Below are 72,089 nucleotides of genomic sequence, written 5' to 3'. Positions count from 1 at the left end.
TCTCATCTTCAAAGATATTAAAGCAGCTAATGAGATTGATAGGGTTACCTTCATCTCTAGGTAAAGCTGGCCAACTTTTACTCACTGCTCTGTATGTCAAAAATTTACACCCCTCCTTTAGAAAAAGAAAAATAAAGGCTAAAATTCATTCTTGACCCATATCCTATAAACATTTACAGACACAGAGGAAAGGAATGTGGGGTATGAGTGGCGACAGAACTTTTTTTTTCATTGCTTTTATATATTTTATGACAAGGGCACAAGAAGTTGGGGGATTTGCACAATTATCCTTGGCACAAAGGTAAATTTGCTGCCATAGTTTCAGATTGGGAAAGGGGTACTAAAGCTGCTAAGAAAAGCCTCAAGGGTTGCCTGGCATGAGCAGTGCAGCTTGTTTCCTTTATTTTTCCCTCAAAACAGCTGTGGTGCCTCTGCTGAGAGTTTCTGTGTAAGTTCGGCCTGAGGCAAACACATGGTGATGAGTTTTCTTCAGATAATGGATGTTTGACCAACTTATAAACAACTGAAAGCAAATCATTGAATGGGAACCTTAGTAATCATGTCCCACTGATGATGTGTGCAGGTATGTGCCTTTTGCAAGTGTTTGATCACAAGGCAAGAAGCATAAAGAAAGTTGTTTTCCATCAATGAGTAGTTGTAATACCTTGAGAGAGCCCCTAAATCAAAAGGTCATGGAAAAGTCAAAGAACCCAAAAACCCACTGTGCTCCACAGGTCTCAAAGTTGGCTGAATAAGAATGGCTTCAAGGATTAATTCAGGCAAGCATCCTGCTCCAGCCAGGATATGCAAGCCCTTGCTGATAAGAAAATGGAGAATGAAAAGCAGTGGAAACAGTCTCATCTTGAAAACATTTGTTCAGAAAAGCAATTCCAGTGAGCAGCCATGCTAATAAAAAGAGTGATCGCAACAGCAGCCATCATCAGAACTTTCATGCTTTGCTTAGCCTGCACCTCTGATCCTGCACAAAATCCCCAAAGCTTCATGCCACCTGACGTTGATGTCCTGCCTCCTGTGAGTGGAACTGGTTTAAAGAGGGGATCTGTTTCCAAAGGACACTAAACATGTAATCCATGCTCCACTTCGGAAAAGCTATCTGATTTCCTAAAAAGAGGGTTGTGCTTCACTAGCTTGTTAGAACATGTTGAGTTTTACTGTTAGCACAAAGTCTTCTATAATGATACTGATCACTACACTGGGTAGGATATTCCTAAAGCTTTTAACCCTATTCCTTGGTTTCCAATTAAGATAACATCTAAGAGGCAGAGCTGTTGAGCCACAAGGTATTAGCACAGTGCTTAAAATTAGGCTAATTCTGGAAACAATCTTTTTTTAAAAAAAAAATTATGACCATGAGAGAATCTGCAGAAACCAGCTGTGGGATGTGAGCTTTGTTATTGTTTATATTAACACTGGGTATAATGACACTTAAATCAAGGTTTTCTGGTTTGTAAATTATGCTAAAGACCAACAAATGATAATGGCCTTTGAAATTGGACTCTGAAGTAAAATCAAATAGCGAATGTGATTAAATATAGATAAACAGAGAACGATCAGTCTTGGAACAAGAAACCAAAAAAGCATTTGCAAAAATGGAAATTTTCTACTTCAAACTGCCAAGAAAAGAGATTTGTCAAAGAAAGAGAAAATGGAACAGAAAATGTCCTGAGTTCAGGCAGCAGCTTTGCTAATGAATGCAAGCAGGACTTTGTATATACTGCTTAAAAATATAATCATTTGTAAATCAAAAGGAGACGTAGTACAGTGTTTCTGTACAATTTATTAAAGGTAATCTATAGTAACTGTCATTATGCTTTTGAAAGATTCTAATTTCTCTTAATGGAGGAAAATAGAGATGAAGCTTAATATCTTACTTCTCAAAGATTTGAATGGTGAAGGCATTTAAAAAAATTAGACTTGTTCTTCAGCGCCTGATGAAAAAGTCCATATGTGTAAACATCTCACACTGGATCAGTAACATTGCTCTTAATAAAAAATACACACACAGAGACAGGAGTAAGAGAGAAGAAATATAATAATCTCTGATAACTCTTATCCTAATGTTCTCCATCCCATGCCCTCCATCCCTGCCACGTGAGGGCAACACTGTTCACCGGGGCAGTTGGCAATTAAACGTTCAGAAGGCACATGCTGGGGAAGGTTCCCCTCTGTGAAGTGTCCTTGGTGCAGTGGTGGAGGTGCCAGAAATGTCCCGGCAACCCAACAGCTTCTGTTACACACCATTTACAAAGAGATGTGCTCTGCTCTAGAGAGCTTTCAAGGCCGGTAGGGGAAATACAACCAGGGAGAGCAAGAGGTTTATAGTGACTTACATGGGTGGTAGGAGTAGAACCAGTATTCCCACGTACCACAGTTTTGTGGGTTTAGAAATACACCACTGTATTTCTGAGGTGTAGAACATGTGTGCAGAGAAGATTAATTCTGTTCAAAGCTTTCCCATGGGCATTTTCAGCAACTGTGCTTCTTTTCATTTCTGACCCTCAATTTCCAGATCTGCTGTGTGCCCCTTTCCTTTATTGGTGCTGCTGTAAAGCTGAGCTCTCTAATGCATTTAATACATCTATCCTGTACAGCACAAGCTGTTCAGCATGAATGTATTGCTCTTTGCTCATCTCTCTTAAGTTCCCATGACACTGCTGTTGACAGGTTTTGAACATGTCACAGATAGAGAGGTGGGGAGCGAGAAATGAATCAAACTAAAATCCCAAGCAATGAGCTTTCTTGCTTCTGAAATCTCTTCTTGTTTTATGTTTGAAGAGAAAGTTCATTTATTACCTTATTGTTAAGTGAGTTGCCTATTCTACCTTCAGGATCCTAATTGCTTTTCAGATTGTGTATATCATTAATAGTGTATATCTTCATTTTCTAGCCTAGGTAGTAATCGAGCATTCAGTCATTGTTATACTCACCATTCTGCCAGCATTTATTAAAATGAAGCAATTAACTATTGTCTGAAATGGAGTTTAGAGGTAAGGCTCATTAGTTTTAGACTCATTACAATTAAGTGGGATGATAAATGTAAAATTATTTTACTGCAGCTTTGTACAGAAACCTTGTTTGATTATGCAGTGTCAATGTTCATTTTGTCCTGTGCTTTTGCAGTTCATCTGGCCCCATTTTATGAAAACACAAGTCATTGCATGGACACTTGTAACTGGGAAATCTCATTCCACTCACAGTCCCTATGTTTGAATTTGGAGTTGTCCTGACTCACGTCCAGGTGAGCTGCCTGGTGACAACTAGATCTGCTGCCTTCTGAATGCAGCCAGGCCTTCCAGTCCCAGGACACATTTCCTTCTCTATCTTGGACCCTTGGCATCTGATTTTACTCCTCACTAGTTATGAGCACAGCAGTTTAAAGGCCCATTCATTAACATGAGGAAGCTGCTATTCCTCCATTCCCTTGGTGGGTCTCTCCATGGCACCAATGAGTCTCTCCATGGTACTGTAAGTGCTACTCTCTCCAGGTTAGCGGGCTGGGATGTACAATGTCCTACTAGGAGACCTGATTTCAGAGCCTGATTTCCCCCCTGCATTCAGCTCAGCTATGAACCTTTCAGCTGAAATATTTTTCTAATTAAGGTCATTAATGCAGATTTATCTAATGATGTAGCTGTGTGTTCAAGAACAAGGTCAGAGAGATGAGGACTCTTGCTGAAGTCCGGAAAGAAGTACTCAGGGGCATAATGTTAAGGCAAATGATTAAGTACCTGGATGAATGAAGGCCTCAAGATCTAAATATGCCCACCTAGGCTTGCAGATATTGGCATCAGCCTCCTCAGAGGCCCCATGCTACATCAGCTCAGATAATACTGCTACTTCACTCCTTGAAAGTTTCTCTTTTAACACAGGGTAGTATTTAACCATATTCCACAGCTTGGCTTGTTCTTTCTCTAGTGACACAAGTAGAAGGAATGTTATTAGCGTAATAGGTAAGACAGGAGAGTCCGAGGAAAAAGTAAACAATAATCATAGTCATGCAATGCCCCCTTAGGGCTTAACTCTGAAGAGTACAGCTTTTCCGTGCCTCTGGCTAGCAGCTGAACAGAGCACTTTGAAGGTGTCTGCATTTCTCAGAGATGGGGAATTCTTGTCCAGATATCCAAATATGCCCACCCTTCCAGGACATATCTTGCATTGCAGCTTTCGTGTCATTTGAGAGGTAAATTGCATCACCACTTTGCTTATATTCACTTTAGGTCATAGAGGAAAGTCATCAGCATAGGGAAGTATCTGGATCTGCCTGGCTCCACACATCACTAGCTTCCTCCCCTATCTCTACAATGAGATAAAAGGGCACAGTTGGAAAATGTCTCTTTGAAACCTGCCAGGCTTTGCTCTTGGTTTGTGATGGCTTTGAGAACCCCTGGGCTGGCTGCAAAATCACTGTTATTGTAGTCCTTGCTCTGATCTGCTCATGGTTGTAAAGCTGCACTGCTAAAAACAAGGGGAGTCTGGCTTCTGCCTGCAGGGACATTGTGATCAAATACCTAAGAAATGCCTAAGAAGATTGCATTGAGTCACAGATGATCTTGGTCATCACAGAAATACCACTGGCAGACAAGGAGGACTCCGTTCACTCACAGATCCATCAGTAAATCCCCAAGATGGACAGGGAGGTGTATCAGGTCCTCAGCAGATGCCCATGCTGTGGGTATGTGCTCTGGGGTGTTGGGTTAGTCAAGTCAGCTTTTGGTGAGGAAGGAACTGTGTGAATTTCCAGAAATAAAACTCTTTTTTTTTGCAGTATTTTCTGGATTCATAATTGCTTGTTAGCTTAGCTGTGCAAAGACCTGTTTTTTCAGTTCATTAGCCAAAATGAAAAACAGGGCAGGGAGCAGTGGGAAAGGGGAAAGCATTTATCTCAGTTGAAAGTCAAAACCTTTGCAAATGGGAAAGTAACAAATAATTCATGTCACATTGGATAAAATCTTGTACTTGGTCCAAAACAAAATGCTTATGTGAGGAGTCTTTTTAATGTTGGAATGTTTAATAAAAGCAGTCAAATTAAATTAAATCCGACTTCGAACGTAGGCCTCTTCTTATTAAAAATGTCAAAGCAAGGGGTGAGAAGGCAAGCCAGAAGCCTGCAAAGTGCCAAGAGAATCACAGAATAATGTAGCTTAGAAGAGACCTCTGGATGTCTCCGGTCCAATCCTCATGGCAGGGCAGGGCCAGCTCAGATCTGCTTCCTTGAGGCCATGTTCAGTTGAGTTTTGGATGTCTCCAAGAATGGAGATTTCACCATGTGTCTGAACAACTATTAAGAAAGATGGTCATGGAGTACCAATAGATGTGCTTCTACAGGAGGGGAAATCAGGAATGCAGAGATATGGTGCCACAGCTCAGCAGTAGGCTGACAACCATACTGTCCAGCATTCAGTGTATTTAACGTTGTCTGGGCTGCTCTATAAATGAGGAATATAATCAGCTTTTTCAGATACTCCGAAAAAACCCATATCTCTAACACAGCCAACACTCACACTTTGAGTTAGTGAGTAAGGCTGGACCTGTATTGTACAGAGGTCACATCACCAAAACATCTGGGCACCCCACCAGCTCATGGTGCTGATTGTCAGCACAAGTTTCATGAGGAGAGACAGTGTCTTTGGCAACCTGCAGAAGGATTTGCTGTTCTTTCACTAGATCTACAGATAAGGTTATAAAATGTCAAATGTGACCCAAAGTGAGGCCAAAAAAGCCAGTTTGGAGCTGGCCAGAAACTCACCTGACAGCCAAGTATTTGGGGATGAAATAAAACTTAAATTGTTAGCTTGGTGTGTAAAATTCTTTCCTTGAGGTTCTTCCACCTTAACCAGTTTTCAGCTATATATTTTTTCTATAAATTTGAAGGTTTGATCAATTAATTGTAATGTGCAATACAACATACAACCTAAAATAACAAAATAAACCCAAACAATTTCTGATTAAACAAAATGACTTGATCTTTTCAAGAAAAAATATTTCAGTAAGGACAAGTACATTATTACAAACCAATCTGTGTTAAGGGAAAAAAGAAATACAATCCACAAACCGCAAACAAATAACACCTGAACTTGTGTTTTCATCATAGTACCAGATTAAATTTCAAATATGAGAATGCTTCTTGGGTCAGAAATTTTGTTTTTCAGCATTTTGTCATTTCCTGGGAGAGCTGGTGAGGTAGCAAAGCAGACTTCAGAGAAGCTACAGATACTCCAAAAACCTGTAAGTAATATTCCAGGAAAGGCCCTTTGAGGTTTTGTTTGGGGGCTATGACTTTGATGCAATCAAGAATAGAATTAGTGCCTTTCTGGGGAACTTTCACAGAATCAGTTGCTGCTATTCTTCAGCACCAAATCCTCAGGAGCCAGCAGATTCATACTTTCTTCAAATAACTAAGATCAACACTGAATTATTGTCTTCAGCAGTAAAATTCCAGGCAGCAAACTTCATTCCTCTTGTTTGGAAAGGGAATTTAAATGAATGTAATTCAAAGCATCTGGCTTACAGTGCCACCCTGCAAATGGCCTATAACTCCTGCCAGTCTCTCTCAATTACCAGCCAGAGAGTTTCTGCTCATGATACACTCGCTTTGATTTAAAGAAATCTTTAAGCTACACATGTAGGAAGCCCAGGTCACCTGCCTTCACCCACATGTCCTGTGTTTACCCAGAAAACACAGGCAGTGGATGCACTGATTTACCAGATTAGACATGATCCTCCTTCATATCTCGTTCAGAACAGAGTGTCTGTGATTAGTAGCTGTCTGTGAAATGTTCAAAGTGAATTGAGACTTAGCGGTCTCATCTGACTCCCTAACATTTTATAATCCCTCCATGTGGGGGCTGAGATGAGTTGGTGTGACGCAATTCGTAATTAGGCCGCTTGAATAGCAGAGACCCTTCAGCTAGCTGGGTAAATCCTGCTTTTCCCAGGGAGGGTGTTTCACACAGCCAAAAGAAAAAAAAAGCAGCAAAGCAATCGCACGGCTTCCAGCTTCCAACAAAACCAAGACAACCCATGGCTCCTCGCTTTGCTTTTGCCTTTGCTGCAAATCGCATCTTTTCCTAGGAGGTTCCCTGCACATGATAATGTGGTTTGTTTCCAGAAACAGTGCCTGTTTCTCATGTCAGTGGTGTGGATATCACAGTTGTGGCTCTAAAGAAGAGCAAAGCAACACTACATTCATTCAGATCCTCATTTATTTAGATCACTGCTGACTTCAGTAACCCTGAAATAATTCTATTCCGGTTTGTAGCAGATTTAATGGTTGGTTGTCACTCTGTCTTAAACATTAATATCACAATTTATTTCTATAAATGGAAGACCCAGCTGTTTTCTGAGGATTAAAAAGGTCTATTTCTCGTCTTCTTTCTCTTTAATTTCCTGCTACAATTCAGAAAGAGTTGGATCCTATGGCTCTCGCCTCTAAATCCTTGCTAGAATACAGGGGGTCTGTGTCAGGGCTCCTGGAATCTGAACCTTGCTCTGGAGAGGACTGTTTCATATTGCAAGTTCATTTAAAGTCACTCCATTGCATTTTCACTGTTCAGCCTCCAATCCAAGATTATCTTCGCCCATCTGTTATTTATCCTGCTGGTTACATGACCTGTGGATCACCCAGCGTTTCTTTTAAAATCTCATTCTGTGTTGTGGTTTTGTTTTTGTTTTTGTTTATTTTTTTAATGTCCATTCATTATTTGCTGCTTATTTGTCAAAAAATAATGCCTGCCCACAGTTTTACCTGAAATAGTAGTCAGATGCATGATGTGCAACAGAAGTGCTTCCTCACACTTCTGTAGCTACATATGTTACTCTAATGTCAGCTCCCTGCTGTGAGTTTGTGATTCCTGTGTTACACAGGGACAGCAGAAGTCAGGAGAAGCACATGAGTATCTGTTGCAGACCCTGAGGAAGTCCAGATGGCAAAGATGTGAGATTTTGCATGTGTGATGCTTCTTGGACAAACATATACTCGTCAGTGTGATCTGAAAATTGACATTAGAAGTTTTCACTGATTGTTTTTTCACTGGTATCTGTAATCTGCATTCACAATCACCTAATGCTGCCTGTGCCTGAGCACACAGCCTTGCAAAAGGACTCTTTGGTAACGAGTTGACTTAGGGAGCAGTTTTGCTATCCTTCCTGTATTGCTGTGCTACTGCCTTTCTGGATTGCAGAAGGGTTTTGACTATGCCTATTTTTGCTGAGACATGTGGTGGATGTTCTAGCACTGAGATGCAATCTTTGACCAAAAAGAAAATCCACCCTCCCCCCTGCAAAACAAAACAAAACAAAACAAACAAACAAATTCTAATCCAAGTACAGCTCTTGCACCTGAAACATGAATTAATACCAAGCTGTACCCTGGACTCATGTCACACAGAGGTCTGACGAGTTGTTTGCACAAAGCCCCTTCTGGTTTTAAAGATTTTCTTCCTGTCTTATTTTTTACTAAATAATTTCTCAAGAGAGAGACTGAAAATATGATATTGCTGCTACTGATAGGCACTTTGCATCATATTGCATCTTTAAAGCTTTTCTCAGGGCGGTGTCCCATTACGCTGGGAGCTGTAAAATTGGAGGGAGTCACTGTTGACCTCAGGGAAATCAGCATTTGATTTAATAGCATAAAACAAGCAGCTGTGAAAACTTGAGGATGGCAAGGCCTAGAAGCACGGTATAAAAATGGAGGAAAAAAGCTGACAAAAGTAATTCAGGCAGGAGGAGAATATATAGGAAGTTAAACCCTGATTTTTTCCATTCTAACTCCTCTCCACTGCAACCCATTGTTTATGCTGCTGTAAAAGTAGAACTAGTCCCAACTGTTTTCTTTCCGTTCTGATGTAAAATACAGTCATTTTTAACTAGGTTTTAAATGCTTTAAATTATTTAAATTCTTTGTTCTTGTAAAATTGTTGATATGACCTGGTGCTAAGCTCATCTTTTTGATCAGGATCTGGATATCAAAGACTAGTGACTTACTGTTTGCAGAGTACCACTGAAACCAGGATGAGGAGCAAAGTCTTCCACACCCAAACTCAGCATAGTACCCGCCAGCTATGCTCTGTGTTGCTCCCTCTTTTGTGTGTTTGGACAATTTTTTCTACCTAAATGACAACTAATGATATCCCTGGGGAAAATACAGAGATGCCTGGCACTAGCTTTTTCCTTCAGTGATGAAGAACAGATCAATAGGGAAAGAAAAGGTAGGAAAAGGTGCTAGGAGACTTCATTACTCATGTTACAGATGGGCTCTAACTGCTGAGCTCATGGGCATATCTTCATTTTACATGAGACCCAAGACCCTCTTCCAGGCTTGGGAAGGAAGCAGTGGGCCAAGACAGACTGCTGGCTTTCTCCAGGCTTGATTTCCTCCATCTCTTCAATTCCACAAGAAAAAATACTGTCCTAAATGGCTGAAAAGTGAAAAAGTCCAACCAGGTTGTAATGGGCCACCCATGGAAAAGAAAGTACTGCTGGCTCTGCCTGTTACATAGCGCAAAAAGAATGAAGACGGATTTCTGTTCAGAGAAGCCTTAACTTTCTACCAACATAAAAAGAGGAGCTATGACTTGTCTGAGAGATGCGGGAGGATCCAGAGCAAGTGACTTTCCTCATGTTCCTTAAATGCTTATTCTCAGAGATGTACCTCAAAATGCTGACTGATGCTTGCGGAAAGCAGAGGGATCTGCCCCACTCTCACCTGTGTGTGTGCAGAGGCAGATGGGTTCTGGCAGCTACATGCAAAGAGACATCTGAGTGGAAGAAAAATATCTTTTCCACAACACCATATTAAAGATGATTTTTTCTTTTTTCCTAAGCAGAATTTACAAGCCATTACCCGTCACCTACAGAGTATTACCAGAGCTGTCAAGAGAAAGGAATCAGTGTAGAAATATAATTCCACTGGGAAATGTGAAATGGCAACAAGTTGGTCCCTCTACAATATGTCCAACACTTAATATAAAATGATGTACAACTAACCTGCAATGAGTTCTGTGCAGGAACTCTCTTCTGGGATGCTTGTTTGTGATTTTCTTGCTTGTTCAGAAAAACAGCTTCTTATAAAAAAATCTCCTTTTTTCCCCTTATTTTTTTCAGGCCAGGCTAATGAAGAAGTTGAATGATTCAGCTGCTTAATGTGATCATGGGTGGAACATGTTTCATCATTCAGTTAAGATTATAATTCCCTCTCAGTTACTTTCCATGCCACAATCTCTACAACATGAGTAACAAGTGGCTTCAGGCACTTTTTTTAGGTGGAGGATGAAGCGTTGGCTCAGTGACCAAGTTATCTCCTCTCTGATCTGCTCTCTGTCCTTGATGGTTTGTGCTCTTCCATTTGCTTTCTCCTCACATGCTCAATCTCTCCCCAAAACTTCATTTTATATTTCATTTTTGATGAACCTACTGGTGCATGAGTTCTCCCAGCAAGGGCTCAAGGACACTGGAGGAATTTTCTGCAAGAAGTTGCCCTGTGCTCCTTCTGCTCTGATTTCAGCTCCCAGATTGAACCCCACACTAGCAAACCATGACGAAGTGGCTAACAACTGCATCTCCCTCCATCCTTCCTTCTTCGTGATCTTCTTGTCCTTTCTTCCTTCATTCCCTCTAGACTTTCTTGCTCTGAATTTGAGGTCTCTTTCTTGCTCTTTATTCCCAGTTATTTGCTCCATTGATGAATCCTGCATTCCCAGCTATTGGCCACCTTTGCTTCTCTCATAGCTTCCTTTCCTGAAGCAGTCCACTCCTTCAATAGCCAAATACTTCTGAGGGAAAAAGCAGTGTTTGTATCACTTCATTGCCTAAGCTAACTTTACAAGCCATTACCTAGTACATTACCAGGGCTGTACTCAGCTGTTTCCCTGATAACCTTATCACCTCCCTGGTTTCCTTCTCCTCTCAGCTTACTGGGAAATCTGATGACACTGATGAATTCAAGTTTTTATTCCCCCAGCCATTTTTTCTGGCTCGCTCTTCACCCAACTTTACTTCCTTCCTGAACACTCACTGACAATTCTAGTCTGGCCACGTCTCTAGGTGTCTATTCCCTCCCTGTCCTCCTTGAAGCTTAGGCTGCTTCTGATGCTATTTTTTCTGATGCTATTTTTTAGTCTTTTTCAACACTTAGTGGCTTATAGTCTCCTACAGCTGCAATTGTCTTCTAACTATCCTTGTATACATGTCCTTTTGTTGTGCTTTTTCATAGGTCTTCCTCTGACCACTTACTGCTCCACAAGTGGTATCAACCCCATTCCTCCTTTCATGATCCCAGTTATTGCGCACATGTTCAGTCCTGTAAATTCTGCCACCTTTCCATCATGCTTCTTGGCATCCCATATACAGCATGGTCACCTCAATTCTCCTTATAAAAAACTCTCTAAACAAAAAAACCCCAGGATGGTGGCTGAGGGAAAGCTTTCCATGGGAGAACTTTGGTGTTGAAGAGTTTTCTGTGCATTTTGCAATTCCATGTAAATTCAGAGGAGTTATTTGTAAATAAATATTGCAGAAAAGGAATTTTATGGGTAACTCAAACATTTGTAAAAGTTAGGTCATAAGCAAGCACATCTTTACAGTACAGTAGAAGTTTTACAGCAGGAATTTTCCAGGGCCTTCTAGACACTATGTCCTATTAAGATGATCTGTTGTAACCACTGTTCCTCCCTTAGCATACAGTAAATAGTCATTCCTTATATATTATTTACACTGAGCTCTAGCCTGAGTAAATATATATGGTAATGCTGAGTGTGTAATTTTGCACCTTGCTGTATTCACGTTATTTTACTTGCTGTGGTAATACACTTATTTGCAGTGGCTGTTTCATCAGAATATCCTTCAGCAAGGGTAGTATCATCTCTCAGGCTGTGGTGCATTCATTTTCTGAGGGATACAGAGAAAATTGAAATAGAAGAGATTATTTTTTAAACCCCAAGATGTTTGTCACTTAGGCTGTAAATCAGCTGTGCATTATACAGATACATTACTGCTTTTTAAGGTGTTCGTATTTGAATATCAACTATGGAGGAAGCTGCAAATTCCCTCTGGACTTCCTTCCATTCCATTCTGTTAGTCATGCAGAACGTCATCCTCATTTTGAATAAAAAGGGCCTGATTTTCATTGAAGTTAAAGACCCCCAGGCACTTTCAATACAAAGCAAAGGAGTTTTACAAGGAGCAGCTCAGATCTCTTCAGGCCTCTCCCAGCCTCACCCACCATGCCTGGTGCAGGGAACCTCTAGGACTGAGGTGGTACCTGTGTAACAGCGATTCATAGATTTTTCTCCCCTGAACTTGTACAGTCTTTTCTTTAAGTCTACGCAAACTTTTAGCATTTAAAACACCCTTACCTCTGACAAAACTCCCACAGCTTAAATATTCATTCACAAAAAGTACCCGCTCTATTTTTTTAAATCTGCCACCTCACATCATCTCTTGATGACCTCTAGTTCCTGTATTATGAGGACTACATTTAATCTTCACTTTTCTTCCTCCACTGTGATGTTCACAACTTGTATCTCTGCTCAGTGGTTCTACTCAGTCTAGTCACCTCTTGTACAGACATATTTCATACCCCTGTGCACATTTGCAACTTCCCCCAAGCATTCTGCAATTGTCTGTGTCCTTTTTTAAGAGGAGGGATTAAAATTTCAAACATTGCTTCAGACATGGGATGATTTAATGGTAGTTGTGAATTGTGTGAAAGTGACTTTTTTAACCTCAACAAGTTTTTCTTGAGTAGTAATAACTAGCTCACAGACCATCGTCTTGTATGGAAAGTTAAGATTGTGCCTTTTTTTTTCTTTAATGTGTTTTTTAAACAAAGTGCATTGCTTCACACTTAGGTGTTCTATTTCATCTGCCACTTTATCATGTAATACAGTAATTCTTCTGCAATTCTTTGCAGTTAGCTTATCTTTTACTACTCTTAATAATAAAATGTCAGCAAGCTCCCCCACCTCACTGATTAAGGAGAGCAAGAAGGTAAGAGGTAAACAGATACAGTCAAATGATGGTTCAGGTAACAGGTATTTTGTCCTTCAGACGGATCCAGATGGTGTTTCTGAAACATCTGGAAGAAAATCCTGCAGCTTGGATGCCAGAGAACTTTAAAATGGGGGATCAGAGAGTAGAAATAGAGATGAGCAGGTTGATGGTCCACCTGTCTTCTGTGGAGCAGATGATCTGTTTTTGGGACTTGACCAAGGAGGCAGTGGATTCCCAGGGTCTGAAGTATTGTGATTTCTGTTACCGTCATTCAGCTTATTAACTAAACCGTACTGATGAGAAAGATGCAGTGAGTTCAGACTTCTTAAATTGAATGGGGACCAGGGAAGTGAAGGTGTTTATGAAAAAATTATGCTGGTTTTACATCTGTAGCTTTCCTTATCTGGAGATCTTGTTTCAAATCCTAACTCTACACCCATGGATTATACTTTTCTTGTCTTTAAAAGATAATGAAACAGGTTGAAACAGGTTATGGGGTTTAACAGAACCTGCTCTAGCAGCTGAATTCCAGCTGCCTCAATAGTATTTCACAATTGAGTTTATTTATTCTCTCTGCCTGTCTCTCTCTCTTTTTCTTTCTCTTTTCCTTTCTTTCTTTTCTTTTCACTTTTTTTTTTTTTTTTTTTTTTTTTTTTCCCCCCAGAAGAAGAAAGTTTTCGAGAGAACTAGGGAAGAAATACTATTCTGTGATCTCAGAACTTTCAACAGTTCACTGATCTATTCAGTAATTTTCCTTTGCACAGCAAATTTCATGTATTAGAAATGAAGGCTAATGTACAGCTAAACACTGCTGAATCACAAAATTACTGACTGTCTTCTAAAGTAGTTATGGCCCACTAAGGTAAACAGTTAAGTGCTTCGTAGCAAGTAAATTAATATTTCCTGAAAAAAAAAGAAGGGAAAGAGAGAGGAAGAGGGGAAAGAGGAAAGAAAGGAAAGGAAAGGAAAGGAAAGGAAAGGAAAGGAAAGGAAAGGAAAGGAAAGGAAAGGAAAGGAAAGGAAAGGAAAGGAAAGGAAAGGAAAGGAAAGGAAAGGAAAGGAAAGGAAAGGAAAGGAAAGGAAAGGAAAGGAAAGGAAAGGAAAGGAAAGGAAAGGAAAGGAAAGGAAAGGAAAGGAAAGGAAAGGAAAAAGAAAAAGGTATGTCTTCCAGAAATCAAACAACTTTAGGGGAGATAAAGAGCACCATTGCAATTTTTTGCTTTTTTAGTTCTACTAGAAGATCAAAGCAGAATTGTTCTGAACTGTTCCAAGATCCTCTAATATGTTTATTAACAAAAATGTTGTCTTGTTTTTTTCCACCAGGTTGTAATAGGAAAAAAAACCCAAACAACCAAACAAACAAAAAAGCAAAAAAAAAAAAAAAAACACCACACCAAACAAACCAAAAAACAACAACAAAAAAAATCACAACAAAAAAACCCCACATAATCCAGCATCAAGAGAGAAATCCTAATTCAACACTGTCTAAACAACTGATTTTGATACATTCAGTGAAAAATAATATATGTGCTTAAATGTGTAATTGAATCAGGACTTTTACATGCCCCAAGATAAATTGCATTCAGCCTTTTTTCTCAAGCACAACCAGAGTTTGAAACAAGAGGATGTTTAGGTTCATATTTAGCCCTTGCCTCTATTCAAAAGAATTAACCAAGATGCCTGAGAGTAGCTGGCTCAGCCACTGATGGAAATACCTCACTCCTCTTGACATGGGTAGCACAGGGCTACGAATCTTCATAGACCATCCCCCAACCCACTGTCCTTAGGCCCCTGGGAGTGTAACCACCTGGTTTCTACCACTTGGAGACAGAGACATGAACCACACTGGGACCAGTTTCCCAGGTGCCAGTGAGAATAGCAAATAAGTACAGTGCTGCTGACCCAAGGGGAGGGTGGAAAGATCTGCTGCTCTTCTGAACACTGTCTTTGCCAAGCAAGCCCTGCAAACCCTGCTGCCTTTTGAAGGCGGTGTCCTTGGAAACCACTTATCCCAGCATTATCCATTATCATTGTCTTATTAAGGAAGCTGCTGTTTTGCCTGTCTTTTGCTAGGAAGATACATGATGATAAAGCCCAGATTTCCATGTTCTTACCTCTCTATCACCGCTGTAATAAAATATACAAAAGCTTAACAATGGGAGATGAAAATTATTGAAATGAATTGCAACTGAGCTTTTCCATCCGGTTTTCTGTCGCTCTCTCTTCCTCCTCTTTTCCCTGCTTACTCTTGAGAGTGGAGCTCTGTCAATTATCAGGCATCAACAGAATCAGAAAGAAATCATTGAGGTATGTCTATCTGCAGCAGGATGTATTGCTTGTTCTCTCCCCTCTTTGTGCAAACAGCTGGCAATTTTTTTTTTGCCACTCCTGTCTGTCACTGTTTATTTTTTTTTCACCAGCTTCACAATTAATGCATCTGAAAGCCATGTAGGATGTTTCAGGTACCACACAGAGAGCAGCGAGTTCTCAAAAGTGAGAGTAACAAACACACAATGCAGAAAAACAAACAAACAAAATATGATTCCTTCAGTGCCAAGCTTTGCTCACACTGTGAAACAAATGGACTGCGTTCTTCAGCTTTGGATAAAATATTTCATACTTACAACGTCGCCACAGCCCTCTTCTGCCTGGTTCAAAATGTAGATTATGGACATTTTACCTCTATGTCCTACAGTTTTCATTTATATCACGTCACTTGGCTTCTCTGCTTTAACTGTATTTTGAGTTGGCCACACTCAAACTGCAACTCTAGTGTTCACCCTGTGATCAGTCCCAGGGAAGGGATAATCCATATACAAGTGAGATCTCACCCTGGTGTCCCTAGTTCCAATGACAAGAGTTAATTTCCTATGGGAAGGAAAAAGAGGAATCCATTCCTCTCCCCCCTTCATCATCATCATCAACTTCATAGGAGGAGGGAGGAGAAGGGATTGCATCCTTTCTGCTTCTGCTATTCTCCCTTGAAGAATCTACTCCCTGTTATCTGCAGGGCACATGGAACAGGTAGGGGTGCTCCTCTTTAGACAGGGTCCATGTACCTGCAGGAAGGAGGCAACATACAAATCAACATATCAGCTGCTGCAGGTGTGAGTGAGAAGTGTTGTGTCCCATCTGCACCTTTCTTTGAATCAATCTCATCTAATTTGGGCATTTAGATGTGCTGAGAGTCCAATCATTTCTGCAGTTGGTGCAGGAGTTATTAGATCTTACTGCTCTACTAAGCACAGCAGGATCATTGGCCTATTAGTTTTACAGCTTAGAGTGCTTTAGGTATGTGCCTTTAGTTTGGGGAGAGGCAAAAACAAGGACTCTGGACCTTCACTCCTGAAGAGAAGGATTTTTTTTTTTTTTGTGAAGCAAAGTGGACAATATTGCTTTCAGATCTGAGGGAAACTGCCTAAGAAACATTCCTTTAACTTCCTCCTCTAACCTATATATATTCAGGGGAATAAAATGTGAATACAGACCGTACTTGAGGTAAGAGTATAGAGTAAACAGATTTCTTCTATGTAGGAAAGTATGAGAGTGGTTATGTACTGAAGAAGCTTGGCTAATATTGCCGCTGTAACATGTAGAAGTCATAAAGGGTCATAAATCAACTTCATTGGAGCTGTAGGAAAACTGCGTAGAAAAACACATTCTAATGCAGCTTCATGATGTAAAATTGCGTGACAAACCTCAGCCAGCTCAGGTGTAACTTCATAAGAAAATTAGATGTCTGTTTTTCCTAGACCATACCTTTTCTCCAAATAAGAAGTCACTCAAATGATTCCCTTAAACGTGTCTTGCATACATGAAGTGGGTACATACATTTGACATAAACTGAACAAGGCCGATTTACTTCAGTGCTGCTGGTATGCGGGTGAAGACCTGTTACTGAAGATGCTTTTAGCAGAAAATCAATTAATACATTGTATTTGCAGTGAACTTCACTCTGTGATGCACCTCACTGTGCTAATGTTTAGAAAAATGTGGAAGGCAAAAAGTCCATTGCAGATTTACTTCTAGAGACTTTAAAATGTATTCATTTTCCTAAACAGATAATTTAGAAGGTGGAAAGAGTAAAATGGGTAGTACATTTAGCAGAAAAAGCAATTTTCTAATCTTCCATCAGATTTACATGTAGCCTGCTAAAGTATAATAGTATCTATTACATGAATTACTAAGTGTGAGGTTGAAGAAGAATCTAGTTATTACTCAGCCTATAGTTATCATTAACAGTGGAGATTTGTGTGGCTATAACTATTAAACCTCGTTAACTGGAGTGTGACTATGGCATTATAGTCACCACTCCATCATCTGGGATGCTGGTATGTTGGAATACTCTGGATAACAGCAAATCCCACCATTATGCTGGGATGGATGGGGTCATTCAAGTTTGTTAGTTTTGTTCCCTGCTGACCCCAGGCCCAAGCAGGCTGCTGTATAGTCACTGGGTTTTCACTGCACTGTGTTCTTCATGCTTTCTCTTCTTGGAGCAGTCACAAGTTAAGACACAGTGCAAATCCATGGGACCAATTGAAAACTGGCCTTGTAACTAAGCTAATAAGACAGAATCTGTTTGGATTCAGAAGGACTTTTCTGATCCAAACCCAGTAGCTTGGGATCCAGGCTTACTCCTGTAAAGATCACAGAATCACAGAATGGTTGGGGTTGGAAGGGACCTCTGGAGATCATCCAGTCCAACCCACCTGCTAAAGCAGGTTCACCAGAGCAGATCACACAGGAAGGTGTCCAGGTGGGTTTGAATGTCTCCAGAGAAACAGATTCCACAACCTCTCTGGGCAGCCTGTTCCAGGGGTCTGTCACCCTCAAAGTAAAGAAGTTTCTCGTCATATTCAGATGAAACCTCCTATGCTTCAGTCTGTGCCCATTGTCCCTCATCCTGTCTTTGGGTACCACTGAAAAGATTCTCAGATGCTTAGGTTATACCTGTACCAAGGGATTCAGGAATACTCTCCCAGTTTCAGTCCCACATCCTGACTGCATGGCTCCCTCTGGCAAAAAGCATCCTTCTTTCCTGTTTCTCATTCCTCATGGCCATAGGGGTCTGTGCCCTCCAACCAGTCTCCAGATAACAGCCTGGTGGTCCTGAAACCAGTCATAGCCACAGTGTCTTGAACAGTTATCTTGAAAGTGATTTTGGCAGAGGGTTTGATATCTTGGTTGTGATTCCTAGCAGGAACTAGGAAGATACATCTGTCTGGATCCATCATGGTTGGAACTAATTATCCCAGCTCAATCTGTGTCGATTGAATGTGGAACCACAGGATGGGGGTCCAGAGTTTGGTCCAACCGATACACAAGAGGGGTACCTGTGTCAGCTTTAGATGGAATGACTTCTTTTTTTTTTAATTCAAGTTGGCACAGCCCAAAACTCGATGTTTCTGGCCCTGGAAATAATGCAGCTGTATCTCCATGTGTTTCTTCAAACATAACAGTTAGACCTGAGCCAGCTCTGGAGCGCCGGCATGGATAACCCACAGCCAAGATAGCTGAGAGTTAACTGCACTCAGCAGTGCATTATCTTACATCTACATTTTTCAGGAGGGCATGAATTCACAGTTAAGTGCTGACATTGTAGACTTCAGTAGAAGAACACCTTTGATGTCAGCTAGTTAGCTAACCAAATGATATCCTCTGGAAGAGCAGACAATTTAGTTAAAAGGAACAAAGACATGTGAAATCCAGAACAGTAATTTTCATGTTAGTAATATAGATATTTAATAGGTACAGCTTTTCAGCTCTCCACACATACAACTACCATGGACATCACTGTGCAGATGCTTACACAAGGGTGGTGAGACTAAGTCTGTGGTGATCTGAGAATCTCTAAGTGGTGACTGCTTCTTTTAAAGGAAAGTGGATAGTGCACAAGTCAGCTACTGTAATTTTTAATCTTCAACATCATGGAATACCAGGAAAAAAATATTTTTCATTGAGAAATGGCTAGTCAAAACCATCTCTCCAATACAAAAAGGTTGTTTTAGACAAAAGGGAAAAAAACATGTAACATTGTTTGAAACAGCCAATATCCCAATGGCCCAAGCTCCTCCATGGCCAGAGGAGAAACCAAGGCAAAATAGTACTTGGTCTCAAGTGCAAAGATCACCAGTGTCCCTGGTTTTGAGATATTCTGAGGTTTCACTGTTGAATTTCCTACATAAGACCTCGGATTTTTGCATTCTGATCCTGAACAAAACCTTCAAAACATCTTTTTGGTGTGTAAAGTACACTGTTGTTTTGTTTTGTTTTGTTTTTTTTCTGTCCAGGCCAGGCTGTCAGTTCCTTTGAGGAGCGGAAAGAGGGAACCCACACAGCATATGGTAACAGTTGGCTGCATTGCTGTTCCCAAAGAAAGCTGTCTGGCTCTCCTAAAATACAGAGAGACAAAGCATGTGAGGAGAAGTGCTTTGGATTAGCACTGATATCCTGTGTTATCTCAGACATCTTTTTTTTTTTTTTTTTTTTTGAGAATAAAGCATAAAAACTCAATAGGACAAGATACTTAAGCATATACTTTAAATAGTGACTATTCCTGAGTTAATCACTGAAATTACTCAATCTAGTAACCTCCCAGATTAGGTGTACATTGGTAGGCTGAAATGAAAGTCTAATTATGACCTCTCAGATTTCACAGGTACAGCTAAATATAAGGTCCAAAGAATGAGTGCAAGAAATGGACCTCTGATTTTCCACTCCTCTTGGTCATTAGCTGGCTCCTTGGGTCTACCTAACTCTCTCTATCCAGTACAAAATTTGACATGTTTCTAGACCTGTCCTCTCCAGAGATGGTGCTCGGGAAGCTGAATGGACAAGGCTCCCTTGTTTGCTACCTTCCCTGAAAATGGTCTTTTGATAAGCCCAGAGCCAGGCCCTATGTAGTGTAGATGTTGTTGGTCTTCTCTAACAGGAATGAGCCCTAAGCAGGGTGCACACAACCCAGTCTGTGCCATGGGGATTAGAGACCAAAGATTACCACCTGACCTGATTTTATTATATATGCTAAAGAATACATTTATAGTAGGTATGCTGGTACATTCATAGCCCCAAGGCACATGGTAAACCTGTACCTTAGCCCTCAGTCTGAGTTCTAATCTGGTTACTGCTCATAAACCATCTTGAGTAGTGTCTCACCTATCCCCTAAAACTCACTGCCTCTTAAGGATCATTGCAAGGAGGAGAGATCTTGCATCAGATTTATATGCAGTGTAAATGTACTTGAACAAGATTGCCTCAGGCAGTCTCCTTTAAAGGTTGTGCTGTGTTGATTACGAATGCTCCCTGTCAAGTGTATTTACCAGCAACACTTGTTCCCAGCCTTGCTGGTGGTCAATGCCTGCTGAAACACCAAGAAACCAAGAGCTTTGCAGTTTTAATTCAAATACTAATGTGCCATTTAAAATTATCAGCAGTCTCCCTACCCCTGCTTATCAAAAGGCCTTAGGAATAAACAGCTTTTGTGGCTATCACTAAAGTATCTGAAAAGCTCTCCTCCCTGCCCTTTTCCTTCATCATGACTCACCTGGTGACCACCGACCCTCTGATTTAAGTGTGTAAGTTGTTAATGTACCAATTAGTGGAAGAGCTTAGAGCAGGGCAGGGACTTTGCCTAACAGCATGGATAGGAGACTTGAGGATTTTGCTAATCATTTAAGTGGATTTACTACGTGCCTCGTTTTTCTTGCTTCCCAGGCAACCTTAGCTGCAAGTGCAGTTTTAGATAAGTTTTTCAGACATGATCAATCTGATATATTTTAGATTGTCTATTCTACAGTGAGATTATTATGTCTTAGAGTCCACTGAGTGGTTGATGAGATCTGCATTGATTGGAAATTCAGCCCTTAGTGCAGGGGTGTCAGACTCATAAATGTAGGAGTAGTTACATTTATCCAGTCCTAAAATTACATTCAGCCCTTTGAAGGCAACCGCAAGGCTGATGTGGCCCCCAGTGAAAACAAGTTTGACACTGCTGCCTTAGTGTAACTCAGAGGTAGAAAACTCTACTGTAACGACCTACTGCTAGGCAGATGGGTCCCATACTAAATACCTGTCCCAGCAAATTCAGTCAGTCTGAGCCCCAAGATTTTTTACTTGAGACCAATGTGAAATGTGAATGTGCCTTAAATTGAAATTTGTGATCCCTCTGCTTACATTTCAGTAATATTGCTGTCGATCGAAGGTTGGTTGTTTCATTTCATTAAGCAATTAAGAACCAGCTCTGCCAATCTTATTTTGGGGAGAAAAGCAGTTTGGTATCCAAGCACTATAAATCAGTTTAATCACTCTACTTATCTTGGTATATGGAGTGGCTACAACAAAGAATTTAGATGACCACCTTCCTTCAGCTGTCAGCTGCTCTGGAGCAGTGGAGAGATTTCTGTCCTTTCGAAATAGCTCTGCAGCTGCTGAATGTCTAAAGCAATTCAGGAGCCTGTCATAGGCTTTCCTTGTGACAGCCTTGAGTGAAGTCTTGCTACAGAGGGAAAGGAAGTGAACTTACTTTGCTCTTTTAGTATGAATGTAATCAGCATCATTACCCAAGGGAATTGAGCTGTAAATCTAATGTCAACTGCACGGTTAGTAACACCCAGAGAACTTCCTAGGAGGAGACAGGTTCACCATGACGAAATAGTTTTACTTACTGCCGTTGTGTTCTTTTGATAATGTAGCCTTGCAACTACATGAGCTGTTACCTCAGTGGCCATTTCCAACCTGTGTCCTCTTTTAAACTGACTGGAATAACTAAAACACTCTGCATTGAAAATTTGCATGTCAGAGGAGGGGTTGAAGTGCAGAGTATTAAACTGTAGTTCTCTTTGGCCATCAGAAACTCGAATCCAAAGGAGCGGATGGGTTTCATGAGACAGGAATCTCAGGATGAATTTCATCCCTGGCCTCTTCTTTACCACCTTCCACTCTTCCGTACAGCCTGTGCACTTGGCCTTTCTGTATGAGCAGTGGACCTTCCTTTCACACGTGCTTATGATGAGATTTAGCCAGCATCCAGAGCTGTGACCAATGCCAAAGTAATAAGCCAGTGAATTCCTTCATTCTCTCTCCTTTGCTCTGCCAGCTCTTCTGGACAACAATCTCCTCCTCTTGGGGCTCCTTCAAGTTTTTCGTGGAAGTTCTGAGGTCACAGACATGCCTCTCTCTCTTCTCCAGATGTCTGTCCATGAATAAGTGTGTGTCTTTCCCTCTACTTTGGTGTTCCTACAATTCTCCAGGGAGAGTTGCGGTCCCTCAGCAACCTCAGAGCTACACAACAGTCTGTTGACACCACCACAACCAAGCAGGCTTCTTCAGCCTGTGTTTTCGGATGTCATGGGAGCTCATGTAGGAAGAGTATGGGGTTTACCTACAGATCAAAATAAACACAAAGCCATAACAGACTCTAAAAGGTGTCAGATTTTAAACCTGTAAGGCCTCACACTTTCTTGTAGCTCCATGCAGTGTTCTGACCATGCTGAGTTATTTGACCACAATGCCTAGATGCATATGATTCAATCCCATAGAGTACATTCTTACACATTTTGGAAAGTCTTCTGTGATCCTCTCCCTTCTCTATACTATCTCCTGCCTCCCAGCATGGTGGGCTGATGACAGATGTCTTGAGCTGACTCTTCCTCAAACAGTCTTTAAGCTCATGCACAGCTCCAAAGAATGATCTGGCTGTTGTCAAAACCTTTAAGCACAAGCTTAATGATGGCAGACAAGTAACTGTTTAAACACTTGTTAAAACTAAGTGTACTTCACAGCTCCTTGTTATATGATGACTGGTCACAAATTATATTGGAAGGGTGATATTCCTAAAATAACCCAGAGAGGTTTCTCTAATATTGCTGTTTCCCAAAGCTGCATTCATTTCCTTACTGCCTTTCTAAATGTCATTCTGGTGAAGGTAAGAATTTCAATACAAAGATGTTTTGGTCAGTGGCCTGGTATTCATCGTATCAAACACTGAGGTACTCCATTGAGCACAGGCTGCAAGTGGCTATGACTGTAGATAATACAGGACACCAATAGGACTCTCTCATGGAACATGGTTTTAAATTGCATATCAAAACACAAGACTGAACAAAATAACCACATTAAAATCAATGGTGCCATTAACCAGCAAAGTTCCATGAAAGAAACAAGAGGGTTTGTTTTTTTCTCAAGACTGACAAATGCGCTTCGTCTTTGAGAGGCAACCTGGTCTATTTTACTAACACGTCTCAACCCTAAACTGGTAAAAGTGATGCAAATGTTCTTTCCCCTTTCTATTCCCTTCTCCATCTGTGTTCCCTTACCTTTTTTCTCCCTATCTGAATAACATGAATGCGAACACCTATGTTTAAACACCTGCAATGGAATATTTTTCTGTCCTAACTCAAATGAATCTGTCCCCAGTGCATCACTTTATAAAATGCCTCCAAATCTGAATACTTGCTGATGTTGGGTGGACATTAGAAAACCCTCTGTTGGAATTTCACTTCACTTTCTAAATTCTCAGAATACATTATCACTGCAATTCCTTATATTTTGACTGAAATGGTAGCAATGCCCATAGTAAGAACATTCCAAGAAGACAAATTTTCCTCTTGTTTTATTCCCATGTAAACCCACAGGCAAAATTTCAGTCAAAATACTTCACAGCAACACCTCAGTTGAAGACAGTGGAAGAAGTCACGGAGTTATGATAAAAAGGGTTACACAAAAGTTTTCAATTTCGCCAAGCTCAGTAAGACCTTACAGGATCAGATTTCTCTGATCTGAAGCCTGGCCTTAATGCATATTTATGCACAAGGAGGCTCACCACTGCGCAGCCAAATTGTGTAAACTTCCAGTTTTATATAATAAGATTTACACATGCAAAGGCTTTAGTTGTTCTCATAAATAAACAGCTTCTAATGGCACTTGCTTTTATGTGCAGGGATAGCAGGTCTCTTTTCAGGCTTGCTGGTTTTTGCTACCAAATTTGGGTGAGAAATAGACTTCAGCATGGCTTTTGTATAACCCTTTTTATCATAACTGCATGACTTCTTCCACTGTCTTCAACTGAGATGCTGACTGTGCACCTCCAGATCTCAGACTATTAGTTCTGCTCTCTCTAAAGGAAGTTTAACATCCTATAGCTAGGCTGCAAAATGGGTAGTGTGCATCTTTCACTGTATCCTCCTAAGTTCAATTTCTGCTACACAAGTTCAATTTGAACTATATAATGTAAGCTAATAAGACTAGAAACTGCTTTTGTAGAAAACCAGAGAACAGCTTCTCCCTGGATTGCTTCTTGTCATAATAACTTTACTTGGTGGCATCTCATCACAAGACCGATGGGGCCATGCTTCTTTGTGGAGAATGGATAGTGAAGCACTGCAAAAGGGCCCTACCATATTTTAATTAGGAATAAATTACATTATATGCTTATTCATAACATAAGGGACAGGAAGATATTTGCAATGTAACATTTCCCACTTTCTTTTCTATGACTTTTTTAGCATACAAATGAATAACCTGTAACATACAGTAATTAAAATTCTAGTATATAAAGGGCATGAATGCCATTTAAACCAAGCAGAGCTGCACAGTGACAGAAGTCTTAATTTTCATGATTTGAATACTTGGCTCTTGGACTTCTAATTGGTTGGGCATCATCTTGCTGTCCTATGTAACACCTGGGGAAAACAAGTGTCTCAGAAGGGGGTTCACAACCCAAGTAGGAAGGTGTCTCCATAGAGACAGCAGACTGCAGAGGTGGCAAGGTTTATCTATCACACATACTTTGTGTTGGATAATTCAGTAACTATAAGGCACCAACATCACCTTCAAGCACGTTGAAGCCTTTAGGAGGGTAGTGAGCCTATAAGAGGGTAGTGAGCAAACTAGAAGCCTGCTAATTATCCTAAATTATTGTGAGTGCCTAAACCAACAGCCACTTGAGCCATGCTTTTGAGTCTGGAGGATATTTACTCACAATGGAGTTGTTGGAGGAACTCCAACAAGGGCAAATGAAAGTGACTTTCTTGCTTCCTAGCCCTCCCTCCCCAAAAAGGAGCCCCCGACACATCCCAGATTCACCTTTAGTCCTAAAGCAGTGGATGTGCCCATAACCACCTATGATAAAGGAAAGCTGAACCCAGGTCCCCCAGATCCTGGTGGAGTGCTTTAAGAAATTAGTCCTTTCTGGAAGATGGAAACCACACACCCAACTCAAGCCAAGTTTTGAGGAATGCAACAACTGCTGCTTGTTTTTTGCAAGACAGGCTCAGCAAGATGCCTGACAGCCCAGGGAGTGGGAGGCAGATGGACAAATACAACCTCCTCTGTGTTCTCCAGGCAGTTCTTCTAACTCTTCCCCCCAAAAAGAATTTGACACACATTGTGAGTTTTAACATTAGATGGAAGATGTCCAGTCTTTCACTACCTCCAGGGTGAGGTGAGAGGACAGCAGTGAGTGCTGAAGCTTTCTTTGGATCTAGTCCTGGGTGTCTTTCTCTCTAACTAGGGGAAAAAAAAGCATTTCTGAGGGTAAATACACAGAAAATTGCAAGAGGCATAGTTAGATGTGGTAGTAATTGAAGCGTTGTCTCAGCTGGGCAGAATCAGATCTCAGGCAAATCTATCTGCCAGAGAAAATCAATCTGAAGGGAAAACCAAATCAAACCATGAAGAAAACAGAATTAGAGTGGAGAAAATTCTTTTCAGCCACTTCCCCAGCATTATAAGGAGAACAAGCCAATTCAACACTGAAATGGTTTTACCTTCTTATCAAACAAACTGAAAGAGAACATAAAGCCAGTGCTTTTATATACACAGACTGCATTTGTACCTACATTTTTTTTTAAAGTGTGAAAGTCCAGCAAGAAAAATCTGTTGAATTTCATTCTTCTGCTGACACAAATAAAAGGAGTGACTGAACTCTTTTAATCTCTGCTACATTTTATTTTTCTATTCAGAGACCCTTTAATTCATAATTTCTGATCACGAGTTGACCTAAAATCAGATCGCTACCTAAGTTTAACTTTCTTCTTCTGTACACTAATAAATATTTACAGTATAAAGAACTTCCTGTTCAGTTGGCAGCTTCTGCCCTATTCAGTCAAGTTTACTGAGACCACAGAAATGCTGGACATGGCACTTGAGCTGTCACAGATGACAGCTAAAAACTGCTTAGCTCTAAAATCTGAATATTTTTTTTTAATATGAAGTTTGAAAAATAGCCAAAGATGAAGTGCAGTTTACATTTCCTACCCACTTCACAACTCCAAAGGTAAGACTAGTAAGGATAAAATCTTCAATTAGCCTTCAGAAGACAAAATAGGTTGGACTTTGTCATGCAGAGAAGTAGTAGCTCAGAAATGACCTAATAGGTTACAATTAAGATCATCCATTAAGATTCATAATAAACCTATATCATTATCATCCATCAGGAATTAGCAGCTTCAGAAGTAATGAGATAGATACTAGCAGACACATAGTTGATCCTTCAACTCAGTTTGCTAAAGATACAGCTATAAATGCTACAGATATGATCATACTGTGCACGTCTGGGTGCTTGTCTCTGTTTATACACATACAATGGCCTGTTTCTCCCTAAAAGCTTTTGCAGGAACTGGCCATTTTTAACCAGAATTGAGAGTCTCAGAGTTATTATAAGATTCATGTAAATAACCCAGGAGAGCAGGGATAGAGAGGAAAATGCTGCAGCCTGAAGCCAACTTGTACTGGAGAAGCCAGATTGAGGACAGCTGTTATGAACCCAGATTGAGGACAGCTGTTATGAACATCCCAGCTGGAACAAATGCTTCAGCTGAGCCTTGTCCTGTTTTGGACAAGGCTCCTTTGCTAAGAACCTGGTCTTCATTTCCTTAATGTCTGAATGGCTCTTTCCCCTGATTTCCCTCATGTTCTTCCATTGGTAAAGTTTTCTGTCTTGATTGCACTGCATGATATGGGAAAAATACAAAGATTTTTAATTAGCCTGGAAGAGGAGAAATGTAACACTTTATTGAAGGACCAAAATGAACTGTGAGGAGAAAAAGAAGGGGGGTATGGGGAATCAGCCTGGAGGTAGATTGACATGGTGGGCATTTTCAGTGAGCTTCACACCTCCTTTTGTTTCAGCATATGTTTATTTTTCATAGTGGCATTTTTTGGTGATTTCTGATGTTTAGTTTAAGACCTTTGCTTTCAAGAACTTGGTGTGGCCCTCAGTGTCAAATGGCTGCTTTCATTTATTGTAGTCAACCTTTCAGATTGCTGATGATAACACTAAAGAACTGCATGTGCCAAGTAACTTGTGATAGGCTTTGACTATAAAATTGAGGTTGGCTGTGTACGCTACTAATTAAGCTGAGCACTCTCAGCATCTGGATATTCTTTGGATCACATCTGCACTGGGCACAGCATATGTACAAATCCTCATTCCTCCTTTACTTTCTTTTACCATTCGGTAGACCTATCCTGAGATGGCCTTACCAGAAGCTTTTGTTAGACCAGGCACAGTGACATTAAAACAAGAACTGGAATTTAGTTCTTTTGCAACAAATAAGCAGGCACTTGCAATGACTGTTACATTGGATGCTGTTTCTGTCTAACTTTTAATGAAGAAAATGAGAATTTTGTATTTGTAACAACTGTCTTAATAACGTACCTCCCAATCAGTCCTACACTGATTAATTCTAAATGTAACCTGTCAGCAAGAGCACCCCAGTGGCTTTATTTATTTGTCAAATTAAAAGTATGTTTGTGTTGCCATAGAACCACTCAGGTGTAGTGCGAGGTTAATGTGTAGGGTTTGACTCTAATGCTGCAGTTGATTGTTTTTATTTTTTTTCCATTTTAAATAATTCATCACTAAAAACGATCAACTTATTTTCCCCCTTCCCAGACAGACTGTAATTAACAGACACCACATTCCTTATGAGGTTTTACAACTGTAAGTACATAAGCTACACTGCGTTTTTGGTTTAAAAGACTGGACAGCATCCTTTCAATGTTAATTAGAATTAGGTAGTGTCTGTTCGCATTGCAAGCTTTTTCATCTTATTGATGAATTCTTTTGAGTTCCTATAAAGCATCATAGTGCAAATTATTCCTCATTGATTTCTCATATAGAGGTGGGGAAGACCCTAGACAGACTCTGTGTTCCAAACTAACTGACTGCTAAATATTGATCTATTTAAGTTGACAAGAGCTTTCTTGTCAAGTTTTCTCACGGCTCCTACATGATTTTCACTTTTATTTAGTAGTCCATATAAAAGAATTTATTTCTGTAAATAGTTTGATAAGGACACCAGAAGCAGCATGCAGGAGAGAAAAAGAAAAACAAGAAGAAAAGGCACTTACCCCTGCACAGCAACATATTATTAATTCTTCTGGTAAATGCTACAGCAATGATTGCTTTCATTTGCTGCCTTTGATGCAGGGAGAGTCTGTCATCTCAAAGGTTTTCTTTAAATGTCTATGAATTCTCCTGAATGAAGGTTCTGTGGGATACCCCACTTGTCTTCCCAGGCAACCAAAAGCTGTTCCCAGACAGCAATGCCACAGGTAAATACCCCTGGAGAGATAATATAGCCTGCTTTAAAAGAAAACAAAACAGAAAACCAAATACAAACCAACCAAACAAATCTCATCTAAAACACAACAGATGCTGAAATTCCTTGTTAAATAGAATATGTTATAATGTGTATTTTCAGGTTTTGTGCTATAAGGGTACTTTCAGCTGTAATAGTGTTTGTAGATGTCTGAAGGCCCTTGGCAGTAGGTTTTACAGGAACTATTTAAGTTAATTGGGGGTGCCTGAAGGTGCTGCCTCATTGTGTTGATGGAAGGGTTGACATAAGGGACAATTTAAGGGCTTATTGCAGCCTCAGGTTGTTGGAGGGCCGTAGACCTGACCCATCCACCAGGCCCTTTACTGAAGAGGGCTGGATGTCCTGTGCTATCTCTCTGCCCACAGGTGGGAAGCACTGGCATGAGATAGGGATTGCAGCTGAAAGACAGAGGAAGGGATGGACCTATGTAGATGGTCAGGCTGAATGAGTATGAAGGACAGTCTCCGAAGATGATATGAAGCAGAATGTGCTCAGAACCACATTTAATCGAAGTTCACACTGTAATTAATATGCAGCTAAACCCAGGCTTCGGTAGGAAAATACAGACCATAAGATACACTAGGGTATTTTGTTCAGGGGATGAACAGCTAAAACTTGATACCACAAGATGTGCTCGAACTCTTTTGAGGCCAGCCCTGAAAATCTGGAGCTGCAGAAGATCTTGTGAGAAATGAACCACATACTGCAAGAAGATTTTGACTGGTGTGAAACTTGGCCCATCTCCAGCTGCCTTGCAGAGTCTGCCTTAAAGCTCAAATTCATCATCGCAATACAGGGCAGGTGCTGCGGTCCTGTCTGTGAAGATGTCCTTATCCCATTTCCTGTTCCACGATCCCACCTTCTTGCACAGTAGAGCCGTGCATCCTCTTCTGACCACTTCTTTCTTGTGTAGGAGATAAGCAAAACTTGCCCCAAAGCATGTATTCAAAGCTAAATCCTGCCCTCTGGTGCACTGCTCTTGAAGGGGGAAGAACTTGATTAAACTCTATCTTTCTGTACAAAGTTTTTGCACCTCATTTACTCCCAATTTGACTGTCCATCATTGCTACTCTTCTGCAGATGGACTTGTTTTGCAAAGCAGAATGTTGGTATTAGGGAAGTCTGTGGTTTTTCAATTATGGTTGCCAATGTGTATGTCTGTTGTTGAGTTATTCCTATGTTTGGGTTTTTGTTGTGTTTCTTTTTAAAGTCTCAGTGGTAGGCAATAACTTCTCTTGTTGCTGCTTTACAGACTGTGTGTATCTTCTGGTACACACACTGTATCTTCTGATAATTATAAGGAAAATTATGCCAAAAACTAGTGATACTTATAAAATGCTTAAGAAACAGTAGATGGAAGATAGGGTGGATTCCTGGGCAATTACTCCAAACATTATATGTTAGTTCAATAATTTTGGTGCTGTGTACCTTCATGTGCCTGCTACAGTTTTCTCTAGAAATATATTTTGAGGCTTTTTGATTTCTTCAGAGTTTATAGTGGCTATGCTGGGAACAGGACCCTAACTGAGTCACAGCCCAAAGCTAAATCCATTGAGTTGGGTTGTTTCACAGTGTTGAAATAAGGTGTAATGGATATTCCACCCAGCTCGCCTCTCATCAGTCACAGCTCTTCCAAGATGACCTGATCAACCCTCCATCACCGAAAAAAAGCTACCACAAAAAGCGAATACAGATTAAATGCTTCTGTGTAGTTCTCTCTAGCTAATGTCAGCATCATCAGCTTATTTGTGTTTCTGTACACCTGACTGTGGTTTTCAAATGCTGAAGTTTAAATTACTTCAACTTCTAGTTGTTTTGTTTTTCCATGTAAAAGTTAGAGTTTTGAACAGTGTGTTGGAAGACAACAGGTAGTCTTTACATGGAGCTAACAGAGGGGTTTTGACATAGACTAACAAATGGGCAAACCTACATGTGGGAGTATTGTATTATGTTGCTCATCCTCTAATTTGATTTTCATCATGAGCTGACCAAACAAACAGTTAAAAATGCAACTCAGAATTCAGAAGCTGCTATTTGGTTTCTTCAGGAGCCTAAAAAATGCAAGTCTTCTTAAAAGCATCTGATTTTAAGGAGTGAAAGCTCATGGCTCAGCACTTTGTGAAAACGACGAAGGTCTTTCAGGCTGTTTGTCCAATAATTGAAGCATTCAGAATAACTCGTCTGGTTTCAAGAATCTTGGCTTAAAACATCTTTTTGCTACTCCTTTTCCATCTAAGTAAATGCTTTAGTTGCCTCAGGGATACGGCATATCTGTGTTGTGCATCCTTCATGCTAAAAAGTAGTTCACACAGAATGAAAACTAAATCTAAGGCTGCTTGGGAATTTTCCATCAAAAACTGACCACTGAAAAATACTGTGCTTTTGACTCAATATGGGCAATGTGGATTTCCTCACCTCCTCAAAAAAAAGTCGTCTTTTTTTTAGGGGATAGGGGAAGACTTTAATATTTTTTTCTGGAAAGTTTTAATATTCTAATTTGAAAAAATAATATGTATATTATACACATAATATAAATACATTATTGATATAAGTATTTATTATTATATAAATTCTATTTGGTGGATCCAAGTCTTCTTATCTTTCTGTATCTTTCTGTTCAGGATCCAAAAAGGGACTGCAGATGCATGCTGGGTTTCCTGCTCCTTCTCCAAAAGACAATTTTTTCATGACATGTCAGATGTGTCAGATGAAGAGCAACTGAGAATTCCAGTGGACTTGAATTACTCCTTCTATGAGGTACTCGGCAACAATCTTTCCAATTACTTTTAATTTTTTTCTGGACATATTATGGATCTTGAACTTTTAATTTAAAAAAAACCCAAAAATTTATTTATTTTTCTATTTTTATGTTTCTCTTTCAAAAATCTTCCTTTCTAAGCAAAAAATCTCCCGTCATTTTGCTCTTAGAGGAACTTTATCTAAAGAAGTATTTAGCTAAAGCTTTTTTTTTCCTTTTTTTTTTCTTTTTAAATTTTGTAGACTGTTTGAGAGCTATCAAAAGTGATCTGACCTTTCAAAACATCTAAGTGGTGACCAGTGCAAGGGTCAGCAATGCTTTTTGAACATGTCACCCAACTCGTGCATGGCCAAAATGTTGCACCATCTTGTGGTCAGCAGGATTATCGCACCAATGCACAAATCCCTCTCATCTATTTGAAGAAAGAAATACTGGAGCTTTAGCTGGATAGGTACATTTCATTTTCAGTACAGGTAGACGAATCTTTTATCTGCTTCAAATAGCTTCCTTCTTCTGCAAAGGTGAGATTTGAATAAAATTGTTTCTCATTGATTTATTAAATTAAAAGGCCTCATGTAGCCTTAATCTAGCCTCAAGAACATCTGATGGCAGGGTTTATCAGAAGATTTTTCATATGTTTATAGTCTGTATAAATTATGCAGTATTTTTGTAACGTGTCATATATCGTTATATGATTTAATATCCCATATATATTCTTGTGCCTGAAAGTAATGTGAAGATATGTCTTTGAAAGACCATTAAGTATAAATAAATTAGAATGAGAGCTATAGTGGTACTGATGAATAATATTCCTCAGTAAGGAGACCTTGTAGACTAAATGGGATGAGTAAGTTATTACTTAATAATGCCACGCTTAAAACATTCCTAATAGTCAGGGCATCCACCTGGGAGTGTGCATGCATCTGGCCAAAGCAATGCTTACCCAGCAGCTGCGTAACATAAAATACAAAGCAGCTCCAGAAGCAGGCACAAACCCCAGAAATTCTAAGAAAAAGCTTTTATCACTAGTCTGTAGATGAGGTTCATCCTAGACATGCTCTCTAGCTTTATAAAACCTGATTTCTTTGCTAGGCAGGTTCATAGCTTTCAAGAGATGCAGGCTGAATGCCTCATCTGGGGCATCCTGGGCATCCCTGGTGCCCAGTGAATTTAGGAGCCTGTGGGACATACAAAACACAAAAGCAATGTTGGCTGTTTTCTAACTACCTTGGGTGTTTCACTTCCATTTAAGTCCTTTGCCAAATCTACTCCATTGTCTGTGCTCCAAGGGTCTAAAAGCAGCTGCTTGGCTGACCTGCAGCTGGAAGAAAATGTGGATGATCCAAAGGACTCAGTGGAACAGCAGCTGAGCCAAAAGCAAAGCTTGGATCCTAGATCCCACACTGGTATTCAAGTGTTTGAGCTACCAGTTCCTCCCGAACTATGATGGTGAGATAAGTAGATAGAGAAAGGCAAGGGCATTGTTATGGGCATGCAGAGGGGTTCAGCATCTGTGAAATTAATTGCTGCTTTTTAAGCTCCCTTTTGCCATTATGTTTTGGGAAAACAGCAGGCCAAGTAAAAGAGGAGTTGGAAAATGTAACTGAGGAGACAGGACACGCTTGGCCAAGGTAAGAGATATTGTGAGCATACCAGGAGGAGAATGGTAGCAGAAAAGTGTGGACTTTTTTGGCTTTTGCATACTTTTCAGATTCTCACTTGATCAACTTCTTTCAGCATTGCAGCCTGCAGGGAACTGCAGAGATGCTGTGAGCTCACACTAAACGCACTCGCTTCAGTACTGAAATTTGTCCTTTTTGCGGGAGGATATTGGACCGAGCTGGGACCTTGGGGATTCACCCTAAGTTACAAGCAGCAGGTCCAGGTTCTGTTAGAGTCTGCTGAGCAGAGATTCTTCTTCATGATTAAGTTTTAGGGGGACTTAGAATGCCTCTTTTTTCCCTGCCTGTTCACAAAGCCTGGAAGTCCACACAGACAGCTCTGTTCTGAGGAGGCTTACTATTCACATTGGTGTTTTTCTACACTGGCATTTTCCCCCATAATTACGTTAGCAGTGATTAACCTCCACTGCTGGTAGCAATAAAAGGAAAGTGAGGATGATGACTGGCTTTTTGCAATTTCACTGCAGAGCCACTGAACATAGTGTGGACAGAACAGGTCCAAGTGCTGCTGAGGTTATTCCTGCTTTCCAGCATTTTGCTGGGTCCAGATCGATGGTCCCAGAAGAACAGCTGCAAAAGGAGATGCTCAGTTTTGTCTGTAGGTAACATTTTTTGATAGGCTTAGAGACCTTTGTGTGTACTAGAGGGTTTTTACCTATATTGCTGTAATAGAGACTAAAAGATACTGTGAACCTCTTCTGTGTTGCTGTCATGGGAAGAACTGTAACAATCAAGCCAAACTCTGCATTAACCGTGTCCACTTGAGTGGATTCAAAAAGCTCAGTCAGGTTCCTGCCTATGACTAAATCATCTAATTATAGGCTTCCCATGCTGTGCTTTTTGCATTCGTTCTTGATCCATCATTGCATTGATTTTTAGAATTGTGTTCTTTAGCACTCCGTGGTCTCAATTTTCACATCCTCCTTGTCTCTTGTGCTCTCAGCTTCTCCGTACTTGCTGCATGTTGACTTCTCATCTTTCTAAGTGTTTCCCTTAAACTAGGCTTTTAATCACATTTCTGAGGTGGAGATCAAGGTCAATCTTGATGATTTCAGCAACACTTCGACCTTTGTACAAGTGCAAGTTTGCACTAGACTTTCTGTGGCCCTGTACTGTGGCTTTTGACCTGCACAAAATAGATGCACTTTTCTGGTTAAGTCACAAGTCATGTCAAAAATTACAGAGTGGTAACGTGCCAGACTGTCTCAGGCAGCTTTCTGCCAAAAATATTGGTGGAGAAAATCAGAAGAGTTGTATCTGTGAAAACCTGAAAACCCCTGGAGTTCACAGAGCAGTGATACCATGCCCTAGACAGCCCAAATTTAAATCAAAACAGGCTCCTGAGAAGAACTTAGAAAAAGGGGGAGATACTTCTAAAGTTCTTGTCTAAGTCTGAGCTGAAACTTGTAACTGGCTGAATTTAACAATGTTGGCAGTCCTGCTGTTTTATCTTTTGAGTTTTATGAGACTGGATGTTTCTCCAAAAGCCTCAAATTTTAGAGTGAAGACAAATATGTAAAGCTTTTGATTTTGTTTTTTATTTTCTCTCAATTTTCTAGAGTTCATCTGTGAAATAGGAATTTGAATAAATCAAATAAGCACTCAATACATTATAAAAAATTTTGGACATCATCTTGGATTTAAAATTTTGTTTTGTTTTTAAATTTGATGTCATGGCTGCATGAATTTCCTTGCATCCATTTTGCATAGTTTTAGCTCAGCTCCAAAGACAGATTAGCTCTCTTACTAAATGTTCCCCAAAAAGTATGACTGAGATTCCTTTTTAATACTCTTCTCAGCTGAGCTTATGTATAATCCTTTTCAAAGTGTAAAATGCCAAGGGATGTTTATATGCTACAGCTTATATGACAGTATATTGTTGTTCCTTTACACTTCACTGAACAGTCTACGAATACTAATCTATAAATCACTCACTTTTCTCACAGGCACTTGAAAACTTTGTGCTGTTTGTGGCATTGTCTGCTCTTTTCTAGATATATAAAACACTTAAATTTAAAGAACAACACACTGTAATGATTTCACATTTGTTTTTCTGCAGTATTTAAGGGCCCTCACTGAAAAAGGGGCCAGATTGTGCTAGACCCTGTAGGCTGTGTGGGTACATCCTGCCTTAGGGAAGCTGTAAGTGGATGGGCAGAGGTGGGATCCTCCCTGCTGCGGGAGGGACAATGAAGGGCAAAGGACAATGGTGGTGGGTTCTCCCGCAGGATCACGTAGAGATGCTTGGGCAGAGTTTGGAATTGAATCAGTTCCTCCTGAATTTCAAACGCTGCACTTCCACCATGCATTGAGCACTACCCTTTCAAGGGCTAGAAAACATCAACATGCTTATTCATACTTTTGAGAGCAAAACCTTTCTCCTGTGAACTCCAGCCACTATCCCAGTTGGAAGATGCCCTCTCCTACATAGAAGGGAGGACCGATGCCATCAGGTTTGTCATGGATTCAGGGGAGAATGGAGACTCTCATGAGTGTGGCAGGCATTAAATGGAAAAATGAGAAGAAGCAAGAGACTTTCCCTGGCTCTTTCTTGTCAGGGCATAAGATAAAATGTGCCCAGCAGTGAAAATGGATGCCCTGCCTGCTCTAATAGACTGGCTGCAGAATGCAGAGGAGGTTGCTCCTTGGAAAGGGTAGTGGAGTGCTGTCTTTCATATCCTGCTTTGCTTCAGGACAAAACTGTGATAAACCAGCATGTAGCAACATTCCCATTATCAGTCTGTGCAATGCGAAGAGTTTGTTGTGCAAGAAAGAATGTGTAGGCAGGAGTAAATTTCTTCTTTTCTTTCCCTGAAGAATTTGCCTTAAGAGATGGGACAAGAGTACAGATTTTCCACCTGCTCCATGTAATTGCCAGAAGGGCTTGCCATGGATCTTACATCTCTTTGGGCAGTTCTGCTTACCTACATGGGTTTTTTTTTTTGAAAGAGAATATAATGTAACCAGGGCCCATGTAACACAAAGTCTATAACTGGATTTATTGGCAGACATTTTGTTTGGGAAGATATGAAAACCAAACCACTGAATGGAGCAGTTGGAACAGTAAACTTAAGTCTAACTCAGTACAAAAAAAGTAAAAACCACCAGAGGGCTGTAGCAGGGAATAATATTAACATACTATTTGGGGCTGAGCATGCTTGATAGGTCAGCCAGGGTCCCAGCACCCACTGGTCGTGAAGGTTGGTGGGACACTTGTCCCTGAAGCAGACTTACTGGCAACACTTCTGAGCTAAATGCTTTGTTTTAGTAAAGCAAGAGGAGCAGACACTGCAAGATTAAGGAGCAGAGCATGGTCATTACAACATGAGAGCTCCTTGGAGAGGAAGGACTGACCCTGGAAAGATGGTTTCTTCCTGGGGAAACCTGTTTCTCCTATCAAACTAGTCATTAGATGTCTGCTCTTAAAATCAGAGTGCTCTGCTGACAGGGAGGGGTGTTTGACAACACACCTCCTGCCTCAGAGCTGAAAAGCCAGTGGCTGTAACAGAGTTCACCATTTAACTACACTTTCTTCTGCTATCTGGCATCATGGTGGTCTCTCCAAATCTCTTTTAGCCACAGGGCTGGAGGATACAGCCAGTTAAGCACATGATGGGGTGTGTACCCTTCAGAAATGAAGGAGCTGGGATTCTCCAAAGCAGTGTTGGCTCTGGTGCCTGATGAGCAACCAGAGCATTTCTGTTCTTCTGGAGGCAGTGCTGTATGGACTTGCTAACCTGAAAAAAATAGCAGCACCCGTAAGGGGCTTTATATTCTTAATTATTTATTTAAAGGTTTTAAAGTATGCTCTAGAAACATAACAACAATACCTGAAATAATCTATTCTGATGGATTGATCTCTAAGAAAAACAAACCCCACCAACCACCACCACCACCAAAAAAACAACCACAAAAAGCCAAACCAAAACTTATTTGATAAGAGTATGATAAGTATGGGTGCTTTTAGTCTTGGCTATCAAAGATCTTATTCAGACATAAGGTGGGTCGTGGTGTGCTTTATTTTTTTTCTCTAGGAACTGAATTTCACGAAGTTTCTGTTGTAAGAAAAGAGCAGGCAGCATCTGGCCTCATGGGCTGAAGTGAAGAACTGGAAAAGGGATAAGAGAAAATATCTGGATAATGACTCACGACATGGATTTGTTTGTTTGCTTGTATTTTTACTTAAACACCATTTTTTACCAGCAAAGCAGAGCCGGTTGTGCAGCCTTTCTTTCTCCAAAACAAAAGCCCTGAACTCCAGCACACCTGCAACAGGAATTATGAGAAAAAGTAAGACCCAAATCCTGCAGCTCAGTAGTCAGTAAACACCTGCCAATCAAAACACAACCAAACATTTATTTCACTGGAAACAGCTGGAATAACTATCCCAAGCACCAGAGGGTCAAAAAGCAACCCTGTTGGAAACCCTGACAGTTTTTCCACGCAATTTCCCACAAATAAACAAAATAATGCCGAAGAAGTGAGAGCTCCCCGGGCTCGCTGCGGCGGTCGGGGAGTCGGGGGCGAGGCCGGGCCGGGCTGCGGAGCCGCCGCGGCGTGGGACAGCGCGGACCGTGAGCCCGGGGCGAGGCGTGCGGAGCCGGGCCAGCCCTCCCCGCTGCCGCGGCGGCCCCGGAGGGCGGGGGCGGGCAGAACCGGGCTCGCCTCGCCTCTGCTTTGGAGGGCGGGGGAGGAAAAGCGGTGCCGGGGACTGTGTGTGGGGGGGGTGTCTCGGGTTTTGATTTGGAGCCGGGAAGCCCGGAGCGCCGCCAGCGCGCAGAGCCCGGCGGACGGGGGCAGAGTCCCGGTGCGGGGCCAGCCAGCCCGCCCGCTTCTTCCTTTTGCGCCTCCGCGGGTGCGGAGCCCAACTTTCCTGCCCTCCCGCCGGCCTCAGCATGAACCAGACGGCCGGGGTGAGCAACAACGTCCGCTGCTCCAGCGGCAAGGGCCCCAAGGTAAGAGCAGCCGCGGGGGCTCCGCGGGGCGCGCAGCCGGTGGAAACGGGGCTCGGTGGGGTGCGCAGCCCGGCTTCCCCCTCCTCTGCTCCCTGTCCCTAAACCTGTAGCCAAGTGCATCCATCCCTTCCCGGGCAGCAACCCCTTGCACTCCCCGCTTAGCCCATCACTTGGTGAAGTTCAGCATCCCTCCCTGGCTCCCCGCCGACAACCTCCTCCTTGCAGCGGTACTCGGGGCAGGCGGGTATTGCTCCTCGCACAGAAGGGAGCACGGTCAGGCTGCGGCTCAGGGAGGTGTTGAACCGGGTGCCCAGGGACCGAGGACGCTGCGGCCTCGCAGCCCTAAGTGTTGGAACCGTCCGAACTCGTGCTCCTGCTTCAAACGGGTTAAAATGATTTGAAGGTAAAGGCTTGTGCTGATGTGTAATGTGGGATAAGGTATATCTGTATCTGCTGCTTTTGCTTCTTGCCACGGGGTGTTTGCATAGTCAGCATTAAAAAAAAAATAACTGGGATATAAAACACCTTCTTGTGCACTCTGCTGAATTCAACAGAAATGTAATTGGGTGTCTGCACCTGATCCAGATAAAATTTGAATTAACCTTTTTATTTTTGAGTAATGAACATGGTCCTTGCATTTTTCTTTTACAACACTGATACACTGCAGTATAAACTACAGTTGGGTAGATGTATGTGTCCTCTTGTAACCAGTTCCATTGATGTTCCTTCTGCAACTCTTTGAAGTGTTTCTCAGTGTTCATATTTCCATTTTATCATGGATTCCCCCCACCCAAAGATTTCAAATGCTTTTTTGAGACTAGCATTTTATAAAGAGACATGATTCCCTATTAGCTAATGGGATGCTCCTTAAAGAAATGCAAAATTTACCTTTCACCAGAAATGGTACTCTGTTAACTTCTTTTTTATTTCACCTCTTAATATTGGCTTCATGTTCCATCTTCTAGCCTTGATGTTGTGGTGTTGTTTGAAATGCTGGTGCTGCTGCTCACCTGGTTGAGTACTTCATGTCTAGTCAGTGTACACCTGATTCTACAAACTCTTAGGCACACAGATTTACCTTAGAACTCTTTGTGAGATGAATAGTTATTCTTCCGTTTCTCTTATGATGGTTTTTAGGATTAAACACACTAATCATAAGGCTATGTGAGTATTGAAAGATGCAACATGATGATGTGGAAGTACACAAACAGCTTAGATGAGTCTGCTGAAATTATTTACTTAGCTCCATGACTAATCATATATTTGAAGTTAAAACCATGCATAAGCTCTTTGCATAATCTGAGGGCCTTAAATTGGAGGTTCACTGTGGATCTTGCCTGTAATTTCAACACTGGGCCTCCTTTCTTTACACTTTCTGGTTTTCTTTGAGTTTTGGGTTGAACACCTAATGTAATTGCATAGCAGTAATAATTTATTCTATCAAGCTCCTGACCCGACACTTTAATGGAAAAGGAAGAGATGGGGCTCAAATGCGTATATTCTTAGCACATGATAACATATATGTTTTTATTTGTCTTGAAGGCATCTTAATCTTATTTTCAAATGCTGTAGTATATGGATATTTTTTCTATTGGAAATAAATATTTTTTTTCAGGACTGAAGATTGACATGATTGGTGGTTTCAGGCTTTTAATTAAAACATAGATGCATGACTGATTCTGTTGCAAGGAAACCTTGCAGTGTTGAGAAATGAGTGTGTCTCAAACAGGGCTGAAAAAGGCAAATAACTGATCTGCAAGAGGTCTGTTATGGAGTAGACCAGAGGCAGAATAGCAAAGTTTTTTTGTAACACTGACTTATAAAGCATAGATATGCTTGTGAGATGTTTTATATTTGTGGGGTTTTTTTTTGGCTGTAGCTATATCACAGACTGTCCTTTACCTGTCCCAGACTGTGTAAAGATTGAGAGGGAACAGAAGAAAGTAAGGAGAAGTTTGTGGTGGTAAAGAGGCAGCCATAGAGGTGAGGGTTGGGGTATTCGCAGGAAGGAGTGGGCTAGTCAAATAACACAGGGAAAAAAAACATCATAAATCACGGTTGTTTCCACTGCTCATAAAACAACTTTTTATGTGTGTGATTGTGTGTGTGTTTGTTTTGTTTTATTTTGTTGGTTTGCTTGTTGGTTTTTTTTTTTTTTCCTCTAAAAGGATAAGTCATCAGATCGTGTCAACTCAAAGAGCTGCAAATGCCAACTCACTGTGTAAGGTCACTCCTCTTCCTGGCTTTGCTCTGAGTTTTCCTCTTGCTAGGTAATGTACACTTAGACTCCAGCTTTTCTTCTTGTGATTTACAGCTTTGCAGTTGTGATGAGCAGTGACATTAACATTTTAAAGAGAGGGATACTATTAAAGGCCTCAAGTAGATAGCTTGATTGCAATTCCAAACTCTAGTAACACATGCCCACTAAAACATGTATATTTTTTTATATTTCTATGTAACAATTTTTAGCTGTTTCTAAACCAAGATCTTAGTTCTGAGCCACTTGTGATTGCTGTTGGAAGACTGATTTATTGGCTAGAGAGAACTATTTTTGAGAAATAGTTTGTGTACATACAGCTTCTAATGCTCTTTTTTCCTGTCTGTGACTAATCCCATTGCTTTTCCCAAGAGATTGTGGGAGGAAGACGGGAGGATTCAGCCCAATGTTGTAATGAAAAGCTTCATCGTAGGAATATTTCTGATGTCTTGGGGTGGTGAGCCCTACAGCCACTGAGAGCCTGTACAGAACCAACCACCTCTTGTGTGGCCTGGGAGCAGGCTTTGAGTCCGATTATGAAGGTGCACATTACTGGAAAAATGCTTCAGTTATTCTGATCCTGGCATAAGAATTTGGGGTTCAGTTCCCAGCTGTCACATTTTGACAGATTTCTTGAAGGAATTAATGAGGGCTAACTCCATATGGGGACTCAGACATTTCAACACTGTGTGTTGTAGCTTCTGGCTTTTGGCTTTTATTCAGCAGTCCAGAGTCCCATGCCAACCAATAGAAGGTACTGAAATTGTGTCTTTAATTTAATTTATTTTCTTAGATTAGTACCAAGGAAGATGCTGTGACAAGGCACTTTATTTCGTGGTGGAACTACCAATTTCATCTATCTTGAAGGAGAAAAATCTACAGAAAACATTTGGAGTAATTTCTTTCTTTAGAAACAACTTAATTTGGGGTCCTCCATCTGGGTACATTGAACAAAGAGTTATCCCATGAAGCAAGATTCATGGATCTGGTGTTATTCTAAGTGTTGATGAGGACATGGAGACCCACCCAGCTCCCATCCTTCAACAGACTGTTGTATCTAGCAGGAGACAGGCTGTCCTACAACAGGAGCCCTCCTGTGTCTCCTCTTGGAGAGGGGCCAGTGCAGGGCACAGGGCTGTTCTCTGCAGTGGGGAAATGGAAAGCCGCAGTGTCTTCTGGGGAGAGGGAGATGCACTGTCTCTTTATTTTATATGAAAACTCATTTAGCTCAACCATTGGCTGACACGCACAGTCTGGAGGGTAAGGTTTAAACCCTCAGCTTTGAACAGCAGCCTCAGCTGTACATTAGTGCATCGTGGTTGGCACAATGCTGCTGCTGATTCAGTCTCTTTTGACTTCTGTCTGACCATATTTTTGAATGACTGTAGCTGATGCAGCTGTTCTGTGTGGAGCTGACTCTCACACGTGGTCAGTGTATAGCTTCTGGGTAAGGTCTCCAAACTCTGAGGCCCCTGGTCCTGTGGGACAGGCCTAGTCCTGGGACCAGACTCTTTTCAGTGGTGCCCAACGATAAGGTGAGGGGCAACAGGCACAGACTGAAGCACAGGAGGTTCCATATGAATATGAGAAGACACTACTTTGAGGGTGGCAGAGCCATGGAACAGGCTGCCCAGAGAGATTGTGGAGTCTCCTCCTCTGGGGACTTTCAAACCTGCCTGGACACATTCCTGTGTGATCTGCTCTGGTGAACCTGCTTTAGCAGGTGGGTTGGACTAGATAATCTCCAGAGGTCCCTTCCAACCCCAACTATTCTGTGATTCTGTGAGATATCAGTACAGCTCATTTTACATACATATGCAGCTTGCGGCCCCAGCAGCACATCAGTGATGACTACTTAAATAGCTTATATCTGTTTTGAGGGTAATAAAGTCATTTTGCTACCTAAATCACACTGGTGTTTTGTTAGACATTTAAATCTTTTTGTGCATCTAGGCTTTAACCGCTTCCTGATTCTGGTCCTGACATAAGGGTAGGAGATAAGTGTTTTCCTGTCCTGACAGAAGTGATGAGCGTCACTCAGGCTGTGCGATAAAATAAGTTAAAACTGAGCAAATGATGTGTTTCCATCGTGGGTTTCCTAGATATGGGTTACGGGACACACTTTGGGCTATAACAGATACTAAGCAACCACCCTTTCTCTCTTGACTTTAAGTACGTAAGCATCAAGAAAAGCTTGTTGAATCGAAGTCTTGAGATTAGGACATTTTCCTGAATAACTATAAGGTGATATTTAATCAGCAATAGTGAATGCTTGAGGATAACAGCAAATCATTTGGACAGATTTTTTTTTCTTTTAAAGGAGGGACAATTGTACTCATTAGCAATATCGATATGTAAGAAAGTGGGTGTGAAAACAACTCAATGAAGCAATTTCAAATCTTTGTTAAAGTAAAGTACACTCAATTAAGCTAAACTGCAAATACAGTTTTATTTGTACCTTTGATTGCCCTCCCATTGTTTTGAAAAGAATGAAATTAACTTATAAGAAAAGTAGATTGCTGATGTGGAGTGTTCCTACAGAACTGAATCTTTGCAGGGAGTTGCCCTGATGTAAAGGGGCGGTGCAACATTCATAAAGCTGTGGTCAACAGGTCAATAATGTCCTTTTACCAGGATATGAGTTTGTTTTCTATAGTTATTCTTTAAACAGTTAATAAGATCTACACTGGGTAAATCCAATTTTCTTCTCTTTTATGTTAACTATTCCACTCGTGAATTCCACTGATTTCAGCTGAATTACTACTTATTTATGTTGGTTTAATTGCAGAGAGATTCAATACTTCTAAAATTATGGAAGCAATAGAGCCACAGCATTTCTATCACTCTTGGATGCTGAAAGTGAAGATAAGGAAGCTATAGTAGCTACTTTGTGTTACTGTTGAAGCAGAAACAAGTTCAATTTTACTGGCACATTGCATTTTACTGTGTGTGGTAAAGTTACCATGTATGGGCACAGCTAAGCAGTATATTTTTGAGTTGTCCAATTTTAATAGTCCAGTGGGAACGCAAGGTTGACTTCCACACCTAATAAGTATTAAAGTAGGACTTGATGTAGCTGCCTGGGCTTTAAAACATGATCAGTCAGCTATCTGGAAAATTCAGCCTCCCTCAGAGCACAGCCCCTTAGAAATTACACTTCCATCTCAAAACATTAACCTTTCGGACTAGTCTAATACAGCCTTGTGTGAGAGCCCCAGCCCAGTCCTGCTGAATGATGTAACCCCTGAATGCTGTAAACCCATATAAACAGAAATGGCTTTGCCTTCAGAGTGTTGATGGTTTAAGTTGACAGTAAGAGGTAAAAAGTTGGGAGAAGGGGAGAATTGCTCTAGTTTTTCAGGTAGCAAAGTAAGGTGCTGGGTGTAAACCACCAAACCTACCAAGATTAATGGAATATTAGTGATCTCAAATTCTGTGAAAATTGCAGATGAGGTGGAGAGGATAGACTGAAGTTGAGCTTCTGTGCCATGGAAAATGAAGGCAATACTAGCTATCAGCTGGCTTGTCAGCATGTGCTCATGACATCCTACCACCGTATCCTTCTCTGTGAAGAATGTTGTTCCTTGCCCAGTTTAGATGTCAGCAGGAAAAAGCCATGGACAAAGAAAGGGGAGAAAACCATAGACTTGGCTCCTCTGTCCATTTGGAAGCCAGGTGTTAGTTTGGCTCCTTATGGAGTGAGATTTTTTTTGCACGTGGGGTAGAAGTGTGTAGCGTTGATTTAACCCTTTCCCCTATATGAGCTTGTATAGATCCTCTATCTTCTTTGTTCTTTGTGGGGGATCTTTCACAAAGCTGCAAAGGCAAAACCTGACAAAACCAGGAATGGTGAGCTCTAAATCAAGAAAAAATGCCAGGAGAGTAAAGGGGAAGTATTTGAAATGGAATTTTATCACATTATCTGTCAGTCTTATAAACTATAAGTTTTCAGTTAACTTTATCTGGTACAGGTGCTGAATAAGTGAGAGAAGTTTTGCTTCTGCTGATGTAAATGGAAAGAAGATTTTAGAAATTTCTAAGACCTTAAGAAGCCTAGCCTTAAGGATTTTAGGAGTAATGGCTGTGGAAAGTTCTTGACCAGATATTGTATTATTTCAGACAGTGAAATCTGCATTCTCTATAATTCTACCTGTAAACCTGTTGTGTTTGTCAGTTAATTCCAGCTGTGTTCCCTTGAGTGCTTCCTGGGACTGTCCATCTGTCAGCTGTCCTGTAAAGTTCCCATTAACAGGAAATTTTGCAATGAGGTTGATGGTGGGTTCCAGACTAGAAATTTCAGTGGAAGGCTGAAATGCCCCTTTGAAGGATGGGAAAACAAAAGGAGATGTCCAGGCTGACTTTATAAATGCCCTAAATAATCAAAAAGCCTCCTGGCAACAGTCACGCTTTAATCCACTGCAAGGTGCACCCTGGGGAACAGCAGATTCCTCTAGTCCTGATGTTGATGAAGCATCTTGTCTATGGTATTTTGGGTGATGGGGAGCAAAAGGAGATGTTGATTTTACACCATTGTGCAACTGTGCACCAGCGAGGATTGCTTTGCCTACAACAGCTGTTATTTTAAGTTTCGAGGGTGTGTATGAGAAAAAGGCTGGAGAAGGATTGTTCCCCCCAATAAATATTTGCTGGGAGCTTTATGATGGGGCTGAGTAGAGCCTGAAGGGTTTCCAGCAGTGCATGGGATTTTGTTCTCTGTATCTGCGGTGCCCTCGGTCACGGGGAGCCCTGAGCCCTGAATCTCAATGAGCTCTGAGGATCGTCTATACCAGAGCCATCCCGCTCCCTGTTTATCTGTGGGTGCTGCTATCTGCTGCTGTTTTTCATCTTTAATGAGAGCTGAACACATCATAAAATTTTATTGGGTGTTTATGCTAACAAAATTAACTAACAGTTGCTGCTTTAAAAATGCAGCCGGAGCTCTGAGCACTATAACTGGAGTCTGCAATGGCTTTTTAACTGGTGTAGGACAGAGCAAATGTGTGAGCGCCGATGTCATTTAACAGTAAACCATTTTCTATTAACTTTTGCTTGACCAGAACTGATTAATTGAAGTTTAAAAAAATGTGCTTACAATAAAATAATTTTTTTAGGCATTAGATAGCTAGAAGCTCTGTCAAAATTGTGGGGTTAATTTATAATATGAAGACCAATGGGCTGATAATAAAAATAAACTAGCTTAGCCATTTCAATAACTTAATGATTAAGTCAAATAATAGGAAGATTTATTTTAGCATTTTGATCATTGTGTTTCCCAATAAAATAGATACAATATCATGCTGTGAATACTGTTTGGATCACTTGAGGCCAAGACATCAATAGGAGCACAAAGGACCTCTAGGCTATAGAAAAGAAGAAAAAGGGATTAACTTCAGACTCAATTTCTTGTTCACTAGAGTTTTTTTTGCTTATTCCTGTATTAGTACAGTTAAGTAAACACAAGAAAGTGACTTGCTTTCATTCATTAATTTATTTAGTGCTTCTATTCATTTTATTCATTTTCATGCAGTTTCCCCATGCCTTGTCTGGAGAGAGTTTGATGTTTATGATCTTTGCATTATGCTAGGGATTTTTATATTGGTTTTAAAACAAAAGAGCCAGATTGACATGCTGGGATTTCTAATTATTTTAATTTTTTTTTTTTTTTTTTTTTTTTTTTAGATGAAATGATTTAATTATCAGTACTGATTTACAACATATTTACCTAGGCATATGCAGGGCTGATTTGCATTTCATAGAACGTCCTCAGTTGGAAGGAACCCACAAGAATCATGGAGTCCAACCTCTGTCCCTGCACAGGACAACCCCACAGTTCACACCATGTGTCTGAAGGCATTGTCTGGTCTCTCCTTGGATACTTCCAGGCTTGGGGACATGACAGGGTGTTGCCTGAAATAAAGTTTGGCTAAAAGATTTGTGTTACCACTCAAGAGGAATGTCCTAATCCTGAATTAAACCCTGAGTTACACTGGGACACTGGCCAAGTGATTTAGGCTTTACATTTTCGTGTTATCGCGTTATCATATTTCTCATCTGAATTTTCAAGGCCAGACACTGCTGCCATCAAGAAAATGTTCTCCAATCTGCTCTTAACCTCCCAGTGTAAGCATGTTCTCGGGGTAGTTGCACCTCACCAAGACTGGGGCAAATGTTCTGCGCATGCTTTATTTTTTTCTGTTGATAAAAATAAGGATGAGCACTTTCCTTGCATGGTCCATGAGCTCTTTGGTGGAGGATAGTAACTTGGTAACCTACCAAGTGGGGTTCCCATCCTTACTATTGGCCTTATGTTGCTGTGCTTAAAATCTGAGAATTTAACATACTTTAGAGTCATTAAGAACATGTTCTCCTTTGGAATTAATAAGAAAATATGTAGGAGGGACAAAGATAAGAAGTTGCAGAGTCTCTATGCTGTGCCATATAAATCTTGTTGCAGGAGATGACCTCAGAGAGGAAAGTGTCCCCAAAGGGGTGAGTTGTGTTGCAAGCACAGAGCATGTGGAGGAGAAGAGGGGAGCACATCAGTATTTCAACATACTTGAAAGAATGGTTGTTAAAATTGTAGAAACCTTGGTTATTTATAAGAGAGCTTGTACAACAGCCCTAGGTGTCGTGCTTTCAAGTAGGCAGAGTGAAATATGCTGCAGCAAAGCCAAGGCTTGTCCTCAGTGAGAGCCCCAGGGAGAAGGTTGGAGGCTGACAAAGGTGGTGGGCACTGGGTTCCTCTCAGCTCTTCTGGCAAGTTGGAAAGGGGCAGGACATCAACATTTTGAGGTCAGGTAACCTGCTTACATGCAGATGGCATCTAAAATTGGAATGCTGGGAGGAGGCTGAATTATGGCAGACAGGTGTGTGCTGCTGGTAATTTACTGCTACTCAGGGCAGCAGATACACCATATGTTTTGTGTGTGTGTGTATTAGCTTATGCTTCTAGGCTTTTGACTTTTCTTGGACTTCCCCCTTAGCATCCCAACATCTTAGTGTTTGCAGATTTTTTTAGTGCAGTTTTTTATTCAAGTCAGATTTTGCTGGATAATGACCTCACACAAAGCCTTTACCACTGATTTAACTCTCTTCTCTTAAGTAGAGGATCAGATATTTTTTCATAAGTAAAAAGTCCAGGAAAGGTCCAGCAGCAGGAACTCACTTCAGTGTTATTTCTATTGAGGCACTCCATAGGAATGGTAGTTGCATATTGGGATTCGATTTAACAAGAGGCTTTCCAGCCTGAGAGCATAATACTGCTTCCTACATCAAAGAACTTCTTACATTTTAAATTTGTTCATTGGTTTATGGTCATCCCTCGAACTAAAGATTTTATTCTTCACTTTATATTCTCACTGCTTAGCATTGATTTGTGTGTGTGATTCCATTGATTGCCGTGGGGCTTCTCTTATGCTGCTCAACATGAATCAGGGTTGTATCTGGCATCCACTGAAAACACACAGTGTCATGTATTTTCCTTGACATGCTGCGTTGCTGCACTGCTAGTCCACTTGTCTGACCACCCGTTGCACAATTAATCTGCCAGCAGAGAGGCCACCAAAGATTTTCAGTCACTTATTCCAAGTTTAGCCACTTGTAATTGTTACAGATGTCTTCTGCAGCAGGTCAGGACTATCCTTGAATTTCCCAGGTCCACCTCTCTGCACACTCTGTACCTCTGTAACTTCTCATTTGTGCCAACTTTAGTTACTTATCTTTATATTACTGAAATTCCCTAAGGCTGAAGCTGTGTTAAAGAGCATATCTGCACCTTACCTGTGTCTTTTGTCTTTTACTCCTTCATTTAGGATTCATTCTTCCTTCCTACCTGTACCACTGCTTTTTTGTTTGTTTGTTTGTTTTTGGTTTTGTTTGGTTTTGTTTGTTTTTTAACGGCAGGGGAAGACACTGAATGTTCCACTTTACAAATAAGTTAATCTACTTCTAGTGAATAAAACCAACTGGTTTTCCCTTATGTTAAGTAGCAAGGGAAATTTGCTTGTGGTTTTTTCTTAATCTGTGTGAATTGGTTGCACATAAAGGGCATTTATGCGTAAAAAAGAAACTGCCTTGCTGGTTTATCCAACCTGGGGACACTGAAGGACTGATTCAGACTGAAACACAAACATCTTCACGTGGGCCTCTTAAAAGGTAGTGATGTTTCTTGGTCACTGCAGCTTGTGCTTTTACAAAGGTATTTCAAGCTACACCTATAATATCTAGCCATGTATGATCATAATGGAGGTGATGAAGGTATTAGCCAAGGACAGAAAGAAACTCTATGGACCCTCAGACTCTTTATTTGTGGCAGTAATTCAAGTGGAGAAGAGGAGTGGTGTTGTTTTTTGTGTTTGTTTGTTTGTTTGTTTTTGGTTTTGGTTTGGTTTGGGTTTTTTTAACCCCCTTTCTTTGCAGACCAGTAGAAAACTTCAGTGCTTTTTTTTATGACTTTAATGGAAAGTAATCAATGCTGTGCACCATCACAGTATTATGACAAAAATACCTCAGTTAAAACTGTCTTTCACAGCAAAATACTGTAAGTGACCTCCAATGGTTAGTTAGCCTTCCCAGGTGCTTTGCTGCTGTAACTTCATTATTTTTTACAGTACGTATTTTACGTTAGAGAAATACTGAGTGGCAGCTGATATGGACTAGTTAAAAGAGAGGGAGGGGTTTTTTTTGTTTTTGTTTTTTTTTTTTTTAAAGCATGGGGGGGGCATCCACATTTAACTTTCAGTAATGTCAGCAGAAGTAACATGCCTTAATCTCTTGTGTGCTGATGGAAGAATTGCCTCTAAAGCTTTTTCAGTGTAAAGCATTAAGCTTATTGAAGAGCCCAGTAATGAAGAACTATGGTTCCTGGTGCTTAAAATTTTAGTCATCGTACAAAAATGGGGCCTCCAGCACTTTAAATTATGGTTTGTAGAGACATTACATCAAATTACATATTCTTTCTTGAAAGCTCCTCTCTTACTTCCTTGTAAGCATTTGTTATTGTAGATTTGGATTTTGATACGGAGATAATCCAGAAGAAAAAAAAAAAATCAATATTTTATTCAATAGAAGCTGTCACATATACTCTCATGCTTTGGAAACAGAAATTGAAAAGAGTGAGGAGAAAGCTAGCAAATTACAATGTGGTCCTACTGCTGTTATTCCCAGACTTAGCAACTTAATTAAGATTGTAATGCCATTCGTATGAATGATGTCTGTAGCCAACTGAGAAATAGCTGTTCTTTGCAGAGACTGAATCACACAGATGCATCCAAGTACTAAAATAAGATGGTAAAATGTAGGTGTTATCAAAGCAAAATTATATATTTACATTCTGTTGTTTAAAAGGTCTACTGTCCCGTGAGTTGTTTGAAAGCCAGTATGCAAGATCTTGCCAGCAGCACCACAGAGTTCAAGTGATGGTGTTTGCCAAAAAACGGATTGTTTTGATGAGTGGAGCATCACTGGAAAGGCACCTTCTTTCTGATGTGTGAACATGAACAAGTGCTCATTTCTCTTCACATTTTCTCTAGGTGTTCATGAATGTTGTAGCAGCACTCATGTGGTTTCCAAAGTTTCCAATTTCATTGAATAAAACAAAAAAGACAAGCAAGAAAGGATCAAGTTTATATCCACTATTACTGCAGAGGCATTTTGTTAAAAAGTAAAGAAATACAATAAAAATTATGCTGAGGTGTTGACTTAAGTCCTCAGAAAGACTGAAACTCTCTCTCTGCAGTAACTTGGTAATGACTGTAAGGTGATCCTTGAAGGATAGGACTCCATTTAAGGATTACAGCACCAATATTTAGGCATCTAATTTCTGTTGACATGTAACCTAGGGGCAGGATTTTGCTGTACTAGTGTTATGTGAGATGTGCCAGGTTTCCTTTCAGCTGCTGTACCACAGGGATATAAATTTCCTGCAGGTCTTGTGTTGTGTCTGCCAGTGCCAGCAGCACCTCTTGGAGATGCTGGGTTGTCTCTGACAATTCTTCATATCTTCATTTAAGCAGCGGAATTGGACAGGCAATACCTAAGCTCCCATCATAGTCAATGGGACACAGCCAGTAGAGTCTAGAGAGTGATGCAGCTCACTGTGAGGTCGCTGTGGGCTGGCTGTTCCTTGACTTGCTTCTTCTATTCCATTGAAGTTTTTTGACTAGGCCCCTGTTGACTATAATAGGACTTTAGACACCTGGCACTCATATAAGCATCTAATTGTGGGCATCCTAATCTCAATTCGCATCCCTCTTGTAGTGTCAGCCTTGTCTACTGTGTCACTAGTTGTCAGTGTGGGTAAGAAGAGCTGGGAAGAGTTATGGTATTAAATTCTTACCTGCCATTTCCCAAGAGCCAGGACAATTCTTGTTGGTCAGGACAGATGGGTGAATACTAGAGTGTAATCAGCATACCTGGGATTGATTTATCTCTAATAATACAAAGCACACCAGTCAGAGCTTGGGGAAAAATGACAAGTTTTATTTTCCTAAAATTCAGGTTTCAGAAAAGCTTGGGTTATTCTGGTCCAAGTAATCGTGGCAGCAGACTTAGGTTGATGTCTGCCTTTCAATCTTGATGAATCCTTGGAGAGACCAAGAGAAAAAGAACGCTTATGTGAATTGGGAGATATCTGTTTTCTTTATTTTTAAAGGTTAGTCCACCCAAGCCAATCCTTTTGAAATGTGTGAATAAGGGTTGCAAAAATGCTGATATCAGTGCACAGAAGATTTATGAATCTCTGTGTAGGGCGGAAGGCAGATGTAGATAGAGCAGGCAAGGTTAAATCATGCTTTGCCTGTAATTGTGAGTGTGATATCAATGTCAGTGTCTTTGACTGCAAGGTCCTTTGGGAGCCCTTCAGGGCACGGTACAAACATTAGCCAGTCAGCGACTACTGAAGCCATGCCTTATTTCGTAAATGTTGTTCTAAATAAATTTAATCAATAAAGACCTTCTATTGAACAATACCCTGCTTACAGTTGATATGTTATATTTTGGCACGGCAGATTCCCCTCCCCCTACTGTTCTAAGAACTAAAGATGGGGTATTTACTGCAGTGTTCAAAATAAGGGCCAAGGCTCATTTTCCACTCACTTAATATAGATTTAATGCCAGCTTGGTGACATTTCCCTCAGTCCTGTTGTCATAACCTCACTGGACTTAATCCAGCACATGGCTGATGGTAAAAAAAATCAGGCTGGGCCAGTATTGCTAACAGCTCTTGTTATATCAGCAGTCTTAGCATCCTGCCCTGGTTCTTTCATGTTTAGGAAATCAATTCTAAATTATTTAGATCATTGAGATAAGCAAATGCTTGGAAGGTGTTTTTGGGAAATATGTCTGGTTTTAGTCTACTTTTCTTGTAGGTAACTTTGACTTGTTATATTCAGGATTCTTCTATTTGGTTATTCCTTTTAAAGAATATATATTTTTCTGTTTAAAAATAACTGTGTGGCTAAGTGACATTATAATTTGTAAAAACAGTGGGGAAAACATCACCTCCTAGGGGAAAATGTGGATATGTTAGAAAGCTATTTTCAAAACTTTGCCAGAATTTAGTAAACTGTGTTTTAGAGGCCTTATCTTCAGAAGGGAGGAGATTAGGAGTGAAGGAAGAGACAGTTATCAGCTATGGTATTTCTATGAACTCCATAGCTGTAGTATTTCAGCTCCTCAAAACCTCTAATGAGATTTCCTTGAGATAACTACTGATTGCTGTTAGATTGGATTGGATTACATTACATTAGATTAGTTTTACTCCAGTTTTACAGGCACTAGAATTGAGAAACAAAGACAGCACAGATCAGATTTTGAAAGATATTTAGTCACTTATAGATTAAAATGTGACATTTGGTGGTCTCTGCACAAGTGTTTGCCATTACATGGGATCTGGGAATTCTTTGTGGGATTTTTATTTTTTTGTTTCTGTTTCTTTCTTTTTTCAGCATCTCAGGGGTGCTTTCCTGTAACCTGGGCCATGTAATTTTGAAGCCCACCTATTATAACTCTCCTGGGTTCCTCTGGGTGGTCTGTGTAAGACCAAAAGAAAAGAGTCCAGGCTTCACTGTTATCTATCAATAAACAGCTCAATTATTTTTCCTCTGGCTGGCAAAAGGAAGGTGTTTCTACTCAGGTATCTACTGGCATCCCTGGAGACCACAGGCTGTTGCTGGTGGCCTGTATATCTCTGGAAATGTAGGTTCCTGTCTTGCATTGATTTCAGTAGGCTTACCCATCTAAACACTTCAAATGCTCTAGCCCTTTAAATCTGCTCCTGCCTGATTTTGCCTTAGGAGTATCCACTGCCATCAGGAATGACAGTTTCATGTGTGGTCCCTTGCTTTCATCTTCTAACTATCAAAAATACAATCAATTTTGTGCAAATGAAACACTTAGACTGTGGTTTCAGGTAAATTTAGAATTAGCCTTTGAATTATTAATATTTTTAAATTAATTCAGATAAATGGATGACATTTGTAAATATTAATTTTGTGTAGTCAGAATTGGGCACCATGTGTGATAATGGGAGGATGTTCCACAGTGATACTGAGCCGAAATTTTGCAAGTTGAGTCCAAGACTGCCATCAGTTTAATTACCACCACTCGCTCTGGAAATAACTAAGGTGCATCACCAATGAGTTACATGACTTTGATAGTCCTCAGAGCTTCATAAGCATCAGTTTTGATAGAATGTGCCCAAGGGCAGCGGACATCTCAAAAAAATAGTAAGAAATTCTACATGTCCACCTAAATCAGTGAGGGACTGAACTGGGGAGGAGGTTAAAGGCATGCCTAAAACACAGATGGGATCATTTGCTTTCTTCCATTAATGTGTATCTAGCCATACTTTAGAAGAAAGGCATCAGCTTTCCCTGGAAACAAATGTCGATGTGTCCGGTGGAAGACTGGGCAGTGTGAATTCAGAGCAGATGGGAGCCTCCTCTCAGCCCCAGGGGAGAGAAGGGTGCAGAATTCAAGATGTCCCCTTTTTTAGCTTTTCCTGGTGGGCTGGTGCTGAGCAGTTCCAGGTGGTTTTATGGTAGTTTTCAGGAAGTCCCTGAGTGGTAAAATGACAAGATCCTATTTTGAGGTGCTTAATTCTCTGCGAGTCAGTACATATAATATAGGGGTTTGGGCTTTAGCAGTGTTTTGCTCCATTAATAAGTTTTGTGTGGACTCTTCATGCTAAAAATTATAAACAGTCTTCCTGTGTTTACTACATATTGTAAAATATTGTATGTATCACAGAGGTAAGGAACACTGATGCCCAGAACTTCTATGGGATGTATATAGATTACTGCTAATAGTTTGTTATTTGCAAGATCGCAGTCCTGCAAAGGGGGTTTTCTGGGATCTCTGATCAGTTCTGATGGCTTTCTGCATGCCATCCCCATGATACATCAAAAGATGTAGCTCCTTCGCTTCTGCTGAACAAAACTCCTCCATGACATTTAATTAGCTTTAGTTTGTAAAGCTCTGAACAAAAGTAAATGAGAATCTCCCTCCTTCACCTTTTCCCTGTGTTTACTGCATGCAGAGAATAGGAGCAGGGGAGTTTTAAGCTATGTTTTTTTCTTGAATGCTACTTAGCACCTTTTCACAGAGGACCACTGTTCCCCAGCACTTTTTATGGGTGAGGAAGCAAAGACGCTTGCCTTGAGTGAAGCTCTGAGGTGTCCTCATTCAGGTTCAGGTTTTTGTTCACTTGGATTCATATGCTCTGTGCTAATAACTAGAGTGCTCAGCTGCTCCTTAAAATATTTTGATCTTGAGATTTTTGGCATTTTTTTGATCTTTGTAAGATCCAGTTTTCCCATTTCCATCTTTATATGAAGGGAAAAGGGCAGTGAAAGTTTTTGGAATACATGCATGCTTAATTTTCTGTAAGCTGACTTGTATCCTCCTGCCTTGCTGTGGAATGAAATGCATTTTAGATTCTTAGAGAAGTGATACGCACCATTAAAGAGTCTTGCTGTCTAACCAGGCACAGTGCTTATGCAAAGCTGCCTCTTCCTTCAAATAAAGATCAGAAAGATAGCAGACTGAGAAAACCGCACTGCTTAGGAACAAATAGCATGTTTTATTGAACCAGAAAAAGGGGGCTGCAGTGATGTACTGTTGGTGTGCGTCATCTGCACTTGTGCATTGGTTGTGCTCATGGATTGATAACAAGAAATAGCTGGCTGCTACTTTAAGATCATAATTGTGCCCTGTGCTTGAGGGCAAGGTTTCAGAATGTTATATGAGCATTTACAGCATATTTTGACCTTGATCTCTGAGTATAGCCCAATACCACAAGGGAAATTCAGGAAAGCACAGGGAACAGAGAAGGCTGTAAGGCTGCTCAAGCAGGCACTAGCTTCCAGCATCCCAAGAAACTTCTTGGGTTCCCCACCTGAAATTTGCTCTTGGAGCAGACTGTTTCCAGGAAGGCTTTAGCTTCTCACAAGAGACAAATGAGGTAATTTATTCAGCAGAGTTAGGTAGCTTCATATCGCTTTTTAAAAATCCTAACCAAAGGATATATACGTTTTCACTGTGGAATTCATCTATTTAGATGTTTTTAAAAAATAGCTCCCTTTTGTAAGAGCAAAGCATTTACCATGACAACCACTTCATCCTGCCCCTTTCCATTTGAAAAGGCTTAAGTTGCAACCTGTTTGGTTTTCACATTCTCCTGTAATTCTCTTTTAAAGTTCCTTTCACGGTGCACTGCAGAAGGAAAAAAAAAGAACAGGCACAGATTTTATATGCTAAGGAGACTACTTCAGACAGAGGCAATTAACTGGCGTTGTACAGCTCATACAAGAAAATCAGGAGATGTGAACTGAAGATCAGTCTTTGAAAATGTGGTTAACAAGCACAGCTTGAAAGACTCCTGCTGCAGCAGACTGGGCTGAGGGCTCCATGGTTTGATCCTGGGTCCTAAGCTATTTCCTTACAAACAGAGATGAGGACTTTGGTTCTCCTTATCCTCAGATTGTCAAGTATGGGGTAATTTTGCTTGATGCTGATGCTGGATGGAGACATCCCAGAAGTCTATTACATAAAGGTAGTCTGTGATTTTTTTTTTAATTATTATTTTTAAACCTATCAGTACCTACTGAATTATTTTGGGGCCATTTATTAAAAAAAAAAAAAAAAAGCAAAAGCTTCCCATCATAATGAAACAAGTTTTCTAAGCTTTGTTGAAGGTCCATGGCTGTTTTTACTCATTACTGCTGTGCAAAGCTCATGAGAAATGCTGTTGAACACAAATCCCTCACTGCCTGGGAGCAGCCTGTTTGAGAGGGATGAGCAGCTTCCTGCAGGTGCATGGCTATGGAAAGCAGCCCTATGCTTCTCCTGACCATGAGTTTAGGATTCAGCTCACTAGCTGGTAACTCAAACATAAAGAAGAGCATCCATCTGTATCATCTTTGCACAAGAATCATATGTGGCCAAAGTCTTAGCTGGTGTTGGTGCTGCAGGGATCAGTGAAAATGTGTGTGATCACACTAATAGAAATTTTGACACAGCTTCATTGTAAAGAGTCAGACGTCCCCAAAGAGCGCTCGTGTGTGTGCTGAGAGCTGCAGCTGCTCAGAACCAAGAGGGAGAATGTCTGTGGGGATGGGGGACTGGTTGGATCTACCCCAAAGTCCAGTCATCCAACAAATGAAAAAATGAAAAACAGCTAATGACTCTTTAGATTAAAATACTGGGAAAGAATTCTACTCTAGAGGTACCAAAGGCATACAGATCGATTTCACCATGACTCAGGAGCCTAAGTCATCTTTGAGCACCTGGGCAGCAGTTCGGCAAAAGCCAGGTTTGTGCTCTACGCAACAGATTTTCCTTAGTTCATCCTGAAACATTACATTTCTGGGGCATATTTTATGCATATGAAACATTTCTAGAAAAACCAAGGTGCTAAATTCACGGATCCTTTTGCAGACAGGTGTTGGGAAGTCTGTCTACATGGGGTTTTTCTAACATCTTATTTTGCAGACTCAGACGCCCAAGTGTAAACCCAAAAGCTTGGGGTTGTCATGTGAATTTGTGAAATTCCTTGCAGACTGATGAGTCTATAAGGCAAGAGGTTATTTACGTTCTTTCATCAGTGCAGTTTTTCACTGTGAGAGAAATTCTGTGTATCCTTTCTTTAATACATAAGGTAATTCAGCCTGCTACTGTATGCTAAAAATTAGGAATTATTTTATGCTGTAAAATTCTTCTTTGCATTCTTACATTTTCCTATCTGATGTTTTTGGGTGGCTAGTGGCTAGCTGGCAGGGTTCAAGCATTGCCTAGTACAAATACTGATGGACAATCAGAAGACATTGTCCTCCTTCGTTTGTCTCAGAGAAGTTTTACCCTGATGTATATCCTCTCTTGAAAATAAATACCTGGTGTTCCAAAGACTTTCTCTTCTTCTTGTTTCCCTAATTAGTACAGAGTTTCCCTAATTACAGAGTTTTTTGGTGGTTAATTATGCAGGTTACTTGCTCAGGTGTTGTTGACTTGAAGACATTAGTAGAGTCTGAGCCTCCTCCTTTTCCTCCTCCTTTTCCTCCTCCTTTTCCTTCTCCTTTTCCTCCTCCTTTTCCTCCTCCTTTTCCTCCTCCTTTTCCTCCTCCTTTTCCTCCTCCTTTTCCTCCTCCTTTTCCTCCTCCTTTTCCTCCTCCTTTTCCTCCTCCTTTTCCTCCTCCTTTTCCTCCTCCTTTTCCTCCTCCTTTTCCTCCTCCTTTTCCTCCTCCTTTTCCTCCTCCTTTTCCTCCTCCTTTTCCTCCTCCTTTTCCTCCTCCTTTTCCTCCTCCTTTTCCTCCTCCTTCCAATGGTGTTTGTACTTTGGAAACTAAAGGCTGTGGGTTCAGTGCCACCTTTTATAGAAAGTTTTCTAGTTTCTAGTGTGCTTTATTCAGGGATTTAGGTAGATGTCACTCATAATAGAGAAATTTCAGTACCTGTTTGAAAGCTGCAAAATGAAGTCAGGCATTGTAGCATTTCAACCCGTAATACAGGATGTCCACGTGTTAATGCGGCTAATGGAAGAACAGAGACTCTGCATCTCTCAATAATAACACAGCGCATTAGCCTGTGATTCAGCATTGAATAAGCTGGCACAGTTTTGCTTGAAATATTTGAAGGCAGAGCTCTGTTAACCAGTCCTGAAGTTTTTCTGGCAGCAAAGCTCTTGCTCTAAGCACACTGATACTCATGGAAGCAACCCATGCCCCTGCCATGTACAGTTCTAACATAGAGATTTGTTTTCCCTTCATAATATCAAACAAGACACACTTCAAGTCTCATACCAGCAGATTGCAGAAGTGATAAGTGGTGTAATTGGATCCAGCCTTTTTTTCTGCTCATTCAAGTTTTTTTACACAAGGAACCAGAATATGTAAAATTCTATAAAGGGTGAGGTTTCAATTCATCACTTTTTTTTTTTTTTTTTCTTTCAATTATGCATGAGTCAACTGCTGATGCAAGCTGATTAAAAATCAGAATTTATCTTTCCTCTGTTGTCTTTGTTTTTTTTTGGTCAGGATTGGTATGATTGCAGAAATAGAGCTGGTTTTCTTGATCTGGCTTTTCCTGATGGAAATCTGTTCCAGTGGAAATCTTCTGCCAGATCTTGCTGAAGGACACATGGATCCTAAAACTGCTGTGACTGAGGAGTGAGGCAGTTGTCTGCCTGTGCATTTTAAAAAAAAATATTAAAAAAAATCAAAGACAACAACAACAACAGGAACTGCTGATTTGGGACTTAAGATCTTTCCATCCATCTCCAGTTTAAAACCCTCAGTCTGAGCAGAATTCCTAAGCACTGATATCATTTCTGGGAAAACAGTTTTAGCACATATGTAGCCATACACATCTCTCTAGAGTAAAGAAAGCATTACACAAAACTGGATTTAAGAAAAAATAAAACAAAAAAATACATTTATTGCAGGGGATGGAAAGCTGTAGGTGGGTGACAGGCATATTCAAACTCAAGATGCAAAGCCTGCTATCAGGGAGCTGAATGCACTGTCAGATAAACAAAAAACACTGTAGAAGGCAGCACATTCATAGTAACATTCAGAGAGATAATATATTCCAGGTAAAAGACTAGCAGCCTAATATATATCCTTCAATTGCCTGCACCAAATCACAGGAGTGTGCTTTCTTAAAATAGATATATATATGTTCTAACAGCAATAATGAATTTGGCTTATTAGTTTATTCTTTACTTGTTCATGTAAATAGTATTTCTAACAGAGTTAATTAAGCAGGCTAGAATTCGTGGGGTTTTGCCAGCTCCTATATTGGTCACTAGCTAAAAATCCTCCAGGGAGGGTCAAGTGTTGGCAGGAAAAAGTTGCAGTTGCCATGGGGTCTCAGCTGGGGCCTCAAGTTAAGATGGAAATGTAACTAGTTTGCTGTAGTAAAGAAGAAGAGATGCTTCTTCCCCAACCCTGACATCCCAGATGTGCTTCCCACATTATTTTAAATTCATGGAAATTAGATATTTATAGCACCGTGCTCATTAATTCGATAGAAATGGAGTCCAAAATAGTAAGTGAATGTTTTCAACTTTTATGTGCTCAGTTGCATCAACCTATTCTTAGCTTATTCACTCCAGGTTTGATCAAATGGGATTAAGATGTGCATTCATAAGTAGTGACAAGTTTGACGCAGTGCCTTGAAAGGTGGGAGGATAGTTAACTGATTCCCACTGCTATCAAAGTATTTGCTTGTAATTAGCAATCAGAAGCATGAAAGGATTTTGTTGCAGCAGGGATAAATCTTTAAATAATGCCAGCACATTTCCCAAAGCTCGCCTTTCTGGTCTCTGTGGTTGAGGTAGATGAACAGAGTTAGAGATGAACCAAAGGAAAAAGTGGCGCTGGAGAGAAAGGGCCAAAATAAAATATTTTTTATGAAGATGTCTATCACAGAATCGCTTTGTATTTGAATCACAGTGAGCCTTTTATTAGAGATGTGTGCTAGTTGCTTTTAAACTGCTCTAAGAGAACATCCTTACTGTTCATCGTCCCCCAAAATAAACAACAAATAACATGTGAAACATCAAATAGGAGAGTAAAAGTATTTTGCTCACCATCTGACTGCAGGTCAATGGCAGAAGGTGGGGGGAGGCCTGTAGATCCCCCATTCCCATTGCTTAGACATTACTGTCTCTTCTCTGTAGCTGCTGCCTGGATTGGGCAGACAGAAACCCCACTGCCTTTCCTGGGGTGTTTGTGATCCTGAGACCTCTTGCTGATGGATGGTAGGGATGACCCAGATGCCTCTGGCAGCTGCTGCTGAACTGAGAAATGGCAGGAAGATGCAGCTTGGAGCTTTCAAGCCATCTCTGTTTTGAGGGATGCACATGTATTTTGTATGCTTGAGTACAAGCTTGAAACAACTTATGAGAGGAGGTTGCATACAGCTGACTGCTAATTGTGGTAGGAGGTTTTTTGGTTCCTGGAAAGGACTGTCTCCTGCTGACCATAAACTGCAGGGGAGAAAGTAACCTGAGTGTGCAGAACAGATTTCAGCTGAGCTCTGGAGAAACGTGGGTGCTGCTCTCAGCCTTGGTGTGACTGAGGGCTCTGGCATAGACCAGGAAGATGGAAGGCCCTCCCTGCTTCAGGTCTCTGGTGTGTTGAGCAAGATGATGACCATCACCTTAGATGAGTTCTGATCTCTTGTGGGTCAAGGCCACATGGCCCACCAAGATGATCAGATGACTGGAACACCTCTCCTGTGAGGACAGGCTGAGAGAGTTGTGATTGTTCAGCCTGGAGAAGACTCTGGAGAAACATTATTGCGGCCTTTCAGCACTTGAAAGGAGTCTATAAGAGAGACAGGGACAGACTTTTTAGCAGGGCCTGTTGCGATAGGACAAGGGGTTATGGTTTTAAACTAAAAGAGGGGAGATTCAGGCTGGACATGAGGAAGAAATTTTGTACAATGAGGTTGCTGAGACCCTGTCCCAGGTTGCCCAGAGAGGTCGTGGATGCCCCATCCCTGGAGACATCCCAGACCAGGCTGGACAGGGCTCTGAGCAACCTGATCTGGTGAAGATGTCCCTGCTCAGGGCAGGGGTGGCACTGGATGAGCTTTGGAGGTCCCTTCCAACCCAACCTATTCTATGATTCTATGGTACTAAGTCCTTTGGTTCTCTGTCAACAAAAGCAGGAACTGAATTATCTGGTATAGCCGAATACCCAAATGCCAGGCAGTTGGCTGGAAGTCCTGTGTTGCTGCAGTGTGACTTGTTCCTTTCCCTGCTGCACTCCTCATGTCAGAGCACTCTTCAGATTACTACCTTGTATTCTGCCAGAAACAGCTTTTGGATCACATGATATTGGGATTGAATTAATTGTCCCTGGTGTTCTCGGGCACAGTGGTCCCCTCTCTGCTGCTGCTTCCCTGCGTGGTCCCTTCTGTAATGCCTGGTCCTTACGGAAACGTGGCAGGAGAAGGGGACGTGATGTCTTCATGCAGAACAGCCTGAACATTTCTGTTCCCTTGGACTGACAGGTTGTCTCGACTCCAGTACACTAGATGTGCCTGGGACAGTTCTCAGACACTGAAGCCATCTGGCATAAACTGCCTGCATCTCTATAGCTAACTTCTTGGAGCCTTCAAAAAAGGCTGAATATTTCTTTTTGGCAATGGGCTGGCACCTGTGCTAATTCCCAAATGGCACCCATGAGTTGCTTGTGGGAGTGCTAGCCAGCAAAGGCCAGAACCATGCCTGTGACTGTGTTAATGACCTTATCATGGAATCACAGACTGGTTGGGATGGGAAGGAATCTCTGAAGATCATCTAGTCCAATGCACCTGCTAAAGCAGGTTCACCAGAGCAGATCACACGGGAATGTGTCCAGGCGGGTTTTAATGTCTCCAGAGAAGGAGACTCCACAACCTCTCTGGGCAGCCTTTTCCAGGACTCTGGCACCCTCAACACAAAGAAGTTTCTCCTCATATTCAAATGAAACCTCCTATTATAAAGGTGTCAGAACAAATGTCCACGAATGGTCCCTAACACTGGTTAATTTATTATCATAGAGACACGTGGCCCTTTCCTTTTTTTCTTTTGTCATGCACCATTTTCTTATTTCTCTACATGGCTCCAAACTCCAAGCTAGGACTAAAATTCAGAAGAAAACCTCTCCTGAAGTGTTTCACTTACTCTCACAAGTCAATAAATAGTTTCATAGCATATTTAGAGAATAGTAAAATGAAAGGACTGAAAATGAACACTGGTATCCCAAGAGCACATTGACTTGTTTTCAGTGTCTTTTCAAGGTAGCCATTCTGTTATTTAGTTATCAGAGGCACTTGGGCTTCTTCTTCAAGGACACGTGAATGGATAGACTATATGTCAAAATGCAATTTAAAAATAAAAAAGACACATAATAAAAACATTTGCCATTCCATAACTCTTAGTACCATTAAACCAGTCAGCAAGGGATGTACAAGTCAGCCAGGAAAGAAAAAAGCATGATAATTTTTTAGAAGCACATAGGCTGCTAAATTACTTTGCAGCTTCCAACCATCTGGGGAGAAAAATAAAGTATGCTCATCCCTGCTTGAACTGATGAATTGAAACTGCAAAAAAGTCTGGGCTTTTATATTGCTGGTCTGCATGTTAATTTAGAGCCTGGAGCTGGTGGATTCTACATGGACTGAGCATAGTTAGCACAGTGTATGTACTGAGAACTGGCCCCTGTGATATATGCTGAATAATTTTGGCCTGGTGGATATGTTTGTTCAATGGCATGTGCAGAGAGTAAGATCTTTAGTCTGGTTTCCTGGGAAAATGAGGTGTTACATGATCACAATGTGTGAACTCACACTTGCTTCTCCTGCTCCTCCCCAGCAGTTTTTTAATTCAACTGGCCGATATCAACCAGATCTGATGAAAGGCCCATCAGGCTTCATGAAAATCAGTGGCTTCATAGAGGAAAGAGACTCTTTTTGTGCCTCCACATTATAAAAAGGCCACAGACCATGGAAGACCCGAGTAGCTGGTCTTCCTGCCTGTCTGTCTGTATCTGTGTGCCATCTCCTCTGTGGTATCTGGCTTGAGATTTCTGGTGCACAAGCTGTCTTTCTGTTCTCATTTATACGGGATGTTGCACAATGGGTCAGAGCCCATAACTGATGAAAATAAGGTATTCCATTTACAATAGTCATACTTTTCACAGATATTTACTCCTTCATTTTATGAAATGAAAAAAGAAATGTGAACTCAGTAGCTCCATTGCTCAGGGAGTTAATAATTTTGCCCTTGTTTTTCTTTCTACTCTTCCAGCCAACATTATAATGACTGGAACAAATAAAGAAGATGCAGCATCCTGCTTAAGACTTACAGAAAGTGGCCCAGCAAATAAATAACCAGCAAATATACTTCCATCTAGAGCATGCTGCCTTCCTGAGACAGCAACAACATGGAGAAGCATCAGCATCCTTTGAACTTGTGGACATTCTGGTTGTGAGGAAAGGTTGGGCCCTTTGTGGGTGAGGAGCAGCTGTTGCTGTGAGGATTGGCCATGCTCTGACAGGGCAGACATGAACCTCTTGTAACACAGGCTGTGACTTGTGCCCTCAGGACCAGCAGATAAAAGGGAAGTGTGTAGTTTTCAGCAGGTCTTGCTCAAATTTGGAGTGAACAGGTCTTTTGTAATGTCTAAGGAGTTGCCATGAGGGGTGGGATTCCTTGGGCAAATGACCCCTGTACAAAGATCTAGGCTTGCGTGGCTCATGGTGACCCAGGGGAGGCTGAAGTAGCACCCAGTAATGACTCCAGTGACAGCACAAGTGGAAAAGGAAGGAAGGCAATTTTTGTAGGAGCAATAGGGCAGAAAAAAAAATATCCATGTCCAGACTTAGTGTCCTTTGGGGCCTTTCAATAACATGGTTATGTATACAAGAATTAAAAGAGAAAAAGGAATGAAAGCAGCTAATGAGTGTTTTGAGCTTCATTTATGAGATGTGATTGTGCACATGAGTGCTGTTTACGTAGATACATCTTCAAATAAGGACTTCCACAGTTCCTTTCTTTGCATCAGAGGAGCTCTGTGTAAGCATTTATGAAACTGTCCCACTATCATCCTTTATCATCCTTCAAATTATTGCTCCTTACCGTCCTTCATTCCCAACCCTGATTTTCCTGTCTGCCTGTCTGTATCTGTGTGCCATCTCCTCTGTGGTATCTGGCTTGAGATTTCTGGTGCACAAGCTGTCTTTCTGTTCTCATTTATACAGGATGTTGCACAATGGGTCAGAGCCCATAACTGATAAAAATAAGGTATTCCATTTACAATAGTCATACTTTTCACAGATATTTACTCCTTTTTTTTATGAAATGAAAAAAGAAATGTGAACTCTGGCATTTTGAGAAAGAATTTTCCAGATATAATTGTTTGTGGGTTTTTATTTTATTTTGTGGGTTTTTATTTTTTTTTTTTTTTCCCAAATACAAGAGACTTTTATGCAGAATTTTATAGTGTTTCTCTTTTCCCTTGGGCCTGCTTGGGATTTAGCTAGTGCTTTATGAGGTCCTGGCTCCTGTTCCTGCCGTATTTCTTGAATGTTTTTTTTAGCATTTGTATCATTTTTTGCACCAACCTGTCCAATTCCATCCTCACTGTATCCACACAGTAGGATACTCTCCCACTTCCAACAGGTAGCTTGGATAACAGCAGCAGCATGTTACTTCTGATGCACAGATCTGATTCTCTTTGCCACAGGGATTTAAGTGCTTGGGTTCATCCAACCTTACTGACAAATTTAAGTGAGAACACTAGTCCCCTGCAGGCTCTCTTTATAGTCAGTGGGGTATGATGGACATGCCCAAAAGTAATTTTTTCCACCTGATATATGAAACATTTTTCACAAGTGTCTGTCCCAGAGCTTCCATCTTGGGCTTAGGCAGTGCCAGTGTTTAGCCATTGCATTTCTTGTGCTGAAAAGGTTGCAAAACAGTCATATATTGGGTAAATAGACTACTGACATTACTGCTGTTTTGATTTCTATTATAGTAAGAAATAAGACATTTGGTAATGAGTTTTTCTTATATGTTTCTTCTATTTTATGACAATAGTGCTGCCATTTGTGGCTTACTCTATATTTAACAAACAGATCATCAATGGGGATACATGAGTTACAAATGAAGAAGCACAAACCAAGATCTTTGGAGTCACCTGAAGTGCAATGAAAAAGGAAGCTCGTGAGAGCCGATCACCCAGGGCAGAAACTGGCTGGCTGACACATGGCACATGGTGCTGATGATGGAGAAGGGTGATAACGGATTTGGGCTGTAGTTTGACCTCTTTTGGAGAGGCCATAGCTGAACCCATTGAACTAAACCATTCCTGGGCGTGGACTGTAGTGAGAGGTAGCTCAGCTGCATGCCCAATTTAATGCCCTGAGTCGAGAGCTGAAAGACAGGTAGGATGACTCTGGATCATCCTCTATTTGTATACACATAGAGAACTAAGAGCAGTGTCCTATGACTTTTGCATGAGGCCTTCATTCCATATTTTGCATCCCATATTTCTAAAACATATCAGCATTAAGTATGGGTTGCAAGGAAGACAGAATTTATCAAGAGAGGTAATATTTTTTTAAGTTTTTATGTTGTGTAATGGGTTCATCGTAATGTTGCTCCTGCACAGCAGGGAAGCCCTCCTAGCCCTCTTCTGCAACTGGAAACTGTGCAATGAAGTTCTTTGTCGAAGGTATTTCAAGAGGCTGCTGCTGAAAGGAGTCTTGGATCAAGGCCAAAGGCTCACATCTGAGACTGTGTAAGACACTTGAGATCTTTACTATTTGGTTGAGACAGCTGCAAAGGTGGGTTGCTTCTGGCCAGGACACATTCAGAACTTTGAAACAGATTCTGTTGTAATCTCAGGGAAATGATGGACATGGTGATATGTCTATTTACATATTCATTGGTTTCAAGAAGGGGCAAGAATTCAATAAATAACCAAACTTTGGGGCTGACAGACCTCAACAAATTTTTTTTTTTTGTTAATACCCAATATTCAGACTCAAATCTGTCAGCTTTTTTTCTTTTTTCCTATTTGTGAGTTTCTCGTCCCAAGTCTTTTTGTAGTTAATAATTTAAATTTTGCAGGTCTGTTATTCACTTTGTTTTTCTCTGCACTGCATTATTTGAAAAAGCATGGGAGCTTTACTTGATATGATAACAAAGACTAGGTATAATATACCCAGAGAGGTCTTATCACTTCCTTACAGTGTATAGCAATTATAGTAGCACATTTGATTTATGTTATATTCCCTTAGCAACCACACATTCTGTTTGCTGCCTTCATTTCAGCTGCACTGACTAACAGCTTTAGCATTTTTTTCTCACAGTAAAAATCCTTAATCTCTTGAACAGCTCCAAATCACATTCCTGGTCAGTATGCTAAAACTTCTCATTTTTATAATGATTTTTCTTTTATTACTATTACTGCTTTCCCTCACACCCCGCCCCATTTTTGCTTAAGCTTTAAGCTTCACCGCTTTATGGATTTAATACTTGACTGTAGATTTTTTTAGATTTGAGAGGCTGATATTGGTACTCTGTGTCTACTCCAAGTTTTTATTTGCAAACTTCTCAACCCTATCCAAGTATTTTGTGCAGAGTTCATGCTGGCACACAGAAGTTACCTGGGAAGCATTTACTCCATCCACAATACTTTCACTGTTTGTGCTGTTGTTGAATTTCTGCTGTGAATGCCTTGAAGGAAAAATAGCATTTCTTCCCTCCTGCTATCCACTGGGAAGAGAAGAACCACCCAGAAGAGTTCATTGCTGTTGGGAGGGTGTTAATTTATTATGGTATTCTAAATTTATGTATAAACAAATATCAATCTGAGAGCAGGCGGCTTTTATAGTGACAGAGCCATCTGTAGGGGACTGAATCTAATTTAATTTCTTTATTTTTGTTTCTAATTTTAGAACATAGCTATCAGTCCATACTCATTGTGAAAACAGGTGGGGGCATCCACAGACAGGACCCAGCAGGTGTTGAGATGCAACCTGGCTGGTGCTAATGTGGGGAACTGTTTTCTCACACGAATTGCCCCAAGGACATTTCTCCCAGTACTGACCTGTCTGTGCTGTAGTTCTTGTCCATAGGCTCAAACTCCAAAATTTCATCCTGACAAACAGTAATTTGCAGAGTCATTAGGAGAGTAGTGGGATCAAGTACTAACTAGTGTGTGAGGTAAACCTGAACTTCGTCTTCCCATCACCTTTAATGGTCTAATGCCATGTGGTAGAGAGGCCAGCCCAGGATCCTAATCATACACCAATCATGAACTTGGGACTCCTCCTTGCTCTCATTTAATCAGTGTGATCTGGGCTCTTTGAGCCAATTTCGGTATCAGAGCAAGCGGCAGCCTTGGTTTGGGAAGCAGATTTGAGCATCAGTGGCACTGAGCAAAGGGATGTGTGTGTGTGTGTGTGTATATTTGGAAAGTGGGAATATGGGAAATGAGCTTTTCTTTCATGATCCATCCAAAACTATTGTGCTTGTATCATCTTGGGAAAGTTACAAACAAACGTGATATCAAGTTCTTTGGAAAATGCATGTTAAATGTGAGAAGCAGCAAAGAAAGAAGTGTACGGGTAGAACTGGGTATTTTAGCACAGTTTCAAATCCAGGAACTTACGTCCCTTAAATTGAAAGTCTTTGAGAAACTGTTTAGCCTCTGGGGGGCTTTCCAGGAGTGGGCTTTGTCCCTTTACAATGCCTCTTGGTGTTTTTTAAAGAATAGTAACAAGGAGTATGTTCTTTTATTCTTCATGTTTCAGGCTGTGACTATTTTGCATTTTGCAAATGTTTAGGGTGGATTCAAATACAGGATGCAAGAAAACACGTGGTAATCAAAAGGTAAAATGTAATGTTAAAGCTATACCAGGAAAACACTGAAAAATGTCTATGTAGTGTAAGAAAACTAATAGTTTGTGAACTGTACCACCACATGAATATGTGACATGAGGGCTATAAATGCGCTAGGCAGACTGATCCCATTTCCCCCTCTTTTGATGTCTCTGGAAACAAATTTAATTTCCTTTTCATGCTGCTCAATTGTGTTTATAATTGGTGGCATTTACACTATTGGGAACAAGAGAAGTTTTGCAGTAATTTTGCTGCATTTCAATTAAAATTGAATCTACACTACACTAAATTCAAAAGACCAACCATGACCTGTATTGTTCCTGGGAATACATTTTTTCCTGTGACTCTGACACCTCAGATATCCTGGCACCCCAGGACATTTTTTCTCATCATCTTGGTTCAAGCAAGATGATTATGGGGGAAATTTTCTGATTTATATAACAAGAAAGGACAATGAAACCTGTATAAAAACTTTGGGCAATCTCTGGCTTATCCTAAATTACTGCTTAATATAAAATGTATTAGTAGGGAACATATTTGTGAAAGATGGGCATGTGAGAGATTTCACCCTGATGATGATGCTGTGTGTCCCAGATAAAAAAATATTACAGAAGAAATCTCAGATGCATTGGAAATTTATTTGGAAATGTTTCCTGTGTTTCTGTCCAGAACAAGCTTTGAAACCATGTTATAGAAAACCTTTGGGTCAGATGCTACAAATTTGAAGTAACCAGCAGTAGCAAGGTCTTGAAGGGACAGTGCAACAACCTGACAGAGTGAATGGTTCTGAAAATCTCATAGCTTTAATTTGTAGATCAGTTCCTTGGAGAAATAGCCTTTCCAATGGGTGTTTCTGTGTATTGCAGGACTTGACTTTGTTCTGGCTTCTTTCAGCCCACACAATTGCAGCATATGTGTGGAGCAAGACCTAGTATCGCCTTAATAATACCAGTGGACTCCTGAACGAACATTCCATCCCACAATCTTGGTTATTTCTCACCAACTACTGACCTGGAAATTCACAGCTCAGATTAGAGAGATTAAAAACAAACATGAAGAGGAGCAGAAAGTATGTGCAAAACTGCTTTTCCATCTTTCACCTCCCTCCATCCCACTCAGCCATTTCTACTGTTCTTTTCTTCAATCAGCAGAAAAAAAAAAATGGATTTGTAAAGCAATTAGCTGTTTTATTCATCTCTGGGGTAACTGCATGTCATTCAAGGTCCAAAATTCCTCAGGGCTTTTTAAATTATGCTGTATCCTAGTACGGTGGAAGGGTGATAACTCAAGGTGACATATTTGAGAGACAGTGACTATTAGTTAACTGAAATGCTTTGCCTTTAGCGAGAGCCAGGTCACATCAAGGTACTTTTGAAAATCCCACCCTCTGTCTGTACCAGACACGACCTTCAGATGTAACTGTCATAAGCAGATTAAAATATCATGAATATTATAAACCACTGACAGTCATAAATCACTGACAAACGTACACTTTTCATTTTCATCTTTAGAATCAAATGAAGCCATTCGAGCATTAAAATTATGTGTTTGTGGGAGTTGTGCTTGGTGACTGCAACTGTGGAGTTTCAAGCATAAACTTGGATTTGGCCATATCGACTTCGTAAATTCTCCAGTCTGACTTCAAGCCAGGAGGCAGGCTGGAAGGAGCCAATGATGGATGCAACCTCACTACTTCTCTGGAAAGAAGCATCCTCTTATTCCCAGTTCTGGACCTTCTGCAATGCTCAGCATAGCTGACGGTGCTGTTCTGCTGTCCTACCAAAGGATGGTGGCAGGAGAATATTTTGTAATGATTGATGCTTTTCCTGGAGGACTGCGCACAGTCCCCCAGCCCTCTCTGGATTTCCATAGTGCCGTAGTCTCATCTCCCCCTGCATAACTCAACTCAGTTGTCCCATGAGGAGACTGCCCCACTCCAGTGGCAGCCCTGATGCCACCTCTGATCTCTTGTCTCTCCTTTCAGTTTGGGAGCTAGCTATTTGTAGGAAACATTTTGTTTTCTTTGGGAACCCTTCCATGTTGTGTCACTGATGAATTACCTGTCTTCCTCTCCATTTCCCATAGGAGAAGCTGCCTTATCACCCTGACCTCTACAAAACATCCCCTTCTGCTTCACAGGTGCATGCTGCCTTTCCTCTCAGGTGGTCTAACTGATTAAGATACTTCATTAAATTCTGAACAGCTGTTCTTAGCTTGCATTTTTTTTTGGAAGATTGGTGTTTCTGTGTCAGACCTGGAGAAGGTCTTTGTGTGTCCAAAAACTTGACAGTTTCTCCAACTTTATCAATTGGTCTACAACAATATATCCTCTCTCTCCACAAACAGAGAGGCACAAAGGAAATACTTGGGGAGGGACTCATCAATAGAAGTTAGTCTTCTGTCCATAGCAAACTGTCAACAGTCTGAAGTTTTGAGTTTTCCTTTGTAAGCATTTTGGCAACTCTGAATGACACATAGCAATCTCTGACACACACCAAAAAAATAAGAGAAAAGAAAAAAAGAAGGACGTACTTTCCTGCCTCTGGGGAGTTATGTGCCATCTTTCATCTTTGCTGGGGATAATGCAGGCTTCATGGCTTGATTGTACACTAAATGCCTTTGGTACTTCCCACCTCTATTATTGCAACATACTTTATCTGACCTTGAGAAGAATTATGCTTTTATGGCCAGGAAAAAAATCCATCTCGTTCAGAATGGAGCTGTAAGCTTCCTCAGTAACATGGATTACTGAAATCACATCGCCTCTGTGCTCTGCTCACTCCACTGACTGCCTATATAGAGCAGCAAAAGGATTATGCAACTATCTAATAGATAGGCTGTCATAACAAGGCCCAAAATCAGGTGAGTTTGGTCTAAATTTGGGTTGTTGTGAATGCTTTTCAGATAGCTCTCTTTACACAGCTCCAGGTGTCCCAGTCTGAGGAAAATGGAGATTCAAGCTGTCTGATCTGTTTTTAATAGCTATATTACGCATAATTACATTTAGTCTTGAAATCCCTAGCAGTCTCTCTTTTATAGTTTGTCTTAATTAGCATTGATCTGGACATGCTGAGCAAAAGCTGAAATTTTAGCTTTGCCTTGTTCCATTCTTCTCTTTACTAGAGTAGTTTAAAGGATCAACTTGTCAAGAAGAATAAAAGACTCTCTCATGTTGAGAATTCTCATAAAAGGCCCTAAGAGCTTCTATAGAGCCATTACTGTCTATTGTGTGCAGCAGATCTGTAAAATACTGACATGGGGCTATATTTAATGCACTGAACTCTGTTAACATGATTGGGAATCAGCATGTTTTCCTGTGGAATTGGGCACCTTTAGCCCCTGTCTCCACAAAAGCCCTGCTATTGTGTACTGTCCATTACTTACTTTATTGCTTTGAAACAGTGTGTTTTGTAGAGGAAGAAAAAAATGTGAAAGTATGGGAGAAGACAGGAGACACTGACATTACAAGTATGAGTAAGCTTTGTGCCATGACAGCATAAGTATTAAAAAGACAGCTTAAGGAAACTTAATTTCTATTGAGTTGAAAGAATTTAATGTGAAGAGACCTGAATGAGATGCATAAAATTGCAAGAGAAGAAGGAAGTAGCGGGTGTCACAAAACTGCATCAAGCTGAAAAGAAATGCACAGAAGGAGAGAGTGAAATTTTGAAGAAGGATTGATGTGGCAGCAGTTGCAGTTAAATACTGATGGGAAAAAAAGTCCATTCTACACAAAGTACTGAAACTCTGGACTTTTAAATCAGTTTACGATAGCAGGAATGCATTGGCATATACACAGTAAAAAAAGGACACAGGATTTGTGTAAAGAAAATTAATCATGCTTTTTTGGCAGTCTTGATCACTGAAAACTTTGACGCTATAAGAGAAAATTATCCGTTTGTATTATTTTTGCAGAATCATGTGCAGTTTGTGGAACATAGACTCTCTCAAGAAAGACTTAATAAGGCCGTCTCATACACTCTGAAATCCTGGCAGTTTTTTTCAAACACCTCCCTCAGCAACCCACCCCATAACTGCAAAAAGAAAAAGGAAATCAATGCTGTCTTAAAAAAATGAAAATTCCAACATCAAAAAGACATTTTGTTCGCAAAGAGAAAAGTGGGTCAAAGGCCACAGAGTCCATTAAGAGTTTTGCTATTATTGCCATTTTTTTTTTTTAGTCATGCTCCAATACTGTGTGGAACTAAGAAATGCTAAAATAGCTGAGTGAAACTAGTTGAGCTTGAAACAAAGATTAGCTTTTTCTGTGGCTAACAAAAATGTCCACTGTTACTATATGAATCACTACAAACATCTAGTATTTTTTGATTCCTTTGCTTGTTTGGGGTGTAATTCATTTCTCCTAACTGAAGGCCAGGAGAGTTAATTTATGTGGGCAAATGAGTCACCAAAGGGACAATATTAAGGAAGAGACATCTCACAGGACTGGTTACCACCAGCTGAGATGTTTAGATGAAAACTGCTGGGAATGCCCATTTTTCTCCATTGACAATGTCTGATATTGATGCCTGAGGTTAGGGTGTCAGAGGAAGTGAGAAGAATGCCATCATCAGCCTTCATATTTAATTTCAGCCATCACAAAGTCACAATTATGGACTTTTGGGCTGTATTTTATAGTGCATTCTATGTACTTTATTCAAGCCAGGCTGCACCTCGAATATTATGTTTAATTCAGGACCTCTCATGACAAGAAAGCCCTTGAGGTGCTGGAGCGAGTTCAGAGAAGGGAACGGAGCTGGGGAAGGGGCTGGAGCACAAATGTGATGGGAGCGGCTGAGGGACCTGGGGGGTTCAGCTGGAGAACAGGAGCTGAGGGGAGACCTTCTGATCTCTGAACTGCCTGAAAGAAGCTTGGAGCATGGAGGGGGTTAATCTCTTTTCCCAAGTACCAAGCAACAGGATGA

Source organism: Streptopelia decaocto (assembly GCF_964273445.1).
Source record: "Streptopelia decaocto genome assembly, chromosome: 2".
Classification (NCBI taxonomy): domain Eukaryota; kingdom Metazoa; phylum Chordata; class Aves; order Columbiformes; family Columbidae; genus Streptopelia; species Streptopelia decaocto.
The sequence above is the reverse complement of the archived record's forward strand: the minus strand, read 5'-3'. Positions refer to the sequence as shown.